Source organism: Amborella trichopoda, chromosome 8 (assembly GCF_054954075.1).
Source record: "Amborella trichopoda isolate Santa Cruz 75 chromosome 8, AtrichopodaSantaCruz75HAP2 v2.0, whole genome shotgun sequence".
NCBI lineage: Eukaryota > Viridiplantae > Streptophyta > Magnoliopsida > Amborellales > Amborellaceae > Amborella > Amborella trichopoda.
This window is the reverse complement of record NC_142343.1, coordinates 18,440,134-18,511,816: the sequence shown is the minus strand read 5'-3', so window position 1 is coordinate 18,511,816 and position 71,683 is coordinate 18,440,134. Positions and strand designations below refer to the sequence as shown.

The 71,683-nt window shown below is 46.4% G+C and overlaps 2 protein-coding genes, 2 non-coding genes and 1 pseudogene across 5 annotated transcripts; 2 read left to right on the top strand and 3 right to left on the bottom strand.

Moving 5' to 3' along the window:
* Positions 1-29,753: 29,753 nt before the first annotated feature.
* On the top strand, positions 29,754-36,493 carry LOC148780937 (uncharacterized). Its single transcript, XM_088874868.1, has one exon. The coding sequence runs from the start codon at positions 30,612-30,614 to the stop codon at positions 32,298-32,300; it is 1,689 nt and encodes a 562-aa protein (XP_088730994.1). The 5' UTR covers positions 29,754-30,611; the 3' UTR covers positions 32,301-36,493.
* An 8,524-nt stretch (positions 36,494-45,017) lies between these two features.
* On the top strand, positions 45,018-56,346 carry LOC148780935 (photosystem II D2 protein pseudogene; annotated as a pseudogene). Its single transcript, XR_016061448.1, has 3 exons — positions 45,018-45,201; positions 49,568-49,652; positions 49,886-56,346. The product of XR_016061448.1 is annotated as a photosystem II D2 protein pseudogene (transcript).
* On the bottom strand, positions 52,501-52,572 carry TRNAM-CAU (transfer RNA methionine (anticodon CAU)). Its single transcript has one exon. It is a non-coding gene; the product is annotated as a tRNA-Met (tRNA).
* LOC110007797 (cytochrome b) lies at positions 53,504-56,654 on the bottom strand. The gene is given in 2 exon segments (XM_088874869.1): positions 53,504-56,366; positions 56,369-56,654. Coding segments are annotated over 2 exon segments (750 nt in total). The 3' UTR covers positions 53,504-55,902.
* On the bottom strand, positions 55,120-55,193 carry TRNAD-GUC (transfer RNA aspartic acid (anticodon GUC)). The gene has a single exon. It is a non-coding gene; the product is annotated as a tRNA-Asp (tRNA).
* Positions 56,655-71,683: the final 15,029 nt, after the last annotated feature.

The window sequence follows — 71,683 nt, the reverse complement described above, 5'->3', positions numbered from 1 at the left end:
AGTTGCACAAACTTAAATTGCAAAGTCCGTTTCACAGAACTATATGAACTTATACTATAGCAGAGGTCTAGTTGCACGACCTTAAACTGTAAAGTCCTTGCCACATGACTCAAAACTATATGACCACGGTCCGAACTATATGACCTTAAACTATATTGGAGGTCTAGTTGCATGACCTTGAATTGCAAAGTCCTTGTCACATGACTTTAAACTTACGACCATGATCCAGATGTGTGACCTTAAACCATAGTGCGCATTCTAACCACATGATGATAAAAGGCTTAACACCATGGTCCAAACTTCATCACCCTAAACTGTAGCAGAGGTTTAGTTGCATGACAACAAATTACATGGTCCTAGCTGTATGACTTTAAACTGCATAGCCATGGTCCGAGCTACAAGACCCTAAAACTATAATGCGCAGTACTCATAACTCCAACTAGCCCTTAGCGGAGTTAGATGTATGCAAGGGTCGTACTCACCCCGTCATCTTCAGAGAGTTAAGGCCATTCTTACCCCTTCGTCCTCTGGCCTGTCAGAGTTTCATGGGCGTCGATATTCATTATCCCCGTGGAGTCACATTGACCCTCCTAATCCCCAGTGAAGCCTCTCCAATTTACTACTCCTCGTAGGGTCACCACCTTCATCTACACCTCTTTGCCTGTGTATAGCCTTAACTATTTTTATCCCAAGGGAGACAGATTGCTATCCACATACCTACCCCCCATGTAGCCCTACTGACATGACAATCTGTACTCGGTCCATGTTGCATGACCCTAAACTACATAGCCATGGTCCAAACTATATGACCTTAAACTATAGCGGAGGTTTAGTTGAACTACCTTAAACTGTACGGTCCTGGTTACATGACCGAAACCAGCATAACCACAATCCAAGCTATATGACCGTAAACCATAATGCACGTCCTAGCCGCCGAACGTTAAACTGCTTTGCCCAGGTTTGGGATGTGTGACCTTAAAAAATGCCCCCCCCTTTCATGTACATCTTCGTGCACGCTTTACCTAACCGACTCATTTGTATGCACGTACCCTCTTCTTCTCCCCAGTGAGCCCACTTAGTTGCACACATCCTTTACATGCATCTCAATGCACGTCTTCCCTAGCTGGCCCATTCGTGTGTGTGGGCCACCTTCACCATATTTCATCATCCCCCAGTGAGTCTTACCCATGCTCACCAAACGGAAGGCAATCTTAGCAGCCATATTCGCCGTCAGCTAGTGGGTCACCATCTTTCACCTACCATCCAATCAACTCTTCACAAGCAACTTCATGTCATCCTCTCAAGTGAGTCAAATTCATCATCAGACTCACTATATCGCCTCTACAGACTGACATTCCTTACCGCTATGGTCCAGCTGTATGACCTTAAACTATAGTGCATGTTCTGGCTGAATGACGTTAAAAGGCTTTGCACAGGTCTTGAAGGCACAACCCTAAAACACGCCTTCACAAAAAAAAGGGGCATGGTGTACCCCTGGATAAGGGAATGCTGTGAGGAAAATTGATTGATGGGCATGGTCATGAAACCATGAGTAAACGAGTTCTGTGGAAAAAAAAACCCAAACACGGTGAAACACTTAAGAGGGTACTGTGAGCAAAAATGGATGAAAAGGGTGGACATGGCAACAAATTCATGGGTAAAAGTGGTCAAAAATTGTAGAAGTTGGTGAAAATTGTCCTCACAGTGCCACTTCCCAAGTTCAAGTGAAAACTGGTGAAAGGGCGCTTGAACCGACAAGGTAGGTTGACACACTTCCGCAGCCTCAGCTGACTCCCCAATTTCATGGCTCATTAGGGAGTGAGAGCACATAATATCTTCCCAGTTTCGTGGCTCATCAAGGTGTGAGAGCACATAAGATCTCCGCAGTTCCATAGCTCATCAAAGAGTGAGACCCTCATAAGATCTCCCTGGTTTCATGTCTCATCAGGGAGTGAGAGCACATAAGATCTCCCCGGTTTTATGGCTCATCAGGGAGCCAGATTCCCATAAGATCTCCTCGATTTCATGGCTCATCAGGGAGTGAGAGCACATAAGATCTCCCTAATTTCATGGCTCATCAGAGAGTGATAGCACATAAGATCTCCTCAGTTTCATGGCTCATCAGGGACTGAGAGCACATAAGATCTCCTCAATTTCATGGCTCATCAAGGAGTGAGAGCACATAAGATCTTCTTAGTTTCATAGCTAATTAGGGAGTGAGAGCCTCATAAGATCCCCCCGGTTTCATGGCTCATCAAGGAGTGAGAGCAACATAAGATCTCCCCAGTTTCATGGCTGATCAGGGAGTGAAAGCCTCATAAGAACTCTTCTATTTCGTGGCTCATCAGGGAGTGAGAGCCGCATAAGATTGCCCCAGTTTCATGGCTCATCAGGGAGTGAGAGTCGCATAAGATCTTTCCAGTTTTATGGCTCATCAGGGAGGGAGAGCAACATAAGATCTTCCCAGTTCAACAACAACAAGAGTCCTTGAGGGTGAGGATGATGACCAAAAGATCCCTCTGAAAATTCTAAGAGCCATCGCGAAGGCATGAAATTGACGAAGCCAGGGTCTAATCTGCCACAGGCTTCAGGGTAGTCTTCGCCAAACCCTCAAACCTACATGGGACCAGACTTTCAGGTTGGATCAAAAGCCCCCAACTAGACCCCACAAGACGAGACCTACATGAGATACCTTGAGCATTAAAATTCAACCTGGTGTAGCAGCAAACAACGTTGATTGAAGGTTCATAGCATTTGGCCTTTAAAAAAGGCCTGGTCCTGTATGAGGAGGTCTTGACAAAGGCCTCATGCTCTAGAACCACAGATTGTCCCTTGAGGGTCTGGACTTTGACAGAGATCCCTCAAACTTCCCGAATGATTACACTTCTTGATCTTCTCAAAGCACAACATTCGGCAGGGCATGTTGTTCGAAGGTTATTTTCATCAACATGGAGCCCCCGCTCAATAAAGGCCTAGCAAGTAGTGCAATTCCGACAGTCTCAGAACAACCTCAGAAATAGCCAAGATCTTCATAAGGTCTCTGAAGAATCTCTTATCAGGTTTCCTGACATTTTGACATGTCTGAGGCAGTGTAAACTGAGAATAGTTCTGGCAGAATTGGCCTTTAGCACCGTGAAACAGACCCCACTAACTAGAGCAACTTATTCAGCATCTCAAAATTCTCTGGGACCACCACCATTGGATCCATCATAGTTAAAAACCCCCAAAGGTCAAGTTTTAGCTCAAAGGGACATTCCAGGAATAGTTATAGGCAAAAGAGTGGAATAAGAAAATCCGCACGCTATTCCCATGCTACTACCCTGTAACACTACACCATTCAAGGGTCAGTCATGACCAATGAATTTTGACACTCATATCTCACTCTTCATAAGTCGGATCATGCTCAAATTTGGTGAGCATGTTCTTCTAGTCAAGACGAGCGATTCAATATGTGGCATGGCCCGTGATGATACCCGAGCACAAAGAAAAGCTAGATAGAAGTTGCTGATCCGTAAAGAAAGTGTAGCAAATTCAGTAGAGTTGTGCCTCGCTCGAGTGGCCAAATCATGCTAGTCACGAGCTCGATCTATACGAGACTAATTCCATTGTGGGCATAAGGTCTCAGGCCATCTCTAACCTGCACCCCGTACGTGATTAACGGTCAGATTCTGCACACAAATTCGATGAACAGACTGCAAATTCTGTCATTGGTCCTTAATTCCGGCCAAAATTCCAGACTTGCAAAATCTTCATTCGGTCACATAATCGTGCTTTGTTTGGTGCCCGTGATCGTAGAGGCATGTTCAGCATGATTCAGCAAAAAAAATACAGAAAAGAATCATGGAATGAAGACACTATCGATCCAAAGTATCAAGATCTACTCAAATTTCAAGTCCCATGATCGTCTACCAAAAACACGATCGACGGCTCGAAGTTGGTATCAAATCGATCACCATGCCGAGCCCTAAAAGAAAACAGTCTTCTTACAATCAAGAAGTCATCATGCCGAGCCCTAAAAGAAAACAATCATCTTACAATCAAGATCACACAAGTCTGAGGGCAACACAGGGACTATTTTGGAATTCTACAACATGCTAAGAAGGGGTAAATATGTCATTTTGTATCCTATTTTATAATTTATTTTAATTCAATTTAATCATAATTTCTAGCAATTAGGGTTATTTTTAATCATCCACCCATGTTTGGGGCACACTTCTATATATACGTACCATCATTGTATGCAAAAAAAAGAAGAGATAGAGGCATACACACACAAGAGAGAGTTTTCACTTAATACAAATTTCTCTTTCTTACCATTGTTGCGTCATGCTTGAGACAGGGGGTGAGGTGAGAGAAACTTTTGATCGGTACCCCTAGGTTTGAGGTAAACGTTCTCTCTTTTCTTTTTCTTTTATTCTTCTCTCTCTTCTCCCCTCTCTTCTCCTTCTTCTTCTTCTGAGTTCTTCATAGGGGTCATCCACGGTAGTGACAGTGTCGTGCATGCCTCTCCCTTGGTCTCGCAGGGCGCGCATGGCGAGGGTAATGCCATGCAGGAGTCTTCTTCCCCTTTTACTCATTTGTTCCTTCCTTCAAGTGAGGTCTGTAGACTACGTTGCCCATCGTCGCCTACAAATGTGGCTTTGACGTCTTGGTGAAGAACCCAGATGGCAAGGTTTGTTGCCACCTGCAAGGGTCTCTCTCTGTTGTGCGTCTAGTGTACACGATAATACCTATTGCTGCCCGCTAGGGGCTTTCACAACACCTATTTCCATCCGAGAGCCTCCTTTGCGTGCCTGGTGCTCGTCTCCGCTCTCCCTGTGTCCTGCACCTATCATTGTGTTACCTAGGAGAACCTATCGTCGTGTGCCTTGTCAAGAGCTAGCTCCGTCCACAAGGGATGCACCGTCTCCTTACATTGCCCACTGCGATGCCTATGGATGTCCGAATTTCCCAATTTCATTGTTGTCTCGTTCTTTCCTCTTCACCTTTTTCTCCTCTCACTTGACTGAGGGTAGGCCTAACCTATCACTAACGCATCATCTTCGGTTTCGAGTAGTATTGCCACTGTGCTGGTCTTGAGAACCATGGCTGTCTTACTACCACTCTGAGTCTGTAATTTCTGATTGTCATGCTAGTCTCACCCCTATGTCAAGCTCTCTTCTCTTTTCTATCATTTGCCGAACCTTGCACTTCATCGCCTTTTCATGTGAATGTGAATTGCCCTAAGAGAAGGGTGGGTCCCTTCGACCCACTTGTCATACAAATTAACCATAGAATTTTTTTGTAAAAAAACAAGAGGATTACAAGTCAAGGGAGGCGATCCCGATCTAGCTCAAGCAGATGAGGGGCTTTCTTCGTGATCTAAGTGGTGCCCACACTAGCCAGCCTGAGTAAGTCTCGAACTCACGAAAAATTCTTCTCATTAGTTGGTATACCTGCTCTTGCCCTCGAGCAAGGCTCCGAGAGAGCGATCTCAAATCTCGGGTTCACCAGAAACCCGAGACATGTGCCCCCAGATCACCTAGATCCGGAGGGCGAGATCGAGGCACCTAACCAATGACTCTAGCATGGATGATTGTAGAACACACAACAATAATAGGGCGCTAGCATGGGCATTAGTAACATTGACACACATGATAATAACAAGGTGCTAGCATGGGTGTTAGTAACTAGTTAGGTGCCACGATCTCACCCTTCGGATTTGGATGATCTAGTGGCACTCATCTCGAGCCTTGAAGGGAACCCGAGACTTGTGATTTCTCTTTCGAGAACCTTGCTCAAGAACAAGGGCAGGAATATCAAATTGTGAGAGGAATTTAGGGGGGGTTCGGGACTTATTCGAGCAATCTCGCACCGACGCCCTCCTAGATCATGAAGAAATCCTTTTGATCTGAGAGTTATCTGCCTCGTAATGGGTGATGCTCTTGAGATTTGCACCATGTGGCAAGCTTCCTGAGAGTAGAAACTTTACCCTCTTGATTCTCTCTGTGACTGCTCAAAGTGAGCCTCGAGGGGCCATTGGGGTTTGTTTGGCTTCGACGTTTTATGCTTCTTTGAAGAAGGTGGCTCTACCTTGACTTTAGCTGTCAGGGCATCAGCAACTATTAGGAATGATGCTGCCCGTGCCAGGCTCTTTCTCAATCATTTCCATTGGGTATAGCTTATGTTGATCCCTTCGAATTCTCTCTCGTGAGCCTCAAAGTCCGGACATTTCAAGGTTGTACTTGCACGAGGCATAGGAGAAGAGAGATGAGAAGTAGAAGAAGAAGAAGGAGAAGGGACAGAAAGTGAGCAACTTTTAAGGTCATTCCCCTCATCGGATTGATATAAGCGGATTTTTACATCATCACCAGGGTTGGACGTGTGCAATGAGTCTTTTAGGTCTTTCCCTTGCTTAAACCATTAGGGAGTGCTTTTAACATCGTCACCCACACTGGACGTGCTCTGAGTGGAAAATGGCTTAAGGACGTCCTCTTGATGTGAAGGAAGGAGGATCGTGTTAAGGATAAAATCCAATAAGGTTGGCAGTGGGGGAAGAGGCCTAAGAAATTCTTGATCGACTGGCGGTTGAACCGTCATGTTTCTCCAGCTAGCAGAACTTGGTGCCCGTCTCCTTCTGGTTTTATGAGGTGGTGTTTGATTCGTCTCGCTAGGCTTGTGAACATCCTTAGCTTGGTGAACTGCTTCTCGCCTGAAGGACTTGAGTCTGCTTTGCCTGTGGTGGACTATCCGTGGATGGGAAGTCAAGGGTTAAGCAGAGTCTGAATCATTGTTAGGAAGGTCTTGTGTTGGGAGGTCCTCCTCTTGCATTGATGGATCAGTGGCTTGGGGATCACTTACTGGAACGTCATAAAACTCCTGACATAACCACATTTTCTTTGCAAATATGTCATGGAAATTGTTGCATTCCCATAGGCAATGATCTCTTATCTAGTGATTTATAAGCTGCAACAAGGTGTAAAGGCATAAATTTTTGAGAATAAGGTATTGATTTCAAAGGAGGAATATCCCTTGGTGTTCCCAGAAGTGCTGCAAAGGAGCAAGGATGCTTGCCGGACATCTCTATTCCGGAGACTGAACCCATTGACAAGCAAATTCTGTTTAAAGCCAGATTGAGAGTAGGAGTATCCAACTCTGTTGAAGCCTGCCATGGAAGGGAAAAAGCTCCCACGGAGTCCAAATATTGGAAAGCTTTTTAGAATTTAGAGCATAAAGGCAGTGATGACGAATGGAAGGACTTGTGCCACAGGCAATTGAAGAGAAGTCCACCTGAAGGTGCAGAGGGACCTGGATAAACGTTAACTGGGGAGGCCTCCTCCTTACACTCCGAATCAGCCGGTCCAACGCTTAGATCTTGTAAAGTTATTTCATGCAGTTCCTTCTTTGCCCCTCGGTTCACCTTTGTTGCTAGAGATAGCCGGTTGGCAAAGCCAACAGGGATAGGATGCCGCGACAAAAAATCCAGTTGGAGTCTATCGGAGAGCAACTACAAAGCAAATGGGGCTGATTAGAGAAGGAACTTTTTTATCCTTCACCACTGGTACACTTCTTTGTTGTTGGTTAGCGCTCATGTTTTCCTTGCGCGCTCCTGTGTTCAGTGCCCCCCTTCTTCTCGCAGAAATTTGATATCAGAGTCATGCAGTCCCATTTGAAGTCTCATTTTCTGGCCCGGCCCGAGTAGTCAATGGTTGCTACCGCTCACTGCGCTTCTCTGTACCATTTATAATAGAAATATATGCTGGGCATATCTACTGACCCGACGAAGCTGACGTAGTTCTGTCCATCCATAGCTCTCTGTACCGCTACCTCTATCCAGCAGATCCAGCGCCAACCGATCTATATATAGCTTTGGCCGGCCAGGCCAACCCACCTATACAGAGCTGACGCCATGCCCACCTAACCACGAAAGCATCCAATATTTCAAGAGCTGTATGCCAGGCCGCAGATCCAACACTCCGCCTGGAGGGCAACCACCAAAGCACCTTCCTACAGTACACCTTCATCTGGTACACGCACCTGCATTCAGCCCTTCCATCGATGTGAGCGCGTCACCAGATAGTCGAGTTGAACCGCTTACAGCGCCTTCATCCCCTTCGGTCGATCAACCCTAGAAGACGAAAGCTGCTAAGAGGCCTCACCAGCTGATGCGGGTTATGATTACAATTTCAATATTGATTCACCGTTACCTCGGATTAAGAGATTTTGGAATGTCCCTTCCAGCTGGAAATCTAGCCAGATATTCAGTTGTTGGACGAAAACCTTAAATCAATAAAGAGTTTTGAACTCCTTCCCTGAATCCCGATCTTCCACTGCCTTCCTCTGATGGATAACCCCTTCCCCATCTATCGGAGTATTGAATGTCTCTAACGGTCCAGATATTTCATAACCTGTCTCAAATAGTGAATCACCTGCCGAAGAAAGACCCTCTCCTCTCCTGGCCAGTCCAGCCAAGGCAGTCTCGATCAATTGTGTTTGATCCCCTTTGATTCGACCTACTATCTGGCTGGGGGAAGCATAACCGATCCCCCTGCTTCTAATACGCCGAATTCTTTCAAAACCTTCAGGTCCAGCCACTCGACCACTTCAGATGTTGGGGGAGGGAAGGGAAGACTAGATAAACCAGATTCTGATACGAGTGCTGGAACCCTACCTTCTTTTCCTCCGAGGGTACGATATAGCTGTTAGGTCGAGCCCCTCGGAATGACTTATATAAGGCCCAGAATAAACCGGATGGGGATTCTTAAAAGAGTAGTCTAATGTTACGGATGAAGAATCCACCTTTTCATATCCTGCTTTTGATTAAGTAGGGACTTTAGTCACTGGAAGGAGAAGGGTTTTCAAACTTTGATTTCTCCCCCTCCGCTGCTACTGATAAAGCCATACATCCCTCACCTATTTCTTCTCCTTATGGAATTCCCGGTTGCTGATCCGATCGAGTGGGAACGACAGAACTACCAGGGGATGGAGAACCTCTGGTAACCTACCAATATAGGGGGGAGGCAAAAAGTCTTTCTAAATGAAAATACTTCTTATTCCCCAAAAACCCTAGGAGTGAATGAATTTCTAAATTCAAATCAATAAGGGGGCGGAAGCCACTCGACTTGAAGGAGAGGGAATTGAATTAGTTCTTTTTTTGCTCTCCGCTCTCGGTTTGTTCCGGCGGTTCTGTCTTCCAATGAATGGAAAGCCTTTGCTTTGCCGAATCGCCTGATCTCGAGAAAGAAAGAAAAAAGCTTTCTATTATGATTGCAGACCAGCAGAGCCATGCCACCAGCCAAGTCAAGATCTGAACAACTATCATTCATTCATTTATTTAAGAATGGAGCTCTCCATCCACTACTCTCACTTTTTGGGTCAGTACCCACTTATTGAAAAGTAAGCTGTGGAGTGGTTTTTGTCGAGCTTGGGGATTGAGAGAGGACCTCTGAGAAGAGGTTTTAGCAGTGGTGCGTCCAATCGGACATGGAGAAGTGGGTGAAGGAGGGCGGTGGGTGGGTGTAGTAAGGTGTAGGTAGGCATATCTATGTTTGGGCACTGAACATGGTGGGTAGAGCGAGGGGAAGGGTTGTACGGTTGAGAAGGGACGGGCACTCCTATCCCTTGATAGCTCACCTGGGCGGCTCGTGGCGGGAGACGGAGAAAGCACCCCCCGTATCGTCCTCAGCTGCATCTCTGGTAGCAGCATATTGTTGACCTCCATCTCCATCGCTATCGCTATCCTATTTCGCCACTGATCCCGACACCAATCCGGCATATATATATAAATTACTGGGCTCTCTCACTCCGGCCTATCCGACGAAGTTACTCCCGTAGAAGACAGCTTCATTTCCAGTATAAGATCTTGCTTGCCAAACTATCTCCCCGGTATATCTATCAACCATTGGGAAAACATCTCTATCCACGGGTACGGCACGTTTATCCATTGGAAGGCGTAACATACTCCATGTGAGCTAGGGGGGATGATCAAAAAACTGTCGACTTTGGGGGCATAATAACTATGGCAGGAGTTTACCCTTCTCTGCCAGTATCATTCCCAGTAGCTCCATGAGCCGACGGTTTATTCAAAAAGGTTAGATTCATAAGTCAGTTCCCATGGTTGGCAGGTGGAGATGAATCACGACAGCTTTTCACTCCACCATTGGTATGGACGGAGCTCCCTATAATGGTATACTCGTACACTCGCCATACCGGAACATCGGCCAGTAATCGTTTTGAAGTTCCGGTGGAATCGATCCAGAACCATTCTGAGCTATACCAATCGATAGCGTATGGAAAGGGCTTTGCTCCGTTGGTATAGTAGGTAGAGCCATTTCTTGCCCTTGAGCCTTAGATAAATAACTTAACTGGATAAAACGATTCCTCAATAGGAAAACGATAAGCTCCAACTGGATCAATTGGAACTGGAACAAGCTATGCTACCTTTGGCTCCGCCTCCGTTCCGGTTTCCGGTGCAGGGTCAACTGGAGCTTGGTCAGGTACTAGAACTACGAGTTCCTTTCTCCCTAACAGTCGAGTAGCTTCCGCTCCTCCTATTTCGGAGTATATCGGTAAAGATCCTCCTCTAATACGAATGTGTAATCGGAGGCCATGGAGATTCTTGATCCTGGAACGGGGGATGGAATGTGGCTGCTTCTGGGGTTGAAGTTAATGATGATTCTGAAGTTGATGACAGGGTCGCATGCAGGGGTGTGCCCCTATCTATCCGGGGAGGAAGAGAAGAAGTGCATGGAAGGGTGAAGAATGAACACTCGACTAAAAGGAGAGGGAAACAGAGAGCTGTATCTTATACACATATTAACAACCAACCTGAACTGCACCGGAAGGGCCATCTCCCTAGCGACTATTGAAAGGCCTTCAAAACATCCTCATCCTCATCATAACACTTTAAGTTATTGAATAAGGGACCGAAGCATTTGGTAGAAGAAAGCTCCGATTAATTATTTAGCAGCTAGGAGTTGTTTTCGAAACCTGGGCCCTTGAAGCCCCTTTTTCGGATAAAGAGTTCTGTTTGCTGCCCGGGTCAAATATATCATAACCTCAAGCAAGGAATAGAACTACAATTGAAAGCTGAACTGCTTCTACTGTCACTGAATACCCCACCTACCTTTCCGAACCCCGAACCACAGATCCTTGAATCCCTTGATATGCTTGAGCGGTTGAACTCCTCTCTCCCCCGAATCGTGCAGCCAGTCGAGAAAGAAATGGAGCCATAGGCAACAGTGATAGGGGACGAAAGCAGCCGGGTGAACGCAGATAGACGGATCGGACTGATAGGCCCGGAGAGAGGTGCTGCCAAGCCATCTCCGACTCCTTGAATGAGGGGATAAAAGAGCATGAACTAATCTCTAAACCGATGGACTTATCTGAGAAATGAGATTGGTTAGCTGCTCCCTCCCAATATCGGTTCATTGACCGGAATAGAAGGCATCGAAATCTTCGAACCATCGCCTTACAGCCCGAGGTTCCCAAAAAACCGATTCCTATGGAATCGAATATTTGCATTTGATCCGACTTTGATCGGAGAAAGCCTCTGGAATTGGAACAGATGTGGTTCGCCCGTCACCCGGTTGCTTACTGAGCCCTCGGGTAGAGGGATCAGGGGGAGAAGGGATAAGCCCAGATGTCACTCCATCGATACAATGTATTGAGCGACTGCGATGAAGAGGGCTTTACTCGACTGGAAATGACGGGTCGACAACTCCGAATCACAAGCTATTGACAACTAACTAAACTACTCCGGATGAGGGGTGAAATATTCCGCCTTCCTTCGAGTATACGCGCTTTCTCACTAAATGGGGGAAGTGAAGGATTAAATACCCTCACCCATAAAGACGTGTTTTCAATTTGATAAATAAGGCATGTAAGCCTCTTTGTCCCTCCCGGTTCGGCAGCAGAAGCATTATCAGCTCCCAAAGTCAAGTCTTTCTCTCCCGGCTCTCCGCCCAATTTCGATCTTTCTGCTGCCCAATCCAACAAGCCTTCGCCTTATCGAGTGGTTCCCCCTCCTTTCGAGAAGTGTCATGATCCGGACTGAGATGAACAGCTCCCGAAGAAGATGAAGCTACCGAGATGGGAATTAGGAGCTGCTCTTCCAGCCGAGAAAGCAATTGAGAAAGCCAACAACATAAAGATCCGGCCGGATCTTTATTCCGAATATCTTAGATCGAACATCACAAGCCTTATCACCAGAATTCACAACTCACTCCCGACCGATAAGAGGTGCCTCCGTCCAACCTCCATAGTATTGAATGCTCCTTCCATCCAAGCATGATAGTTGCATTTTATGGTCAGAACTCAATCCCAGTCTGGGGATGGTGAATTAGACTCAGCCTATGCTAGCCTTATACTCGATCCACCGCTGGGAAATTCTCTTCAATAACCGGGCCACGGCCGTGGCGTTGGGCAGAAAGCCGATGATTTCGATGCCTTTATAACCTGATTTTTTCTTTGGATAAGGGCTCGTCACAGGTTGGTTTCTAAGAATGGGAACCTCATTTGCTTGGTTTGTTGTGGTAAGGCCGACATACATAGTTCCCTTGGGGAAGAAAGACTGATTGTATCAGCCAGGTCATTAGGTTCCAGAGAATCAATTGATGGAGTGGTCTGGTCTCTTTGAGTTATTCATCTATGAATTTTTGGATTTCTTTTCTTGTGTAGGGCGGAGGCTTCTGGTTCAACAGGAAGACTCGAATTCATATTACGTCAGTGAGCAGCTCTCCCAGATAGGACTTCGTTTTCTTCATCATTGGATATTGGATCGAACCCATAGTGGGAGGTCTTCTATATATATGCGATTTCTTCCTCTTCTATACCGTATCTAGTCTGTTTACCTTGTTGCTGAATTTACATTCTTGGTATTGTATATAAGAAGAACTTGAGCTCTACAAGGAATGGGCGTATGGGCCGAGACAAGCTTTTTCACGATGGTAGCTGTATGATAGCGGTGACGGTGAGGCTGAACCACAGAAGCGGGATTGACAAGGTGGCGAGTCATTCATTACAAATGGGGTCAAAACCGAAGGGAAGAGTCCATATAGCCGCCCTCCATCTCCTATATCCAAAAAGGTCTGAAGAAGGATGAAGTGTTGAAAGAGTTCCAAGCATGGTCCTATCCAAAAAGCCTGTAATAAAGAACACGATAGGGGCGGCTTCGTTAAGGTGTTAAGGAATGAGTGCTTAACCTAAAGTCGACTTCGGGTTTCCAAACCAATTGACAGTCTCTTTCTAGTGCTTTATTGACATTATCGTATTATAGCATCGTGTGCTCTTTCCCCCCGGTATCGCGTATTTCTCAAGAAAAGGGTAATATGCGTAAGGCCTTGGAATAGGCCGTTGTTCAGTGAAAAAAAGTTGATGAAACCCCGTGATTTTGGCATCACATACAAAATGAAGTCTTTTTCCTAGTGCACCTCGTACAATCAACAAACATCAGATCGGGGGCTATGCCTGGGCTGAGTTCCTGATAGGGGTATGTTCTTGTTCTATAGGGCAAGTCAGGAAATGACCATTTACAAAGGCCAAGAAAGAATAGATCAACGGCTGAAAAGAGTGGTTCTTGGCTTAGCCCGCTGGGCTTGCTTTTAGGTCCAAATCTGGGTCTCGGGATGGAGAGAATCAATCTAGCTTTCGGTGGTAGGAGGAATCCCCATAGCTGCCACTGCAATAGCCCTTTCTTCTCTGTCCGGCGAATATAGATAGCTTCCTCCCTTAGCTAGGTACGGCTCTTTCGAGCAATCAATCAATCAATGCCAATGGATCAATGAGTAGTGGGGTTTCTAGTAGGGCAATTCTTAGGGCGGGTTTGAAGTTTGAACATATATGAAGGGGATGCGCATATTTCAAATATTGGTAGTGGAGATATCGGTAGTGAAGATAGTGACTTTCTCGTAGTAGGAGTCAACAATGCTGGTATGACTGTTCACATCCTTGCTTCTTAGGAGACCCAATTATTCCCCAATGATGCTAGAAGAAATGAAGCCCCCTATTTCATTTCTTTCTCTCCCGAAAGCGTCTGTCTAGTTACGAGGTGTCGAGTGGATCCCTACTGTCGGAAGTGACAATCACAAAACAATGATTCGTTAATATGTTAATAATATAACCTGCTATGGGTGGTATTTCAAGGTTGCTTTATGGAAAGCTCCCACCTATCCTACACAATATATCAATCTCCCCCATAGCAGGTTATAGTAAAGGTGCATAGGGTCTTACCGTCTTTTTTTGGGACCTCCGCATCTTCACGGAGAGTTCAATTTCACTAAGCCTATGCTGGAGACTGCGGGGCAGTCGTGACACCATTCATGCACGTCTGAACTTACCAGACAAGGAATTTCGCTCAGTTTCTCTCCATTGCAAGCCTAGCTAACTACGACGTGTTACTGGTCGTTAGCAAAAACAAGGGTGCTCGCACTGGCGCTAGCGGCTCTTGCTGATGGGCGCTGAACCTGAACCCAAACCCCGACTACCTGCTACATACAGAGTCAACCCCCGCTCCGTGGTAAATGGGTAAAATGGGCAAGTGATAGACCAGTTATGCCGGTTAGCGCGGCGTTTTTACAAGCAGGTAAGCAGAGCAACGCTAACAAGCTTCTTAGGCTATCGCAGGTAGGCCACGCCCAAGCTGGCGCTAGCTAATGAATTCTCATTCATAGCTGGACTCTCTTTTAAGTATGTACTATGTATACAATTCTAGACTTATTAACTATCTTTTTAACCTCTTCTGTTCATCTAGTTTTGTAGCGCTTGAATCTTAAATCTTGTTAAGACCTTTCTTTGTAAGTTGTTCACCTCTTTGCATGCAAAACAAGATGTCTCGATAGATCAAAGCGCTTGCACACTTTAGTGCAAGCACCAAAGTGCTGGCACACTTTAGTGCAAGCACCATAAGCAAAATTGTAACAGATTACTTCTAAACGTGTAGTCTCTGAGGATTATGTTGTCATGTCTTGTTTTTGCAAAATCTGTTACGATAACAACATCTTTCCTGCTGATTGTCCCTAAATGTTTTTGAGCGAGCAAAAAAGAAAGCTAGCTAAGCACAACATTTCTCTTTCAGTTTGTTACTAAAGATCAATCAAATAGTACTAAAAGATTGTCGAAGCGTACACTACCACAGCTTGTTTAGGCGTGTGGTGGTCGCGACAAAGAGGAGTTTCCAGCAAATAGTTTAGTTTTACTAAGGCTAGCAAAATCTTTCTAAATTTTAGCGACGTCTTGACAGAGGCGCAGCCGCCTATTTGCCAAAACAGATTGATGCTACCGCTCCGTGGGGACCGTCAGAGTTACGGCCGTACTGGGCGTTCAGTCAAAAGCTCCAACGTTTGGCAGAGCAGAGAGCTCCACAACAGGTGCAAAAAGCTCAGCACCAACTGCACTGTTGGGCGCTATTTACCTATACCGGCTAACCTGGACCCGCTTCGACACCTCAACCTCGACCGCGATCCCCGTAGGGGATCGAGGTCGAGGTTGAGATCGTATGCAGGTGCTGGTTCGTAGGTACAACTTTAGCTGTGTTCAAACATCTTAACCTCATTCTTTCTTTTTCCAGCACCGGGCAGGTGTCAGACCCTATACTAAATGTTGCCATTTTGCAGAGTCCTGTGTTTTTAGTAAACAGTCCCCATCCCCAATTCTGTGCCACCCATTCCCATGGGCCCTCCTTCCTCCTAAGTCACGGAGTCATTTTGCCGAGTTCCTTTAGCGTGATTCTCCCTACGTCTTAGTTTTCTTAACCAGTTCACCTGTGTCGGTTTAAGTACGGTGGTTTTATCAATGTTATTGATAAAAGGGCTACCACAATGATTACCACAATTCAATTGTGGTATATGTGGTAAACACTATTAAATAGTGTAAGGGTTGTTTCCAGGTGATAAAAGTACGGTATTTAAAAAATCCATTCTTTCAATACCATCCTTGGTCTTTCCATCACAATGTGATGGAACGAACCATACTTACCACTAAGATTACCACTATAAAATAGTGGTATAAGTGGTAACACTAGCATGTACCACGTCACCCTACCCACTTTTCTGCCCATTAATTGGAAAGATTTCTCCCTCTAACTAGTGGCAGAAAATTCCCATCACAAGGCGGGCTTTCGCCTCTTTGTTTAGGGGCCGAATAGATCCACATCGACAAGCGTGCTGTGGAAACCTGTGAACTTTCGACGATCATGCATTTCACATGATTTATTGTTACTCATGCCAGCATATTCACTCCCGATGCTTCCAGCCGTACCTTTCGGCGTGCCTTCTGCAGCTTACGGGACGTTCCGCTACCTGCTAATATAAAAGAAAGTATACTTACCTTCCATCATGAAATAATGGACGACAATCCTACGTAATTAGCATCGTCGCTTCGGCAGGTTGCTTGAGCCCCGATACATTTTCGGTGTAAAAAAGCTAGACCAGTGAGCGCTTTCTTTAAAGAATGGCTGCTTCTAAGCCTACCTGCTGGTTGTCATTGCTAATTCACATCCTTAACCACTCAGCAACCGTTTTGGGGCCTTAACGTACGATCTGGGCTTTTTCCCTCTCGACATAGGACCTTATCACCCTGTGTCTGCCTGCAAATCCATGGTGCAAGTATTCGGAGTTTTCTTGGGGTTGGTACAGCTTTGGGCTGCCCTTGCCCATGAAGTGCTCTACCCCCTGCACCAAGCATTTTTACGCTCTACCTATATAGATTTCGCGGAAAACCAGCTATTTCGGAGTTCGATTGGCTTTTCACCCCTAGCCAAAGGTCATCCCCGTCTATTGCCACAGACGTGGGTCGGGCCCTCCAGAAAGTGTTATCCTTCCTTCAGCCTGCCCTTGGTTAGATCACCCGGTTTCGGGTCAAGTAGATATGACCATAACCACTTTGTGGTTACCACTTTGTGGTTAGTACTGATTTATGCCTTTACATAAATCAACAAAGTGTAAAGGCATAATGAAAATCAATACCTTATTACCAAGGGATAAATTGTTGCTTTTTTCTTTTTTCTAGTACCTATTTTATAACCTGATTCATCTGCTCCTAGAGGCTTTCGGACCACGCTGCGCCCTCATAATCAATTTCATGAGGAATGCAATTACATAGTACTTGCTAGAGAATGGGTCGAAATTCGGGCTGCTATCGTTGTGTCCTCTCACAGAGCCGTACATGATAGTTTTGTGTTATACGGCTCTTCGCCCGAAGCCACGAAAAAAAAAGTATAGATTTTTTTATGTCGATATCCTCCATTTTCTATCACCAGTTAGCCTATCTCGCAAAAAAAGAGTCCGATACCGTCGCCGCGTGAATATACACGCGGCTCTTAGCGAATGAGGCCCAAGGGGCTGCGAAGACTGTGGCCTTTCATTCCTTTTTTTTGTACCGAAAATAGGAAAAATGGCTAAGTAACATAAAGGTAATGTATTGGATTGCAAATCCTAGAAAGATGGTTCAAATCCGTCCTTAGCCTACTTGAAATTCTACTGTTTCTCTACAGTACTGCACTTTCTTATTCAAGGAAGGTCAAACCCTTTGATTAACCTCTAGACCTACCCGCCATCTGCAACACAGACAGTGCAGGCGACAACCAGCTAAGCGCTCGCTGTCTTTTGGCAAGGCCTTGTTTCAAACTTCGAGGTCGCTCTTCATCGAAGATAAGAAGCAAGAGAAGTAAAAAATATATATATATCTATTTTTTCGTGAAGCAGTCTCCGGAACGAAGCATGCTCTTGTCTAAAGCCACTGCAAGATCGATTTTCAGACCACTTTATTCTCTCAAGATCTGAACTCCTTAAAAATTCTTTAATAGAAAGCTTAAGCCGCTGCTATTAAGGAGCGAAGAAATAATAGCGCGCCGCGCGCTCACTCAAAGCTGCTTATGCGGCTTATGCTTCTTTCCGGCCGGCGTTCTTGAATTATAAAACCTAAGGAAACAACTGAAAAACTCTCTTGATTTCCAAAAACCCGTGTTTTTTGGATGCAAGCCCATTTTCCTTCCTAGAGTGGATGCAACACTTGATTTATTTCCAAAAACCCGTGTTTTTTGGCTGCAAGCCCATTTACCTAAGGAAATGACTTCTTTATTTACTTTTTTTCCAAAAACCCGTGTTTTTTGGCTGCAAGCCCATTTACCTAAGGAAATGACTTCTTTATTTACTTGATTTCCTATTTCCCGTGTTTTTTGGATGCAAGCCAATTTACCTAAGGAAACAACTGAAAAACTCTCTTGATTTCCTATTTCCCTTGTTTTTTGGCTGCAAGCCCATTTTCCTTCCTAGAGGGGATGTAAAAGATGACCTGATCACGTTTTCCCGTGTTTTTTGGATGCATTTTCCTATTTTCCGTGTTTTTTGGACGCAAGCCAACCAAATCAGAGCGACGCAAGGAGCGGAGATGCGGTAGTTCGTTTCGTCATATAGTAGAAACGCGTTTTCAGTTCAATTCTTTAGTTAAACTTGATTAAAGCTTTTTCAAACTAATTAAAGAAGTTATAATAAGCCCGCCCGTATTTTTTCTTCTTTGGCTGAGTTTACTAAAAAGCAAAAGTATGCAGGTTTTTTCTTTTTATAATACGTTTTATTTAAAGCTTCCGAGTACTATTTATATAAAGAAAAGGTTAGCAAAGCTTTTCTTCTATATCACTTGGTTCACCGGGCGTACTCCCTCTCTTCTCTCTCCTGACCCAACACTTTCTATTAAATATATACACCAACCTAAGCAAGAAAGCCGCCGCTATTAAGGAGCGAATAAATAATAGCGCTAGCGCGCTTCCCGATTTTTAATAGTTAGCCGCTGCTATTAAGGAGCGAAGAAATAATAGCGCTAGCGCGCTCTCTCTTTGCTGCTTATGCTGTTTGGTCTCGATTCAAAAAAGAAAACCAAATATGCCGTGGAAGACTTGATTTTTTCTACTATTTCTTTAAACTACTATAAATAAAGTTACTTCTTTTTTCTACTACGTTTATTTTTTATACTTTCTACTATTCTTCTTTATCTACTAGAAACTATAAATCTAATATTTTGCCCGTATTTTTTCTTCTTTTTTCTTCTTATTTTACCTTTTTTACCGGCCGGAAAGATAATAAGCCGCTGCTATTAAGGAGCGAAGAAATAATAGCGCGCCGCGCGCTCTCTTTTTATCGGCCAATTTTTGTAGTAAGCCGCTGCTATTAAGGAGCGAATAAATAATAGCGCGCCGCGCGCTCTTCCTTTGCTGCTTATGCTGCTTATGCTTCTTGCTTTCGAGCTGTAGTTTGCTGGCTTTGACAAGACTTGGCTTGCCCTCCGGCGCTTTTCTTGCTTCTTGCTTTCGAGCTGTAGTTTGCTGGCTTTGACAAGACTTGGCTTGCCCTCCGGCGCTTTTGCTTCGCAACAGCAAACTCTTCAACGAGGGCTTTGACAAGACTTGGCTACCACAGGCTCTGCTAGGCGGGCAGCCCAACAGCAGAGCGTACCGTTTTCTAGTCGCGACCACGTACCCTTTATTAGTCTTTCGTTCAAAAGCTTTTTGGCTTCTTTCGTCGTATTACTACTGAAGTACGCAAGCCCTACTTCCCGAAGCATACGCAAGCCAATTAAATAATATAGCTACCGGGCGGAGCGCACCTTTGGTACTATAAAGAAAGAAAGTAAGTAGCTGTACTTCGCGAACCTTATTATTTGATTTCTAAAAGTAAAAATTCACTTTGACAGCTATACTTTATAAGAAAGGTGCTTTTCCCGGATCGGAGCTAGGAAAGGAATTCGCAAAATGACTTTTTCCCGCTAGGTTCAATCAAATCAATGAATCTTCCGGCAGGCAGGGTTTTTGCCCGAACGGATGTCTCTCTAGCCTGTAGTCAAGCAAGCAAGTTAGGCCCCAAAGGTAAAACAGTGAAGAGAGCTTCCGTCAAGAGACTTCCGACGAGAAACCTCCAGCTAGGCCACAAGGCACAATCGTTCAGGAGCTCTACGGTGAACAAAAACAAGTCGTGAACCTTCGCAGAGTGCTTGCAAATGTTTTGAGAGAGTACCTAAGCCTCTTGAGTAGGGAACAGAGGCTTTACAGAGATTCACCGATCTTTTTCCGGTGAAGAACAATAGCCATTGAAGCTATTGCAAGGGAAACATTGGTTCCATCTGGTTGCGACACCATTTCCGGTGTGCACATGGACTTCTTGGTGGACTTCTGGCAGTCTTGCGGTCACCGGCAGGGAAGGAGAAGGCACATTGGCTTTGGGGGAACAGACCAGGGAACTCTGGTGATTTTCCTGACGGTTTTGTGGTCACTGACCTGTTGCAAAGGCCTCGGAGACACCAGGGAGGTAAACGGGGACTGGTGGCACTTGCATAGGGCTTTTCGGTGATTTCTCGGTATTCCCAGCCGTCAGTAAGGGGAAAGAACAGGGTTAGAAGGGGGTCCCTGGTGAATGGAGAAGTGTTTCCGGCAAGAAGAGGAAACACTGGTAGGGGCCTGAAAGGTCGCAAGTCTGTAACAGTCGGGGAGGCAAAGGGCCGTGAGATGGCGAACGGTCACCTTCCGCACGCGCGGTGACAGGCCACGTCGCGAGTGTCAGGAGACGTGCCCAGATTTCGAGGGACATGGTGTGCCGCACTTGGGACGCATGCGAACAGCTTAAGCGTAGCCGGTGTTAGATGCAGACGGTGATAGCCCACCTTTGCCCGCATCAGGCAGCACTACGTCTTGGTCCTCACACGGTGCTACTGCTTGACTTCAGCAGACAGTGATAGCCCCTTTAGTCGTGAGACATCGATAGTCCTGCCTTTTGCGCACGGTGATAACCTCTTTAGTCGTGCGACGGCAATAGCCCTGCCTACTGCGCACGGCGATAAACTCGCCTTCTGCGCACGACGATAGCCTTTATAAGAGCAGTTAGTGTTACTCCTTAAGTGACCAGCCGGCGATACACCCTTGTGAACGCAGTCGGCACTACGCCTTAGCGTTTTGTAGACAGCCTTACGCAGCCCCTTAGTGACTTACGCGCGGCAGTGAAGCCTTTGCTCTAGCTTCATGGCCCAGCCTTCAAGAGCCATTCCTGATGTGAAGAACTTCCCACGAGTAGGGGAGCTTGGCACCAAGAATTTCACTAGTGAAAGCTTGGTGAGGGGTGAGCCAATCTGGCTCACCGAGTCTTTGTGTGAACCAAGGTGGCCTTTGAGCGTCACCTTTGCTAGTGCCCCCGCCCGCTTTGAGGTTATAGAAGACAACGACGAGAATGTAAGAATAGAAGAAGGGGTAGGCCTTTTCCATTGTTTGCACAGGAACATAGCCTCAAGCGAGGACTTGCCGACCCTTGGCAAGAGGATGGTGAAGACCCCAGGCCTGAAGTTGTCTTTTGCTGGTCTCCGAGTGCAAGGGGAGCACCAGTACCTGAAAGGGTACTCTTCCTGGACCATAAGAGTGCTGAACTAACACCGAGCCATTCTGAAGCGCGCTTCCCTGCTAGCTGCCATTCAGTGCTCGGCAAGATACTATGACCGTTGTTCAAACACGGTCAAGGTGCTATTGGAAATCTGGAGCCATGTTAGTAACACATGGATGCTTGGTCATGGGGAAGCAGGAATATCTCTATTAGACATGTACTTCATCGGTTGGCTCCCACTCATTGGCACTATGTATGACGAGTTCGTGCCCCCGAACTTGGTCTTTTTTGGAGGTTCACGGGTCGGGAAAGAAGACCCGTCAGCTGGACTACAAGAGTTATTTGGGGTTTACCAGTTTCTCTGCTCTGAGTCCAAGCATGGACGCATCTCCTTCACTGAGTGGGTGGCATTCTTCTATGGAGACTGTAATGATGAGGTCGGTCCAAGCCCAAGAAAAAAGGGGAAGGCATCCATGAAGGGAACCCCTCCAGTATTTGAACTTCACAGCGGGAACGACCACATCTTCTTGGCGGAGTACTTGGTACTCTTTCTGTGTAAGTTTGCTCTTCCTGGAAGAGCAGACACTATACGTCCAGGCATGTTCTATGTAGCCTGTGACATGGCGAGGGGGCGAGAGTACGCGCTCACACAGCCAGTCTTATGCAGCATCTACTACGACTTGGGAGCCGTGTCCAAGGGAAAAGTCTATCAAGGCGATGAAGGAGGGAATGTCATAGTGGAAAGCGAAGCCTTCCCAAGGGACTTGAAGACGCCTTTCCCCCTCCACTATGTATATGGCTGGCTTGGGGCTTATTTCCCTAACACCTACCTCAGAAATAGGGTGTTGGAGGAAACAATGTGCCCGTTTCTCCTTTTGATTGCTGGGCAGAAAGCAATCTTCCATACTCTTGGTCATGCACGTAGCTTGTTCTACAATGACCACCTTCATATGAGTAGACCCACTTTCCCGGTCGGAAACCTCACAGATCGCGCTTTTGCCAATGAGCTGGGTAAGAGGTTGAATGGTGCTCCTACCACTCATAAGGAGCTGATGTTCATGTTGAGTTTTAGAGGCAGGGTGCTACCTTACCGCACCATCCACAGTGCCAAGCTTGAGGGGTATTTCCCTCATCGATTTGCCCGATAGCACGAGATAGACCAGGGGTGCCCATTTTCGGTATTCTTTGAGAAGCGGTACAGCAAAATCAGCCGCAGGAAGAAAGACCAGCTGGGGACCTATCGTGAGACCTGGCTCCCAAGGCACATTCGCACAGCTTGGGCCACGTCCTTGGAGTTCACCGAGATCAACAAGTACGTGCTGCCATATTTTTGTAGAACAGTGCGAGTGACTGTGGCCCACGAACGCTGGTGGCAGATCACCAGTAAGGGGTATTGGGAAGCCAGCCACCCTTGGAAAGGGGATAACTCCCACTGGAGCCAGGACACGCGGTAGAGGAAGATGGCGAGGACTCATCCATTGGAGGAGATATTAAACCTGGGCTTCCCCTAGAACTGGCGCGACATTGGGCGGCCCCGCCAAATTTCCGTGGACAAGTCTCTACCTCGGTTTCTCGATATGGAGAAGAAGACAGAGAGCATCTTTGACAACCTCTCGGCTATTTTCAAGTGGAAGGAGGGCCACAAGGTTCTGGGGTATGAAGAGCGTCCGGTTCAAGACTTAAACAAGCTGATAGGGAGCGGCCCTCACAACAAACTTGCCGCTGGCTCTCCTCGAAGGGGTGCTTCTGAGACTGCTGCGCCTTCTCAAGCGAAGGGGAAGAAGAGGAAGCGGGCTGCCCCGACCATTCCTCGTGCACCAGCTCATCGTGCCGCACAGGCTCTGTAGCGTAAGGGGCTCAAACGTCCAATGGTTCGGGAGCCGAAAGATGGTTCTTCGCCGGCTGCTTCCTCGGAGTTCTATGTGTCTCCGGTGGTCTTTGATTCACCCTCGGCTCTGGAGGATTCAACTTCCCTTTCACCTGAGCCTTCTTTTGGCTCTTCAGAAGTTCCAGCAGGTGAGGGAGAGGGTCAAGTCCCAATGAATATCAATGGGGCTGGCGATGCAAGCCTTGAGGGGGCTGCTCAAGGTGAGGAAGTTGCTGCACCTACTGAAGCAGAGGATGCAGTCATGAAAGGGGCAACCCCAAGCTCTGTTCAGGAGAGAGGACCTGTGGTGATAGAGGGGGCTCAGGCCCCAGGGATTGAAGAAGGGCTACCCGAACAGCAGGAAGGGGCCAAAGAACCGAGAAATCTTCAAGGGGATAACCTCGAGGGCTCAGAGGTGGTACCCCTGGCAATCGAAGAGGCGGGCCCTGTGGAAGAGCCTGTAGCTTCAATAGTTGCCCTGATGAACAAGGGGAAAGAAGGAGAGTGGATTGACGTCGCACCTGCTGAGGCAGAGGTGGGAGTTCAAGGAGAGAGGGAGCAGGAAGAAGACACTGCCCCAGGAGAGAAGACTACCGTAGATGAGACGGTAGCTCTAGGAGGGGAGGTCGCCCTTGCCCTGACTAAGGCTGCGACACCTACAGAGGGCGAAGCTGCAGCACCTGAACATGAGAGGGTCAAGCCGGAAGAGGCCATGGGGGGAGATTTGAGCGAAAGGGATGTTGCTGAGATACCAGGGCAGCCTGAGGTTGCCCCTGAATCTGGGGAGCCTGAGGCCTTGGCTGCAGCTAGGGATTCTCTTGCTGTAGTTACACCTGCTGCGCTGCCTAGACCCATCCTCAATGGAATGCCTGGAATTATAAGGGAGATGCTTCGGGTTGGCTTTCGAAAGCTGAAGGAGCTACCCCTGGCCTTGGCAACGCGCTCACGCAACTGAAGCAGCTCGCCCTAGGAGGCGCACCCAAGGTCGTCCCCTACTTTGATAGCATTGTGAACGAGTTGGAGGGATGGAGGGTAAAAGCTCTGTAGGAGGAAGAGACTGCAACACGGTGGCGGGGGCTCCCTCCCTATTAGAGTCCATGGAAACCTCACTGGCACACAGTCATGAATTGGCGAAGGCCCAGCTACAAGAGAGGAAGGCCACTATCTTTCATAGGTCCGCCCTTGCTGAGGAGGCCATAACACGCCACATCAGGTTAATGACCCTGAAGGCGAAAATAGCCCAATGGGCGTGGGAACTTTCAAAGCTGGAGAAGGAGATGACAGCCTGGGAGGCTGAGGATAGGGAGCTGGACCAGAAACTGTTTGACCTCTTTTACTCCAAGGGCGAAAAGTTGTCCTTGGTGGAGCATGAGGCCGGGCTGGTGGCCGAACTGAGTGGAGACATCCAGCGGGTGAGGGCATCGACCGAAGAGTGCCAGGGAAGGGTCAATGAGATCATTGACCGTTTCTGATCATGCCTTCTTCCTCTTTTTCTTTCCATTTCTTCTTTTGTAAAGAAAATAACACTTGTAATACCCCCTTGATTTATGAATGAAATAGCTCTTTTCTCTTCTGTGCGATGTGTGTCTTTACCCTTTCCCTTCTTTTTCATTGCTTCTGTCCTTTCATAGTGTGAAATGAAAAAGGATAGCCCACTCCTTATTTTGTCTTATGACACCATGCTGTGGCTTCGATGATCTCGAATGGGGGAGCAGTTGCTTCCTCACCCCTTCCTCACATTTTTTTGAGAGCTGTTTGGTTGAATAGAAAGAAACCATCGGTTCCTTACGAGGATGTGAGCCATCAAAGGCTCCTTTATCGGTTGATCTATGATGTTAATTAAAAACAACGAGATTTTTTCACATCGTAGGTTGATATGATACTGACAACCTTGATTCACTGTAATTGTTTCTAAGTTACTGTAATAAGATTGCAGTGGATACTTGACTCATCATCAAGCGCTTTCCCTTGGGTCCGAAAGGACTCATCTAGGAATCTCTCCCCCCATTCCCTTTTACCTGTACCAGTCTCTCTAACACGTTCCGGTTATCCCACTATTATCCCTGCTTTCCATAGGAGAGTGATTAGGGAACATAGTGAGAGATCGGATTTCTTGGTCCAATTATGGTTATCCTTTTTCTATTTCTCTCAAATTCTTGTATTGACAAAGCCTTTTACAATAACCTCATTAAAGAGTATAACCGATAAACCGACCGATTTTCCATCTGTACGTAATCTGTGGGGTATTATCAAAGACTACTACCGTCCCTTAACAGAGAGGTGCTTGCCCTGGATTCATCTTCAACCTTGAATGACAGGTTTAAGATGGACACCCACATGGCTACGCCGACGGATATTCTTACTTTGGAGGCCTTAAATAGCTGGTTGATCAGTAATGATCAGCGACCTATTAAGGGGAAGATCAAGTCCATCTTTTTCTCATATAAAAGGGAGTTAATTAGCTATACCAAACTTGAGTCCCTGGAGCTGTGTGATGAGCCATCTCGGTCATCAGGAGCTCTATGGTATTCCCGTGAACGGTATGCTTGAAACCCATATAATGATAGTGAAACCATTCAAGAGGTTTAATACTTCGATTAAACCCAAGCTTTCTGACTACAATAACCTCGATACTCCTCGATGTTATGGTAGATTAAGTGTGTCTTTAGAGGGAGGGGGTAAACGACGTATATTTGCTATTGGGAATTCTATCAAACAACGATTGTTATATCCCTATCATGTATGGTTTATGGACTTATTAAAGTGCTTGCCGACAGATGGGACATATAATAAAACTGCCCCTCTTTCCCAACTAGTAGGTCTTTCAAACCTTTCTAGTTTCGATCTAAAAGCGGCTACTGACCGTTGGCCAGTAGAATTGCTGCTTTTGCTTATGGTTAGTAAATGGTTTGGAGCCAACCTAGCGAAGTGTCTTGTGTTATCAGCTTTAGGTTTCAATGTTTTCGGTTGTTCTTTAAACTTTAATATTAGTTACTTCGAGGCCTAACCTTTAATACAGGTCAACCTCTAGGTTATTATACGTAATGGACCCTCTTTGCATTATCTCACCATATGCTGGTGTGGTATTGCGCTGAGCAGATATATCCTGGTGTTAAGTTTTCGCGTTATGCCATTTGCCGGGGATGATGTGGCCATTGGTGACACTTCTGTCGCCAAGTTGTATGAAGATTGTCTAAAAAAATTAGGTGTTGAGATATCACGGCAAAAGTCGTTGATCTCCGATACCGGTTGTTTAGAATTCGCTAAGCGGTTTCGTATTCGAAACGTGACTAAAGAAAGATATTAGTCCTGTTTCTATACGGACCTTGCTATCGTACTCTCATCCTTATGGTCTTATGGCAATAGATGATAAATATCGTTTAAAACGGTTTTCTACATTATTGCGTATAGGGGGTAAGGAATATGGGGTTCTAGCGAAGTTGAACCATACAACATCACGTCATGTTCGCAGGTTACTTGCCATGTTTGAGAAGTCACGGTTGGACCGTAATTTCCCTTTATAACTATGGTTAGGAAAAGGTTTACCTTTATCGCCGCCGCTTTATGGGCTCAAACGGGCGGGCTCCTCTTTTTCTTTTTGAGAAAGAAGATGGTTCCTAAAGATATTGAGACTGTTCCGTCGGCGTCGGAAGATGTTGAAAATTTTCTGGTGTTAAAGACTCATCTTAAAACATGGTTATCGTATTGTGAATGGTACTACAACAAAGCTTATTCACCGGATGTATCTCTACAAATCTTCTTTGACGCGCCTTATTACGAGCGGTCCTGGAAGGCTAAAGAGAATCAATCACAGGAATTGGTTTAACTCCTTATTTAACTCCTTCGTGCACTCCCTGCTGGCAGCCGCCTAATCAGATCTTAAAGACTAGAACTCCCTGTTTTACTTTCACTCAAGAACTCCAGGATTTGCTTTTGACTCGGAGCTGCCAACCCATAGGCTAGTAGCTCAGAAGTCCCATCCCAAGTAGGGATAACAGCTCCAATCCTTGCTTTCAGGGAATTAAGAGAGTTTTGCTAGCTTATTAGAGTAGATAAGGACAAGGTTCCTACGATCAGGAATAGCGGCCTTGGAGCTCAGAACTCCCAATTTTAAGCTGCTCCTATTATGGAGACAGGTTTCAAGTGTACCCGCTACTAAATAAGCCCTTTTCGGACCCGAGCACTGAAAGTGAACGTAGATCAGGATTTCTCAATTCATACGTGTTCATACGGGTTGATCGGCTACGCACCTCTACTAAGCCTTTACTTCCCTGCTTGAATATCCCATCCCTGATTGTGGAAGAATGCTTCGATTAGAGTGGCCGGCTTGTATTCTAAAGACATAAACTCGCGGGCGGGGCCCCAACCCCTACTCCCGAACTACAAGCTTGACTCGCTAGCTACTAATAAGTCGAAACAACAACCTAACGGCAAACTTCGAACTAGGAGCTCAACTCATAGCTCGATCTAAGCTATTAGTGAGCTAGCAACAGGAACAACAGAACTCCCGTGCTGCTTGGCTACGTCTGCCTTAGCATGTGCTAGCTACTGAACTAAAGGAAAATCCCCCGCATGAGCAAGTTACAGGCTTTGCTTCCGGGGGCCCAACCCCCTCACTACAGACAAACTAAAGGCAAATCCTCTGTACTCTTTAGTACAATTTGATGATATCCTTTGGTGTGTCCCATTCAGGTATCCACGCCCGCAACTACCTGCTTGCCCACGCTACTCACTTACTAGAACAGCCAAGCTACGAACATCGAAACAACCTAAAGGAGAACTTCGAGCTAGAACTAATGGATTATAGGATTACTAGTATACCTATTTACCTGGTTGCTTTCTTACCTTAGGTACCATCCGTCTAGTCCAAATACTACTAATTAGAACTAAGAAAGAAGGACACTCTACTAAAAGAGTAGTTTCCCCTTGTCCCGAAGTCCATAGCTACAGGGGAATCGCGAGCTCCATGCCGATACTAACGCTTGCTTGATAGCTTATCCTAAGAAGTCAAAACCAGGGATTTGAGATCTCCTTAGGTTAGTTCCAAATAGGTGTATGTCCTAGGGTATCCTCCTGCCCTGTCCAGAACTTGAACTAAAAAGTAGATTAGCAAGATCAGAAAAGAAAGTGGACTCTGAGAATCAGGCTTCTCCCAAGTACAGTCGATACGAAAGATTAAGTCAAGGAGAAATTACCTACGAATAGAAGGGAACTCTGATCGTAGAGCACTGAACGTTGCTCCAACAGGAAACTCAAAACCTGCTTACCGATCTGCTTTAGCTCACTACTTCCTTTGTTTCCTCGCTTCTACCTTTGGTTATAGAGAGTTATTCCAGTATGGTCTTAGAAGGAGATTCTATATATTAGTATATATCTGCTTGCTTTCCAAGCCCTCTCTAACTACAGCCAAATCTAGCTACACAAGTAGAGCTACCCACTTTTCCAGCAAATAGGAAAATCCCAAGTATGCCTTAGCATTGCTAGCTACACAACTAAAGAAAGGAGCGATCTTGTACCTATGGATAAGCAAGTAAACTCGAACTCAGAGCCAAGCGACGAAGATAACATAACTGCAGTTCCCGTCCGTCCTAAATAGTAGAAATCAACTCTATACCTGGAATTGGACTTCTTATCGAGGGAAAGCCGGGCTAAAAGACCCTATTTATAACATTCTCAAGTCCCGGCTCGGCTCCTCTTTTCCCCTTTTTCGTAAAACAGATCTAAGATCTTACTTTAACCCTTGAGATCCCTACTCGCAAATCGGTGTTATAAAATCGGGTATCCAAGCTCGATCTGGCTATCACCTGTTAGCATTCCCTATAGTATAGTAATCTCTCTTTTAAACAGCTGGAAAGGGGTCATTAAAGCGTTCTAATAGACCGATTCTGACCTCCCTATAGATTGAGTTAAGAAAAAGAGCCTGATCGCAGACCCCCCTCGATAAAGAAAAAAACGAAAGAAAGAAACATAGGCTCAGTTCCAAGCAAACTACGGCTCGAAAGAAGCCAAGGGATTTGACCCTCACAAAAGAAAGAAAAACGGGAAGCGCCATTGGAAGGATGCAAGCGGGAAGAGCCATCTCAGACAGAGCAGCCGGGAAAATAGATATTGAATGAAAGGTGTGCCAGCAGATATGTATTTCTAACAGAAAAACCAAAAGCGGTGAGCCCTGTTTTATCCATAAATTCTTTACTGTAGTCACATCCTCATAAATAGTTCTATCCGATAGGCTAATTGCAGTCTCTTAGGTGATAGCGGAGCTCTTCCGTGGGGAAGCACCTAACCATATAGAAGACTCGCACCTTAGCTATTCTATGTTATCTTCCTTGAGCCCCCTATCGACCTATGCCACTATTGCCTGCCCTATTGGCTTCCTATCGCCTGCTATCGCCAGCCTGGAATGAAAGGGAGGGCATCAACTAGCCTACCAGAAATGCTTGACCAAACTCCAATACCAAGAGTTGATCCTGCTGAAGCAAGAGTTCCATCTCCGACTTCGATTTCTTTTGTGCCTTCAAAATAGAGTTTCTTGGCATAAGGACTACTTATACTTATATAGAATGAAAGTGGAATTCCATCCTAAGAAAGGCACCATCCGGTGTTCAACACCGGGGGTGGGGATGGACTCATCCATCCCGCACATTGACTTAGTGTTAGTACTTAGTTAGTGTGGCCAGTGGGCAACATTAGAGATTGGGAAACCGATATTCTAATGTCATCCCATGGTCGATTCCATCGGTCTTGTCAACAGTGTTTCCACTGTTGACAGAACCTTTGGTTTTGGCTCCTTGGTGCTCGACCAAGCGCCTGCCTACGGGGAGCTTCGTGCTTCTCCGTCTGGGAGAGTGTACTGCTATACTGCTAAAGGATTGTGAATAGCCGGATGTTTCATATGAATATTATTACAACTAAACTATGAAGAGTCCTAGAGTCAGCTACGCGGTACTGGCGGCGATGCTTTGAATCATCGCGAGAATTAACTGGCATGTTATCACATGTTCAGTTGGCTCTTACTGGTGGTCTAACCAAGGAAAAGTGTGTAGCAGGGTACCTTTTCGCTCGACAAGTTTTACACTTGTGGCGTAAATCGGGTCCCTTGTTCTGTGCTTTGTACCTCAAACAGGCATCATCGTCTTTGATGATGTACTATGGGGGACAACCACAGGGCAAGGACCTGCTCCCTTGTCCTATCTCACTCACAAGGAGTGGTATTCCACGTGGAATTCCGCCTTTCCATCGAAGGATGATGGCACGAAGGGATGCCAAGGCCGATTCATTGGTCCGCTTTTACTTATCTTTCTTTACTTTAAATAAACTTCTTAAATTATCTAAACGGAGAAGTAAAAAGACCTTTGAATCTATCACCGATGATCCATCCGATAATTCCCGCATTTTAGCTAGGTTAATTTAAGATGTGTTTTCGGCGATTGTGTAGGAGATATATGCCTTACCTTCCCCGTATTCCTTTATATAAAGGGATGACATGGACTCCAACTTGGCCATCGGCGAGAGTCGATTGGAAGGAGAGAGGAGCCATCTTTGCCTGTCTGAAATGGGAGCTTTCAGCTTATTCGCTCCTTTGTCAGGAAGAGTTAAAGACGGATCATCTATTCCTAAGTGGTATTCTTTGGGCAAAGAGGATTTTATATCCTTTCTGTCCAAACAATACTCACTTTGCCAATTCGGATCTGACTGCATTTGAAATGCGTCTCTTACCTTCTCTCCTCTCTATGAGAGGCGTCGGTAAGTGGATCCCTCTTGGTAGGTTGGGTTTTGTCAAGGAAGGTGGTGGGAAGCTGAGGGTGTTTGCCATTGGCAATTCTATTAAACAGCGATTGCTGAGACCGTTCCATGATTGGTTCATGAAGATTTTCTCTTTATGTCCCAATGATGGAACTTACAACCAGACGGCACCCCTTCGATATGTAGAAGGCTGTAGTGAGTGCTTCAGTTATGATCTGAAGTCCGCTACAGATCGGTGGCCGCTGACTATGTTGTATACGGTTGTAGCAATGCTGTTTAAGCCGTCTCTGGCATCAGCCTTTGTCCAAAGTGGACTTTCATTTAATGCTTTTGATGTTGGTCCTCCGCGGAAGACGACGGTCTGCTTTCGGACAGGGCAGCCCTTGGGTTACGCCAGTTCCTGGCCCCTTTTCGCATTTTCCCATCACTGTATAGTGTGGTTAGCCGCGGAAAGGGTGTACCCGAGGTTAAAGTTCCGACGCTATGCAATTCTCGGCGATGACGTGGTCATCGGTGACCGTAAGGTTGCCGACGAGTACGCCCGTATTTTGGATGATCTGGGAGTTTCTATTAGCAAACAGAAATCCTTGATCTCTAATACGGGAGCCTACGAGTTTGCGAAGCGCTTCTATGTGTCGCAGGGTAAGGTAGATTTCTCTCCCTTGTCTTGTCGTGCATTGTTGATGCGCCGAACAACCCTGGGATTAGCATCAATCAGCGATAAGTACAACATTCGAAACTTTCGTGTACTTATGAGACTGGGGGGTGCTGGTTACAGAGCTTGTGGGTCACTACCAAAACTCCGCAATAAGCGGTGGTTGAGGTTGAAGGTGGTACTTGAACGTCCTCGTCAAGGTGATCATCCCCTTTTAGATGAGTTATGGTTGGGAAGAGGTTCTCTTCTTAACCCTTATCTAAAGGGATTGATAGTTGATCACTTGAGAACACGTCTTCGTCCTAAGGAGTTACATATCCCTCCGGATGAGCTTGTTTTCGATGGTGAACGCGAGATACTGGAACGGACTTTCTTCCTTAATTGGATGAAGTCATGGTTACAGTATGTCAAATGGTATTATACCATTGTAATGTCGGATGACCCACTTATCCATGAGTTATTAAAAGCCCCTGTGGTCAATACGGATTGGAAAACCCGTGACGAACAAGAGCTAATTGGGTTTCGTTATGGCGTTCTCTGGTCTTTATGGGACCTTGTGGGCCGTAAGGGTCTTTATTGGAGACCCGTTTACCTGATAGTCTCCCTGAGAGGCCTAAACAATATATCATTGGAGGAGTTGCACCGCATCTTTTTCTCTTGGTCATTTCCCGTGATTAAGGAAATGAGAAAAGAAAACCGCTAGGGTATAAGACTTTAGGCACAACTGAGTGTTAGCCTCTTCGGAATAGTGCTGGAAGGTAATTTGCTTGAAAGATTTGGCCATTCTTTCCACTTTTTCTTGATAAGGTCTCACTCAATTTCTCCTCTTTTACCTTCCAAATGCCCTGTGCCTTATTTATGATTAGGAGGGAATCGCCAATGACATGTAGGTATTGAATTCTAATTTCCAAGGCGTTCTCAAGTTCGGTTATCAGGGCTTCATATTCTGCTATGTTGTTGGTGCATGGAAAGTTTAACCTGACGGAGGTGGGCATCAGAATTTTCTTGGGTGAACACAATATGACGCCTACTCCTGCTCCATATTCATTTCATGCACCATCAAAATATAGCTCCCAGGTGGAGTTTTCAATTGTGAAGAGAGTCTCATCGGGGAGATCCGTGTTGACGGGATCGTTATCAGGCAATGCGTGCTCAGCTAGGTGGTCAGCTATGGCTTGTCCTTTGATCGATTTTTGGGTGACATATTCAATCTCGAACTCACTTAACAGCATTCTCCACCTTGCGGCGGCGACCATTGAGGATTGGTTTCTCCAATAAGTACTTAAGTGGATCCATCTTTGAAATAAGCTTGACAGAATGGGACAAGACGTGGTGTCTTAATTTTTGCATTGCCCACACGAGGGTTAAGCAGTGCTTCTCCACATCCGTGTATCTTGTTTCATAATCGACCATAGTTTTACTATTGTAATATATGGTTTTATCTTTTCCTTGATCATCATACTGCCCCAACATTGCGCCCATGGTCTTGTCCTTCACTGCTATGTACAGGAAGAATGGCTTATCTGGATCTGGAGGCCTTAAGATGGGAGGGGAGGCTCGGTTAGATACTCCTTTATTTGATCGAATGCCCTCTGGCATTCGTCGTTCCATATGAAGGGGGTATCTTTCTTGAGGAGCCTATTTAATGGAGCGCACTTGTCAGCAAGTTGGGAAAGAAAACGCCGTATGGCTTGTATTCGACCTTGAAGCCTGCGGATTTCCCGAAGGTTCCGGGGAGGAGGCATTTCAGTAATGGCCCGTATTTTCGACGGATCTAGCTCAATGCCTCTTTGGCTGACTATGAAGCCTAATAATTTACCGGATGAAACTCCAAATGCACATTTCTGCGGGTTAAGTTTGAGTTGATGTTTCCGGAGTCTTTTGAAGAGAATCCTAAAATTGGTGAGGTGTTCTGGTCTGGTTTTTTACTTAACCAGGATATCGTCCACATAGTCCTCCATGATGGTGTGCATTAGGTCATGGAATATGCTTGTCATTGCTCGTTGGTAGGTGGCCCCGGCGTTTTTAAGGCAAAAGGGCATGACGCGATTAAAGTAGGTTCCCCATTGTGTAATGAATGAGGTCTTAGCTTGATCTTCTTCCGCCATTAGAATTTGGTTGTAGCCGGAGAAGCCATCCATGAATGATAGCAACTCATGACCCGCAGTGTTGTCGACCAAGGCGTCTATGTTTGGAAGTGGGAAATTGTCCTTGGGACACGCCTTAAAAAGATATAAGTAGTCGACACACACTCGGATTCTTCCGTCTTTCTTAGGAACGACCACTATATTGGCCAACCACTCGGAGTAGTCGACAGGTGTGATGAATCTTGCCTTGAGAAGTTTGTCGACTTCTTCTTTGCTTCTTCTTTTGTTCCAAGTGGGTCTTTTGACGTCGGAGCTTTTGTCTTACTGGTTTGGCTCCTTCATGGAAAACAAGGTGATGTTGCACCAGATCTGGATTTAACCCTGGCGGGAAATAGCAAATGGCCTATAGGAACCAGGCGAAGACATCTCGATATTCCTTGAGAAAGGAGATCAAGTTTTCCCGTTCCTCGGGTGACAGAGAAGTTCCAATCCTGATCAATCATGGGTCTCCTTTGGATCCCAGGTTGACGTCGATTGTCTCTTCGATGGTAGCCATTGAGTCACCGTCGAATCGCTTCTTGAATTGCTCGACGTGGGATTCGAGCTCTTCAGGTTGGGGAAATTCTTCCGTCTCTTGATCCTCTTGACTTTCATCGAGGTTATGAAGTTCACCATCGAAGGGTTTCGAGTCCGTTATCGGGACATTGTGATTGTTAGGCGACACTCGGTTTTCTTTTTCTTTGTTATCATGTTTCTCAGTTTTGGATTGCTCACTCATCCTAGAAACACTACACGAGACATCTCTTGCGAGAGAGGGGTTGGGGACCGGATGTGCAGGGCGGTTGAGCGGCCACCCCGCGCCTACCCGTTTTTTGGCACTTGGACTCGAAAGTGCCGCTGGTAAGCTTCCAGCGATTCTTGAGACAAACGTGTAATAGACCAGCTTTGAGTTCGAGACTGATCAGGGGGACGGCCACGATTAGCCGTATTAGAGCCAACGGTGAACACCCCTGGATATTTGATCCCCGAGTTCAGAGTGTCGAGTTGAACTTTGATCTCCGAGCTCGAAGTATCAAGTTGAACTTTGATCCCAGAGTTCGAAGTATCGAGTTGAACTTGAATTCCTGAAGGTTGTGTGTGAGGGAATGTGGAATTCGAATCTTTCGAAAACGAAAGGTTAGAGATCTCCTTTGGCCATCCCGAAGAGGAGAAATCGAGTTGGTCAAAGCTTTGAATGCCTCCAGATACAAAGGTAGGGCAGCATGAAGGCTTGACCTTTCCTTGGATCAGGGCGAGTGAACACCCGAGACCTCTTCGATCCTCTTTATCGATTCGGGCTTGAGGAGATGCAGAAATTGCCTCACTTACGCCTTGCCCATTTTTCCTTAGGCCTTGACCAGGTCGAAAGCCTTTGGAGAAGAGCAAGTACCAAGCATCGAATGACCCGAAGTCATACTACCAGAAGTCTTCAATAAATTCTTGGAGTTCGACAGAAGTGTTAGAAACATTTGAAAATGGGTCGTTGGCGTAAAAACGTAAGGTGGCACATTCAGCTTGCTCAAAGGAAGCGAGAGGGACTTCTCCCACTTCGGTTCCTATGGCGAGCTTACCGGTTCCTAAGCTAGAACTGGAAAGAGAATGAGAATCGGCTCGTACCTTAGCAATACCGTCCTTTGTTGGAAATTTGAGGCACTGATGGAGAGTGGACGACACGACCAGATTTTCATGAAGCCATGGCCTCCCAAGCAGCATGTTAAAGGATGCTTTACGTCGATCACATAGAATCTGACAGTGTGCACGAGAGGGCCAACAAAGATTGTGAGCAGGAGTATGCCTTCGGCTTGTCTCTTGGTCCCATCATATGCGGCAACACTGATTTGGCACGGCTCAAGCTGGACTGCGCTTATGCCAATCTGTTGTGCTGTTCTTAATGGGCATATATTAAGAGATGACCCATTGTCTACAAGCACTCTTCTTTTTTCGAACCCCTACCCCTTCATGAAGATTGTGATGTAGAGAGGATGGACATGGAAGCGGTCGAAACTCGCCGGTATGTCATCATCTGTAAATGTGATGAGGGTCGGTGCAGTTAACTGGTCAATCATGACGCTGAGCTCTTCACGCTGGATATCCTTCGGGATATGCGTCTTTGCAAGGATCCTTTCGATCTGGGCCTTGTGTGTCGAAGAGGTGGCCAATAATTCCAGGATGGAAATCTGGGCCGGAGTCTTTCCGAGATGAGCATGCAGGTCATAATGGGTTTGTGGTTCCTTTCGAGTCTGAGGATCAGGGATCCTTGCAGGTTGATTGGATTTGGAGGCACCACCCATCCTTTCTTCGACCGTGTTGGCCATCAGCTGGATGGGCTTAAAGATCCGCCCAGTTCGAGTCAGGGAATCAACTTCGCCCGGCTCGAGCTGGATGGACTCAGCTTTGGCGACGATAGGAAGGGATTCGGGAGCATCTTCCTTCTCGGGGACTTGCTTAGAAGAGGATCCTTGTTCGGTGGTTTGTATCACATCGATCTCTTCAGAGTCACACCTTTCACAAGGGTCTTTCTTCGAAAGTGAATTTTGCGCTAACGAAAAGAAAGAAGAAAAATGGTTGTGCCGGACGGAATTGTTCAAATGGCCTATAGGAACCAGGCTATTTGCTCCAATTTCAAACGAAAAGAAAATCAAAGAAATAATAGTAAAAAGAAAAAAGGAAAACAGCAAGATGAGAAGCAGAAATTCAATAATAAAAAAAATAGAAGAAAAAAGAAGAATAGTCTTATAAAAATCAAATAGTAAATCAACGTAGTAGAAAATAGTAGAAAAAATACGGGCAAAATATTAGATTTATAGTTTCTAGTAAATAAAAGTAGAAAAAAGAAAGTGTTTAATATCAGGGTTTAACCATAGAGAATCTCTTAACCATCCCATCCCTTAGAAGGAAGATGAATTATGGCAGGAAGGCAGGAAGGATTGCCCCTCTCCCAGCAAGAAAGCCGCAACAACGGCTTTCGCGCGCCGCGCGCTCACTTTTTCTCGGCCAATTTTTGTTGTAAGCCGCAACCATAAGCAGCAAAGAGAGAGCGCGCGGCGCGCTATTATTTATTCGCTCCTTAATAGCAGCGGCTTATTATCTTTCCGGCCGGTAAAAAAGGTAAAATCGGCTTTCGCGCTAGCGCGCTCCCCCTTTGCTGCTTATGCTGCTTACCGATGCCAGCTTCTATCCGAATGTGTAGGGGTTGGTTCAGCAGATCCAAAAGGGGAAGAGCAGACAGTTCGGGTCCTGAACCTGGTCATGAGGGATGGAAGAGAGAAGTTGTCCAACCCCCTCTCCCGGCTTTTATAGTCGAGTGCCTCAGTCCCCCTCCCCCACTCCCAGCCTTGTACCTGCTCATAGAACCCGCCCTTACGGTTGGCAAGTAGTTGGTTCTGTTGGAAATCGTTAGAGTGAAGTAAACCCCTTCTTTGCATGTGGTTTCGCCCGCCACCTATTAGCCGCTCTCAATCGACCTCTGATCCGTGTATCAATAAGAAGAATCTCTTTATTCCGTTGACATAGGATTCTTAACAATCCTCTTCTTAATCTTCTCCAAGAACAAACTTGGCTCCTATTAATGACCCATTAAAGAAGAGGCTTAAAGGAAGGAATGGTGGAACCTCGGCTAAAATCTTAATATTGGCTTAAAAATCAATCAAGTAAGGGTGGGCCCTCTCAATCTTCTCTAACAATCTTTTTCCTAGGTACAGGTAATGGGCCATGCGGGTCTCGGGCATCAGAATCCCCTTTACCAAGATTTCCAAATATCGCCTGTGGATTCACCAAAATGATCTGTCTTTCCTCGCTCGACACCTAAAATCAAGTTTGCGTAAAGGTAATCTATCATTATGAGGATTCAATGAAAACTGATGCAATAAGGGAATAGAGATTGCTTACACGCAATAAAGGGATAGAGATTGCTTACAGCTTGCTCTATCATTTCTTGGGAATGGCAATCTTATAAAGTGAGGGGACCGGTTGCGGGCTACTCGCTAGGAGAGGAGGGGGAGTTTCTAAGTGCTGCATCTATGGTTCAATAGCTTCGATCAATATTGAAATTGGCTAGATAAGGGTTACCGCCACTATCAATGGATGGTTAGACCTCTCATCTACAGATACTCATGAGATACCAATCCCACACCCATTGAAGGGGCTGCATCACTAGAGAAGGCCAAGAGAAAGTGAGAGCTGGACCTCTCATCTACGGAGCTAGAATTAAGGGGGTTTAGACTGCAGACAATTCCCTCATCTCGGTCGGGGGTGTTTTTAAGAGGCCATTAGGAAAGGTAGTTTGGTTACGGCCCAATCCCAACCACTTCAATCAATAATCCACGAGGATGGAAGGCCCAATCCCAACCGATAGGGGCATGCCGGTTGGCCAAGGATGAACGCAATAGTTGCTGGATCGCCCCTTCAATCGTTCCCGCGGGATCGACGTTCAATCCCTACTCTACAAGCTTGCCAACCTCCGCAATGTGTTCCCGAATGCCTCATTATCGCTTAAGGATGCTGGTGGCCCCGATAGAAGATTGGAATGTGCGGTCGGCCCCTATTCATTCCCTATCAATGGATCCGCCCGCCAACTATCGACACAAAAGTCCTATCGATGGATCCGCCCGCCAACTATCGACATAAGAGAAAGAAAGCTTCCTCCGCTAGAGAGGCTATTGTTTCTATAGGAAGAGGAACGAACCCCAGCGGCTTCGAATTCGCACCCTACTCATTGCTCCTCATCTCTCGGGTCAGCCAGGGAAAATAGGCAGCCTCCTGGTGAAGGGATTATGGTTAGTGAGTCTGCGACCGAGTCTGATCAGACAATAGCAAGGATCTGGAATCGGAGGATCATTCATAGAAGATGGAATCTGAGACTGCCTCCTAGTAGGGGAAAGATTGGGAGACTGCCCACTGGGAAAAGGAGGTCTTTAGGACGGGGGTGGCTGGAATCCGATTCTGCCAATCATTTGGGGGGGAATTGGAACTTCAGAATTGTGGTTCTCGCGTATGGAATAGTGGGCCTCTATTTTCGACCTGAAATCAATTCCTTTAAGGAACAGCCCCCCTATTCATTCTGGACTAACGAAGCAATAAAGGTAGTTTTCACATGTATACTCTCCCCATCTCAAGAGGTCATTTACGCGCTCTCAGAGGACATTGGTCCCTCTCCCTGTGGCAAGCTCCGCTTTCCTTCCTTTTTTGGGGGTTCGGGAGCAACTGAGCTTGAAACAGCCCCTCTAAAATAGGAACAGTGGTTGGAGCGGGTGGAACCAGATACGATTGATTGTCATCTACGCCCAATCCCTTATCCAAGGCTACCCATGGAGGGAGCATTGATCGCACTCTTCCCTTTTCCGAGATAGTGGGATACGTTATAGAACCCTTAACTAGGCTACACATCGATAAGCTCGAACCGCCAACTGGGGCCTTTCACCAATGGTAGGGCGACCCACATCCACTTGTCCCACATAAAAGCCCCCAAAAGTATAGAATTCTTGGCAAGGGATAGGGAAGCGCCACCCGCAATGATTCAATCGAGACCCCCGGCGGGATGGGAAGTCCGAATGCTTGGATTTGGCCACCGGCGGAAGAGATACAATGGGCCTAATTAAGTCGCTTCTGATACGATGATCCCGGATTCAGTAATATGGGCGGCCATGGTGGGGGAATGAAGCGCAGGCAATCCCACTGGACCAAGTCTCAGACCCAGTTCGCTCACTGCTTCTATGGGGGGAGGACTATGGGGTACAGTTCCGGGGGGACCACTATGAGGTACATGTGCCTTTCTCTATTCATCCGGTGCTAGAGAGATGAACGATAAGGAATAGAATATGCGAATTGGGATCGCGAGTCGAGAGGCATTGATCTTGATCGAGTCGTGTCTCCTGGCAGCCATGAGATTCTTCCATCATAGCAATCGAATACAGCTGGCATCCTTCCTTCTCTCCAGTCGTCTTACCAGCAACTGAGGGACAAACGGGGGAAACAATCCAGGGCATTACTCGTGGGTCAGACCGGTCCATACCTTACGCAGCTTAGGAGTCACCTTCGAGTTGCGATCGCATAGACGGGGGAGACAGTAGCGGATGGGCATATTCTCGGGGTTACTGCACTACAGCCATTCCATTGGATCCGGGTAGCCCTCTCTATCGTAATCAGATGGGGTAACCGGATGAGCAGGTAGAGAACCAGAGCCGGGTGGGGTTGGTTGGAATTGTCTCCTCGAAAAGAAGAGGTTGCCCTCCATGACCAGAAGAAAGCAGATACACACATCCTATCCCGTCGACCTCATCGAAATAGTACTAGGCGTGTATCCTGTATATATTTGGGGCAAAAGACCCGTTGTGCCGACCACTCGCTCCCGTTTCAGTCCATTCAAAGCTACTAAGTTCTTGTAGAAGCCTTATCGATTGGTAAGCCCTCTACTCCTAATCCCAACTGGCCCCCCATATCACCCCAGCCTAAAGATGAAACATGATCGGTTAAGCTCTCCCCATCGTATCATCGGTTAAGCCTTCCAGCTTTCTAGCCACCTATTACCTACGTATCCCCAACTTGCCCTACTTAGACTCCCTCCTACTATCAATCAAAGGCCCGTGTATCATGAATCGCCCCGGGCTGCCTGTTCTTCCTCCATCAGTGGCGCGTACTCCCCGTTGCTAAGGAGGGGTGGGACTTGCCGTAATGCAGTTGGGAAACGGAACAGAGAAAGCCCACCTATCTCTCGGGACTTTTCAATAGCGGTTGGTTGAAACGAGAGAGCTGTTGGCTCTTTCTCCCTGGGCAGCTTTTCTGTAATAGAACTGGGCTTTCGCTTCTCGTTTCTCAGTCGTCTCATGAATCGCAGGGGCAGATTCTTCTGAGAGTTCGGGCAAGCGAGGGGAATTGACCAGTTATAGCTCATAAGAGGACTTCATACATATATTACTATTCTCGATCATTAGCTAATCGGTCGGGTTCGCCTATCCATCCGTAATAAGGGGGCGAGTTGCCTACCCCACTGATGCATCTATCTCTCCCATTCCCTCATATTAGCAAGAAGGCCAAGGGCTATAAAAGGGAATCTTCTAACCATCTTATACCGATAAAAGGTCGAAAAGAAAAGATTAGTAACCCGCAGCAAGGATTAGTAACCCCCTAACTCCCACTAAGATTGAAGCCATTAGTCAACCTATTTCTAAGGGATCCGCTAGGCAACATGCACCCATGTTCAAGATGCCAAGATCTGGTAGGATGCACCCATAGTAATGGTAGGATGCAGGATAAGGCCAACCTATTGAAGGGGAGACTGTGGCACTAACCAATAATCTTTCTATCGCCAACCACATCTAAGGATCGAATCCTAGGCCACCAATAGAAAGCTCTGTAGCAGGGACCACCAAAAGAATTGATTACCAACCACTAGAAGAAGATTCATTTCATGCCATCTACATCACTAGCCAAGGGATTCGAAAGGAACCTGGCAACTCACTACACTGGCCGAACAAAGCAATGCTTTATTCACTGAAGGGAAGAGAAGGGAATGGCTTATTGACGGCTGGCTAATAGCATTAATAGCGTGACTGGTTGCCAGAGAGAAATGAACTAGCCAAAGGATGCCAGGGATGGCCAACCTCATGAAAGTCTGGTCTACTTCACTCCAAGGCTGGCTAATCATATAGACTCCAATTCCACCATTGAATGGAATCGAATGATTCGAATCCTAGGCAAGCAATAGAGAGCCTAATCTATTAGAAGTACCAACCGCGTAGGAGCCGGCCACTTGGAGCATGAAATTGAAATAGAGGGACAACAGGCAACGTCATATTATAGATATTCGGGTTAGACAGAAAGATGCTTTAGCCAGCTATCAATAGAAGGAAGGCCAACCGTATATTCAAGGGCAACACTCATACGAAGGAGAGGAAGGAAGGCCATCTATTATTGTTGGGGGGATTGACCGGCTACTATCCACTCCGTGGGGGAGAGAAGAGGGCACTACCCACTAGTAGAACAGGTTTACCGCCGATCCAATACTCTTACTAGAGATTGAGTGAGGGGACAGATAGATAGAAGGATTGATAGATAGGTTCAGGGAATACTACCACTATGAAAAGTGGAGTGCATTATTATATGTAGTATATAGTGAGCTCCTACACCCTTCCACTGAGGGATTAGTACACCTATGACTACTTAGGGATTAGGCCACGGGAATTGTAGAGCCATCACCGGCAGAAGGAAGAGATTGCTATGGATCTCTAAGCCCAGGCCAACCTATTCAATTGACCAAGCTCATTGAGATCCTCGCTACTCGCTATATTGATGATCCATGACCCGGCAACCACATACCAGAAACTGGCAACTAACCACTAGTATTGACTATTACCAAGGGAAGCGGTTTATTGAAGTACCAATCTACCGGAATCCGGGTTATTTACTGCCAACACTGGCCACGCCATCTATAGCAAATCATAGATTACTGATTACAGAAGATTCGATGGACAAGCAATCGAGGGGGAAATGGAACGAATTAATGCGATCTGGAGAGCCTTTTTTGAATGAATTATCCCCTAGCAACAAGCGTGAGTGGTTGCGATTATCTGTTCGATGGGTAGAGATAAGGAAGGGTAAGCTTCAATCGAGGGTGCTGGAAACAGCGTTCTATTTGCCGAGCCGGTAGAAACGAAGATCTGAAAAGAAAGAAAGGCCGATTTCTCATATGAGTAGCATAGGTGGATCGTTGAAGTGGTATTGGGGGTCCCCGACCGACGACTAATTAGGCTACTCGGACCTTCTTGCCTCACTTACTACATCCGGATCGTTATTGCGTAGAATGATAAGCGAGCTACAATGGGAAGAGCAGGCTAGGATGAGTGCAAGAACGTGAGTGGACCCGTTGACACTTCTCGCGCGGGAACCTTTCAACTTTCTCCTCCTTCCTGAAAGGCAACCTTGAATCGTAATAGGGGGGAACGCTTCTACTGGGAAGTAGAAAAGACAGCTGCTTCAGGCCGATTAGCGGGAGCTAAGTATCTGGCTGGATACCAAATGAGGTTCGACTCCTCAGATCCCCGGCGAATCATGGGAGAAATAACCCTCCTTCTGTTGTTAATACATTGTTAATAGCAACTCCCTCCCTCACTTTTAAGAAGGTGGGAGAAGAGGTAGAATCCGACCCGCCCTCATAATTGGTAGAATCAAGATTTGAGCACCCGCCATAATGAGTAGAATCAAGATTTGAGGTTTTTTGCGCACACCTTTAAGCTAGGGTTGAGGGAAGAGATGTTAGGCACCCTCACCCCACCCTTCCCTTCGTAGCTTCGGATAGAGGATCAAACCCCACTAATATGGTTAGGAGTCGTCCCATTGGTCTGCTACTCCACGGATGATTGTTTCAAGAAGCGAGGAAAGAGAACTACTATATCGATTGTCTTTAGGGCCTGCCTTGAGGGTTTCCCTATACTAGTTCAGCCTTCAGACAGAAGTGGAGGGGGTATCCTACCTGAGACTTCTATCCATGGCTTCAGAACTGCCTTTAGGCTGGGTGAAACAACTCTGATGAAAGGAGAGGGTTTAGATAATAGTTAGGCGTTGGGTAGTCTCGTCTTGGAATAATGACAGAGTGTTCAAGGATAGGACAACAGGAGAGCAGAGCTAGATTCACTATATAGAAGAAGTCGTTCTCGAGGACCTTGTTTAGTTTACATTGCTTATTCCATAAGGTCTGAGGCCTATGTCATGGGATGCGCACGCTCACTGCCGGGCGCTCAGCCGCCTGCTCACAAAGAAGGCTATGAAAGGGCTTAGATAAGAATGATTCCATATCCTAGAAAAGAACCTGGCTTGAACTTGACGTCAGTTAATGGTCTTTCCTGCATAAGTCTTAGATAAGGACCTTGGCTTAGCTTCTTCGTCAGGATCGCACCTAAGTAAGCCGAATCGCTCCTTGTGTTGTGCCATCCCATTGCCTATCTCTAACCTTAACTCAATTCCCAGACTCCCTCCCATAAGTCCTAGACTCCTTCCTTCTCTCATTGCATTCCTATCTGTTCACTCTAGCTTTATTCTCTCTGTCTTAGTGCTATTGAATTGCTTTGGTCTGTCTTTGTTCTTCTGTCTAGCCTTCTCCTTCTAGTCTTGCTTCTGTCTCGCTCTTCCTTCCATTAGTTCAATTCTCAATCCCTGCGAGCCTACTTCTTTCTTTGAATCACAAATCTCAATAGATGAGTGATTGCTTTTTGAATGAATGTCAGATCGGAACGACAAGCTGGCAGGACCATTGAGCCCTTCAATAGTGCCTTGAAGGTCGAAGGGCCGGCAACCTGAGAATACTGGTGTAAACTCCTTTCTGACATGACTGAAGAAAGCTTGACTGCTCAACAGTTCGACCAGGCAGAGGAAGAAGTTGCTTAAGCAGACAGAGGTCTGCGATGCAAGATCGTAGGTCTTTGGGAAGGAAGGCTGAGGAATTCAAATACGAATCCCAGATGGAGGAACTGGCGTAACAAAAGCTCTAGCTCCTACATGACGGAAGTGAATCATCCATTCATTTGGTAGCACCTACCCACAATGATTATTACGGACACGAAAAACCCATTTCTCGATCGCTGACTTCGCGTCAAGCGACGCGACTTCGTTCCTCTCCTTTATAGTCGAGTGACTTCGTTCCTCTCCTTTATAGTCGAGTGACTTCGTTCCTCTCCTTTATAGTCGAGTGACTTCGTTCCTCTCCTTTATAGTCGAGTGACTTCGTTCCTCCCTTTTTTACAAGCGTTAATCTCAAGTCTACCGGAGCGAGAGCTTCATCGCCGCTTCGTCCTCACTTTTCTTTTAGCTCCTTTAGTGTCACTGGCACCGACGGAAGGGAAGGAAGACAGGTCAGTCAGCTCCGACTCACACCAATCTGGCTCCTTCTTTTAGGCGAATAACTTGACTTGAAGCTACGATCTCAAACTCCAGCCACCCTTGCCTTTCAGAAACAATCCACTCCATGCCTGTATTCCAATCTGTCTTTTTGCCTTTCCCTTTCTTTTTAGGGGACCAACCCTATAAGCGTAGAAGCAAGTCTTTCTCCGAGATAAGCGGCGTACGACCATCGGTCTCGGAATAAAGGAAAATAGCTTAGAATTAGCCGTTCTTCGGCGGAGCGCAGAAAAGGCCTCTGAGTGGTTTGCGGGGCCTATAAGGTCTTTTTTTCAAAGTGGGCTTTTCCTGCTTTCTTTGTATTGGCACAAAGAGTTTGATGTTTATCGGACAATAGCCGAAGGTGCGATGTAGAGTGAAAGTCCCATCCCTTGAAACTGACTTACACGGTCCAATGAATGGTATAAATGCCGAACAAGCTCTGCGTAACCCTAGAAGCCAACCCTGGCCCAACCCTTCCCTTCCCTTCCTTTCAAGTTCAAGCAGCATCTCGTTCTTACGGCCTGCCGCTTCGAAAAGGTGCTCCGCTACGATTTGGTGCTCCAACTAGTCCCTTTCCAGCCACTCCACCTTGTTCGGGTCGGAAGCAAGGTTGTTAGCACCAAGCCGGAGCGACGTAAGGAGCGAAGGTGCGGTAGCTTCGTAGCTTGTCCAAGCTACTACGAAGTCAATCAGGTGTGTCAGAGGCTTTCTAGCTGTCTATGGAGCTACTTGAAACTGACTTACAAGCCTAAAAAAAGGGAAAGAGGGCTTTGGTTTGATCCGGCCTCTAAAGCTCACTCAACGCTTTTCTCGTCCTGCCTTTCGTCGCAGGAGCAGTCCCCGTTCCTCTCCTTTATAGTCGAGCGACTCCGTTCCTCTCCTTTATAGTCGAGCGACTCCGTTCCTCTCCTTTATAGTCGAGCGACTCCGTTCCTCTCCTTTATAGTCGAGCGACTCCGTTCCTCTCCTTTATAGTCGAGCGACTCCGTTCCTCTCCTTTATAGTCGAGCGACTCCGTTCCTATATAAACTTCGACTTAGTTCCTTGCACCTTTCTCTCCTTTCGTCGCTTCGATTTGGTCGATCGGCACTTCGACTTGGAAAGTTCTCCTCGTCCTCCCTTTTCTTTTCTTTCACTGGACCAAACAACTCGAGTAAGCCGGCAGCCTTAGAGATACGCCTCTTAGCTCTAGCGGAACGATGGCAAGTCTTTCTCGAGCTTCATCTTTCTCGTGGATAGAACGAACCTTTGGTCCAATACAAATATCCGAAGTCAGCCCGCCTCAGAGGATTCTTTTTGGCTGGAGCTTGAACCGCTTGCCTCTTTCCTCGGTTGGAGGACCGGACTCGCATTGAGCATTGAGCATCAGGGTTGACAAGTGCGTAGTAAGAAGCGTGCCGTAAATTCCTAACACTGCGGCCTGACAGCGTTAGTTGTTTTTCAGTAAGGTAGGTTCCGAAGGCCTTTTTGTGCCTGTCAGAGTTGAGCTACGACTTGGTGCTCCGACGAAGTCAGTGGAGGAAGTTTCTTTCAGGTGTGTATCTTTTGCGAGAGCTGAATCAAGACCATCTAGATAGAGTCGAGCAGCTTTCTCAACTCCTGATTGGTGTCCCTTCTCTTCGCTTCGCCTTTGTGTTCGCCTGCCGCTTGAGAGATGAACATAGCATAAAAGAAAGAACCAATCCAAGCTTGAACCGAAGTCAGCCAAGCCAAGCCGTAAGTTAGGTCCGGTTCCGCTTCAATCAAAGGAATCATGCCCTAGGTCCGACGACGGCAGCATGCACAAAAGCATCACTCGCCTCTGAGTTCGCCGACTATCGACCTAACACGGCACCGGCACCTTTCCTGTCACCCTTTCCCTTTAAGCCGACCATCCTTTCTAGGCGACCAGCTCCTCGTCCTTACTTTGGGAGTGTTAGAGTTTGCCCTTTCGTCGCTCCGACTTGGTGCAAGTGGAGCTCCTCCTTGCACCTTTAGCGCTTCCTGAACAACTAGCTCTCTCCCGCCTCCCTCGAACAATGATCCCACTTTCGACTCGAACCAACCTGTCACCTTTCCTTTCAGCTCTCACTCCAGTCAAGCTTGAACTCCAATCTTGCCTGTCGACCAACTTGCCTTTTGCCTTTCCCTTTTTAGGAACTTTCCTTTCGCTTTTGGCAGGTCGCCTTTCCTACCCATTCCTTTCCTTTCCTCGCTGACCAAACCATCTCACTAGAGTTTGCTGGGTTGGTCAACTTTGGATAACAGGCGTGAGGGGAAGTGAGAAAAGAAGCAATAAAAGCCGCTGCGCTGCTTTCCTTTGTGTTACATGAAATGAAGGCGATTCAGCTCTTTCCTTACTAAGCGCGGAAAGCAAGTAAAGTGTGAAAGTCAGCAAGCAAGGAACCAAGCCTAGCATCTCGGAGCACCAAATCGCATCTCTCAAGCGGCAGGCGAACTCGAGGTCTGTGGAAAAGTGACAGCAAAGTGAGGACTCTTCCCAAGCCTAGCATATCGTTAGCTAGGGCTGACTCCTTTCCTCCCTAAACTAGCTCCATTTGCCTACTTCTTCCTGATCCGATTGTTTTATTTGCTCAAAGCTGTCTTGTCTGCTTGACTGACCGGCTTTCTCTGCCTTTGTTGACTGACCGGCAGCCGTGTGAGGATCGACCAAATCGAAGCGACGACAGGGGGGGTTTTGCTTTCAAGTTTGGTTTATTGGTTCTGCGTGGTTTGTTTGGCTACAGGGACTGTCACCTGTAGGAACAGCAACTACCTAGCTCAAGAGTAGCTGTTTCGAACGCTCTGACAAAGCTTTAATTCTCCTTCATCTCCCTTCGTTTTTCTCCGGCAGACTTGAGATTAACGCTTTCTAGGAACCCTACTTAACAATGACTACCGTTGCAAGCTTCTTTCCTTCGCATTCAATTCCCTTATCCACTTTCTTCGGAGCGCAGGAGCTTGTTTCTGAAGAAAATCCATGTTTGTTGGTTCGTTCCTTCCTTGACTGAACTGGCCCCACTGACTTGCTCTCCGCCTTGGTGCGTGATTGGCTGGCCAAAACTTGCTTGACTTAGGGGCTTGCTTTGCTTGCTAGCTTCGACTTGGTCTCTTTTCTAAAAAGGATCCACGCTTTTCCTGTCTAACAACTGGACTTGGTCAACTTAGCCTTCTGCTCCGACTCGGGCGATTCCTATAGAATCTTCCTTCGTCTCCCTTTTCCTACTTGATTCCTGATCTCATTGGTTAACAAACAACTTGTTCAACAGGGCTTTCTTGTCCACTTGTCCAAACCAACCCATTCATTTCAGCTCTCGCAAAAGATACACGATGAAAGGCAACTCCGTAACTGACTTGACTTAAGGCACCAAATCGTAGCGCCGATAGACGCGGAGATGCGGTAGCTACGGATACAACAAGTAACTAAATTCGTAGCTTCCAATACTATTATTATAGAAGAAACGACCAAGTCGGAGTGAAACGAAGACGCGGTAGTTCGTAGTTCAAAAGTCAAATAGAGACAGCATAGCTTGTTTCTGCAGTTGTCCATGGAGAAAAAAGAAATTCCCTACAAGCGCTATGGAGAACTAGAAAAAACCCACAGCCTCGAAAGCGACAGAAAGAAAGGATGATTTTCTTTTCCTTATGGGCCGCGCCGAATGCGATATAACAAAAGAAATGCTTAAATGGCTGACCTCGAAAACGTCAAATTCGTTGCTTTCAAACATGCTTCCCAGCCTCTGTTCTTGCTTGCTTGTCATGGGGATTGATTGTTCTTCTATCCACGTGCGAGCCTCTTTCCTTACAAAGCGGACCTTCGCATCTCTATCGCAAAGGCCCAACGATTCACCATAGCACCTGACCCACGGACTGACCTGAGGATCTCTCACGCGGCGGGCTGACTTCGCCTGTGTTAAGGCCTTTCCATGGTATGGTCCAGTTCAAGCAAAGGGAGGAAAGAGGGTTGGGCAAGTTGAGGTAGTAGGGCTGGTTGAGTTAGAGCTTTATGCGAGTTAAGGCACAGAGTCACCACACACTATTGGAAGTAGCCCCAAACGTCGATTGATTAGCTAACAATGCTTCACTGCACTTCACTGACTCTACTCCCCTCTATCTATAAGCACTGGCAGCGCGTGAATTGAGGAACGAGGTTCAACCTGTCTGCTACCGTACACTGCACTGAAGAAGCAGTCGTTCGTCTGGCACTCCGAGCAGTTCCGTACACTGCACTGAAGAAGCAGAGCCCAATTTACGAAGGCCCTGCTACTGAAGAACTCGCGTCCTAGAGTGGAGTTTTCGGCGCACACTACTGCTCCTCAAGTGGGTGGAGTGCGGAACTTGCCCGAAAACTACTACACTGCTCCTCAAGTCTACGGAACGGCGAAGCTTTGGAAGGACCGAACGTAGACTTCACGAACATCGGAGCACGTTCCTACACTTAAGTGAAGAGACAACCAGTCAAGGCAAGGAGTCGAGTCGCGCTTTCAGTCTCGGAGCCACGAGGGGATTCCTAAACTCTGCAGTGAGTGCAGTGAAGCCAGTTCAGTGGAACGAGCGGAAGCATTGCTTGTCTACAGAACCACCCTATACTATACCTCTCATAGTAATAGGAAAGCTAAACAAAGGAAGATGTGAGGTCGAAGCGATGATCAAGACGACGGGCTCATAGCATAGTGCTTGCTCAGTCGTATTCGATCGATCGTGTGAGGGTAGTGGAAGAGTTGGGTTCGACTCCCATAACCCGAACGTGCACACCGCACCTTTGGAAGGGTGTGGACTCGTTCTCTACTTAACGAACAGTACCACCACACCGTAGATGCGGTTTAAGGATGAAGATTACAAGTCATACTTAGCGTGGCGAAACAAGGATTCCTTAATCCCCAATCAGATACAAGTCCAGGCTTGCCTCGCTGTTAAAGCCCAAACCGTTCCGCGAAACAGTTAGGGTACCATATTCTAAGTGAGTCACTGAATCCGCAAATTGTTTTGGTTGTAGTGAACAGACCAGTTCTAAGGCTCCAAGCTAAGTTCAGAAAGAAAGGACTGCCTAGGGAACCCCCGAAAGGGCTGCCGTCCGATGGGTACACGAGAAAGAAAGCACCCGAGTAACCAACCGGAAACCGCCTAAGATTAGTATGAAAAATAGACGTGTGATATCCCAGACGGGACGAGTTCAGGAACGAGAGTCAAACCTCGCTTGAGGAGCAAGGGGGAAATCTCGCTGGAGGAGCTTAGGGTCGAGCCGGCCCATTCCGCTCCTGTTGGAGTTGGGAATTTCTTCTCGTACAAACCCCTTAAGTTATAATAGTTGTAGACCTTTGAACTTACGCCTAAGACTAGCTAAAGCTACGGCGCGGGCAGGTGGTCTGTGGACTTTTGTTGCTCTCCATGGTGCTTTCGGACTAATAGGTTTCATGTTGCGTCAATTCGAACTTGCTCGATCTGTTCAATTGCGACCTTATAACGCAATCGCATTCTCCGCTCCAAAAAAAGTGTTTGTTTCCGTATTCCTGATTTATCCACTAGGTCAGTCTGGTTGGTTCTTTGCACCGAGTTTCGGTGTAGCAGCTATATTTTGATTCATTCTCTTCTTCCAAGGATTTCATAATTGGACGTTGAATCCATTTCATATGATGGGAGTTGCTGGAGTATTGGGTGCTGCTCTGCTATGCGCTATTCATGGTGCAACTAAAGAAGTTGAAAAGACTTGATTTGAAGATGGACAAAGACATTCCGTGCTTTTAACCCAACTCAAGCTGAAGAGACTTATTCGATGGTCACTGCTAACCGCTTTTGGTCCCAAATCTTTGGGGTTGCTTTTTCCAATAAACGTTGGTTACATTTCTTTATGTTAAAAGTACTAGTAACCGGTTTATGGATGAGTGCTCTTGGAGTAGTCGGTCTGGCTTTGAACCTACGTGCCTATGACTTCGTTTCCCAAGAAATCCGTGCAGCGGAAGATCCTGAATTTGAGACTTTCTATACCAAAAATCTTAGATTAAACGAAGGTATTCGTGCTTGGATGGCGGCTCAGGATCAGCCTCATGAAAACCTTATATTCCCTGAGGAGCCGTGGAAACGCTCTTTAATGGAACTTTAGCTTTAGCTGGTCGTGACCAAGAAACCACAGGTTTTGCTTGGTGGGCCGGGAATGCCCGACTTATCAATTTGTCTGGTAAATTACTCGGGGCTCACGTGGCCCATGCCGGATTAATCGTATTCTGGGCGGGAGCAATGAATCTATTTTAAGTGGCTCATTTTGAACCAGAGAAACCTATGTATGAACAAGGATTCATTTTACTTCCCCATCTAGCTACTCGGCGGTTGGGGGGTAGGTCCTGGGGGGGAAGTGAGAGACACCTTTCCATACTAATTATCTGGAGTACTTCATTGAATTTCCTCTGCAGTCCTAGGCTTTGGTGGTATTTATCATGCACTTCTTGGACCTGAGACTCTTGAAGAATCCTTTCCATTCTTTGGTTATGTATGGAAAGATAGAAAGAAAATGACCACTCTTTTGGGTATTCACTTAATCTTATTAGGTGTAGGCGCTTTTCTCCTAGTGTTCAAGGCTCTTTATTTTGGAGGCGTATATGATACCTGGGCCCCCGGTGGCGGAGATGTAAGAAAAATAACCAACCTGACACTTAGCCCAAGTGTTATATTTGGTTATTTGCTAAAATCTCCTTTTGGGGGAGAAGGATGGATTGTTAGTGTGGATGATTTATAAGATATAATTGGAGGACATGTATGGTTAGGTTTCATTTGTATACTTGGTGGAATCTGGCATATCTTAACCAAACCTTTTGCGTGGGCTCGCCGCGCATTTGTATGGTTTGGAGAAGCTTACTTGTCTTATAGTTTGGGGGCTTTATCTTTGGTTTCATTGCTTGCTGTTTCGTCTGGTTCAATAATACCGCTTATCCTAGTGAGTTTTACGGTCCTACCGGCCCAGAAGCTTCTCAAGCTCAAGCGTTTACTTTTCTAGTTAGAGACCAACGTCTTGGGGCTAACGTAGGATCTGCTCAAGGACCCACCGGTTTAGGTAAATATCTAATGCGTTCCCCAACTGGGGAGGTCCTTTTTGGAGGAGAAACTATGCGCTTCTGGGATCTCCGTGCTCCCTGGTTGGAACCACTAAGGGGTCCCAATGGTTTGGACTTGAGTAGGCTGAAAAAAGACATACAGCCCTGGCAAGAACGACGTTCGGCGGAATATATGACTCATGCTCCTTTAGGTTATTGAAATTCCGTGGGCGGCGTAGCTACAGAGATCAATGCAGTCAATTATGTCTCTCCCAGAAGTTGGTTAGCTACCTCTCATTTTTTTATAGGATTTTTCCTATTCGTGGGTCATTTGTGGCATGTGGGAAGGGCCCGTGCAGCTGCAGCAGGATTTTCAAAAGGAATTGATCAGGATTTTGAACCTGTTCTTTCCATGACTCCTCTTAACTGAGACGGTAGATCAAATAGATGAAGTAGGAATCAATTTGGATTCCACGGTACATATTTGGATCAGGTAAGACTTAAAAAACAAACTCTTCCCTTTTTTTCAACTCATTTCTATGTCTTTTCTGCCTATATCTATAAGGTAGTACCTGACCTGCTACGAGGGCAACGGCGCCGTAGGCCACCGCTTGCTGCGCCGTGTACGCAACCTGCGAAGCAGGCGCAGCAGCTAGCTGCTTTAGAATTTCTTTACTTATACCACGTCTCCCGCGAGATGCAGTACATGTGGAAAGAAATGGTTTCACTTTTCGAGATCGGAAGGGGATCGGGTGTTTCACATCTCTTTGAAAAAGAAAGAATAAAAAAGTTTTTGGCCATGGCCAAGAGCACCCTTTTCTCCAAGTTTTTTTGTTTTATGAGGGTGCTTTTTGCAGGTTGGCGCAGCAGCTACCGCGACCCCGTACGCGGTAGCTGCTGCACTCGGGTTTAGCAGGAGTTGAACCTACAACTGCGTCGTTATGAGCAACGTGTTCTGCCATTGAACTATAAACCCCCAAGCTACCGGTACCGCGTACGCGGTTGCGGTAGCTTAAGTTCGCGTAGCGACCTTTTGGCGCAGCAGCTCTTTCAGCACAAGGTACAAACTTGGCGCAGCAGCTCTTGCAGCAAGCGGAGCTTGCCAAAAACTTGGCGCAGCAGCTGCCAGCGTAGCTGGCCAAAAGGACCGCGACATCATTAGAGCATTAGAGTTTTTGGGGGCTGCAAGCAGCATGAACGGCGTTTGCCGGCTTCATAGGTGGCGCGACCTTGCTGCAATGTAAGCCACCGCTACCAGGTATACCAGCGATAGCAGGTTGGTACATGTAGCCCCGCATCGCTCACAACAAATTTTTGAGAGATTTTACATATTCTATGAATATTATATTAAAGTGTTAACTTTTTTCTATTTGCTCCCAAGGACTTGTAAAAGAAAAAAATCTGAACTCTTGGGCTAATTCAACCGCTTCCGTAATTACCCGCTTTTCCGAGTCATCATATCGTACTTCCACATAACCACTAAGGGGAAAATCTTTGCGTAAAGGATGACCCTTAAAGCCGTAACCCGTTCAAATACGTCTCAAATCAGGATGATCAGAGAAAAAGACACCAAACATATCCCATACCTCCCTTTCCCACCAAGCTGCGCACGAAAAAACTTGTGTTACAGAAGAAATGGGGGTAATTTCATCAATACTCGTTTTGATACGAATTCTAGAATTAAATGAAACACTTCAAAGGTTATATACCATTGAAAACCTTTCTTCACGTGTTGGATAATCAACTGCAGTGATATCCATGAGTTGCTTGCACTGCGTATTCACATGATCCCTTAAGAAATATGAGAAAGGAAGAACAAATTGTGGGTATATAAAAAACACAATTTCCTTCTTACATAATGAACATTTCTGTATCCATTTTGGTACAGATTTAATTAATGACTTTACTTTATTTTGTTGCTCCATTAGTGTGTTGTTTTTTCTACTTAGAGTTTATAGTATTGTATTTGCAGCCAATCAGCTTCGTAGTTAATAGTACTGCGAAGCTGGTGGCGTAGCTTGGTGCCGCTTCGCGGCGTAAGATTCTAATTTTTATTTGAATATGGTATAGACCAGCTATGCGGGTAAATGCAGCATATATTCTTAGCAGCGAAGCTAGTAGCGTACGCGGTTGCCACATAAAAAGATACAATAAAGCGCTATACTAGCTCCAATCAAGAGCCCCCTTACGCCATTCATAAACAAAACCTATTGTTAAAAGAAAAAGAATCATGGACCATAAACCAATTTTCTTTAATGTCAATGCCCACGGAAAAAGAAAGGCAACCTCTAAATCAACAATTCTGAAAAGTATAGCAACTAAATAGAACTGAATATCAAATCGACTTCGGGCGCCATCTTTGGGATCAAAACCGCACTCATAAGCCGATATTTTCTCTGGATCAGCCTTTCGTGTTGCAAACAGGAAAGACAGTGCTAATATAATTAGAGCTAATGCTAAAGCAATAATAAAGTAAATAAAAATGCCAACAAATTCAATCCTTTTCGTTATAGATATTATGTTTACAATAAACATGAGGGTGCTAGCCGAAGCTTAGCTTCTGAAGGCAAAATACAAAGTTTCCATGGCAACAAAAGATCTTGTCAACCGCGCTGCTAGGCCGCGCCGCGGAGGCCGGTAGCGGTGCCAGCGTAGCTGGCCAACAAGCTGCCTGCTTTGCAGGTAGTACGCGGTTGCACAAGCGGCTTACGCGGACTCTAACCGCAAATACGGCACTCAACCCGGTGCTTGCAGACAATCCAATCGTGAACGAAGCGCGGCGCTAGGCCGCTAGCGGAGGCCGCTAGCGCTTCACGTTGGTCTACAAGAGCTGCTGCGCCAAAAGGCTAGACTACTTGTAGCTTAGTGCTGTGAACGAGGTCTCAGCTACAGGGTACACTATCGCGGATCACCAAAAGGCTCTTGGCCATGGCCATTACAGCTTGTGCTACAACCGCTCACGCGGTAGCAGCACAAGATCTTACTATCGGCCAAGCTACGGTTGGCCAAGCCTAGCTGGTAAAGCAAGAGCTGCTGCGCCAACAAGCTATTGTTGCCGAAGGCTTCGGCCAACAAGAAAGCAGTTTTTGTGGCCATGGCCAAGAACAACAACAAAAAGTAGTAGCATCTAACGCGGAAATGCCACAACGATCTATAGCTCCTACCACTGTCCGTTGAATGCCCAATGTGGCCAAAGTTACATTAGGTAATAGTTGTTGGCCATGGCCAAGAACAAGATACGTCGTGGCCCACCACGCTGAAGTTCGCGTAGCGGTACGGCGCCGCTACCAGCTTCGCTGGTTGGCCCGCCAAGCAGGTTGCGTGGGAGAGTCTTTCTTTTTTTAAACCTCTTGGTGAAGCGCTAGCGGCGGCCGCTAGCAGAGGCGTAGTTGTTGGCCGCGCAAAAACAACAACCTCGTATAAAATCTTATACTTTACGTGCTTCATAGGTCAAAATGTTGGCCGAGTAGAGCTTAACACAACCTGCGTCGCCGGTATCGGCGTGGCACAAGAGATAAAAGATCGAGAACGACGGGATTTGAACCCGCGGCCCTTGGCGTGACAGGCCAATACTCTAACCAACTAAGCTACGTCCTCTATAGCCCTAGCTGCGCTAACAAAATCGCTCAGCAGAAAAAGAAGGTATTGCTTGTTTTGGCGCAAGCGACGCGCCAAGAGGCTACCGTGGCTTTCCAGCGCCGTGGTGCCAGCAACGCCAGTCCCCAGCGAGGCTGGTATGGGCGGCAAGCGCGATACTTGCGCTGCTACCGCGTACGCTGTAGCCAAGGGGCAGCTAAGCCTAAATGTATAAACTTTAAAGAGCTGTACTTCTTTTTCACGGAGGAGCGCTGGACAGATAGAGTTTTCGGCCAGCGTAGCTGGCCAACCCTTTGCGGCGCTCGTACTACAAGCACCCTATGCTACCGCAACCGCGTACGCGGTTACCTACGAAGCAGGTATCGCAGCACTAGGTCGACTTACCAGCTACGCGGGCCTCCCTTTGCAAAGGAGGCTGCAAGCAGCGCGGCGCGGAGGCCGCTAGCGGAGGCCCTTTTGGCAAGCTCCGCTTGCTGTAAGAGCTGCTGCGCCAACAAACAGAACGGGGCTGCAAGCAGCAAAGCGCTAACCGCTAGCGGTAGCGGAGGCCAGGCTGGTATCGCCGGACCCGCGTACGCGGGCAACCGAAGGTAGACAAGAGCTGCTGCGCCAACAAAAGTAAAGTACTTGCACCACAGCGGCCTCTTCTTCACTGTCCACACACTAATATTCGCCAGGTAATTGGCCTAAGCAGTCAAGGTCTGACGACTTAGCTTGCCAAGATGTGTTTACTACCTTGATAATGTATCAAATATCGCTCAAATTGACCAAGAAAAGGTACGAATACAAGAAAGAATACAAAGAAATATACACTCGCTATCTGCCCTATCAGTATATAAGGATCTTCAACTGCTTGTTGTCCAATCCATACCAAAATAATACAATCTGCAACTAATAACCAAAACAGTTTTTTATATATAGGTCTAAAGGTAGAGCTTCTTGTTTGTGATGTATTGATAAAAGGCAAAGCAAGAAGGCATACAAAGACTAAAGCAATAGCTGCAACCCCACCTAATTTGTTTGGGATACTGCGTTTTATAGCATAAACCCATAAAAAGTACCATTCTGGAACAATATGAGCAGGGGTTGACATTGGGTTGGCCGGTATATAATTGTCAGGATGACCTAATGCATTTGGATAGAAATAAACAAATATCGAGAAAAATATAGCAAGACCCAACCCACTAAATCTTTAAGGTAGAAATAAGGAGAAAAAGGAATTTTGTCTACCGAAGAATTAGTTCCCAATGGGTTGTTGGACCCGTATTGGTGTAGAGCCGCGATGTGTACAATACTGCTCCCTGCTATCAAAAAAGGTAAAAGGTAATGCAAGCTATAAAATCGGTTGAGTGTGGCATTGTCTACTGAGAAACCGCCCCACAACCATGTAACAACACTGTCTCCTACCACAGGTATTGCACTAGCTAAACTTGTAATAACAGTAGCGCCCCAGAAACTCATTTGCTAATCTCTGCATCCTGCTGTGCTTGTGTTGCGATTGAAGGCTCAATTTGGGGGCAACGGTCCTTAGTCCCTTGAACATGGCGTCAAGATTTCCTTGCGAGCTTCGGTGACTATGCCTTTGTGAACCATTATAACGAAGATGGCGTGAAGGATACCAGGGGCTTCATCTTCTTCTTGAATGACTACTACATCGGAGGCTTCTGCTGCCTTGATGGCCTTCTTTATGTCTTCTAGCTTTATTTGACTCTTCTGAATCAGGGCCTTGATAATATCTTTTAGGGTGTAGCAGTCATCTATTGGATGATTGATCCTTCTATGATAAGCATAATAATTCGCCTGAGTGTCAAGGCTAGCTTGCTCAGGGAACTTGGCTTCTAGAAGCTGAATCATATTTTGTTGCAATAATAACCGGAATAATGCAGGGACCCATTCCTTCTCAAAGGGTTAGACCTTGTTTTGATGCCTAGTGAAATAATAATCTCGATTAAGATTCACCGGCGGGGGAACTCGATTGTATAGTTGTTGTTGCTTGCCTGCCTGAGACGTTGTCTTTGTTGTGCTCACCCCTATGGAGAGGTCCAAAGTTTGGGAGGGAGCCTTCTTTGGATCAGTGACCGTGACGACTGCACTTTTTGCTCCTTTCTATTGGCTGCCCTGTGTGTTGTTCCGAGAGCTACCATTGCCCCGATTGTTCCCAGAGCTTGCAGGCTATTGTCATGACCCGCCGTGGTGGCGTGATAGACTTTCTATGCAGTCTGATTTAGAGATTAACTCTGACATGGAAGTTGGATTAGAGGCCTCAACTTGTAAAGCAATTTCAGGTCATATGTTGCGCACACAAGTTTGGACTGCTTCCTTCTCAGGCATAGGATTGGGATGGCGAGCGGCCAAATTTCTCCGTCTTAATATGAACTGGTCCACAGGCTCATCGGGATCTTGAGTCAGGGTGACAAGCTCAATATTTTGGACCTCTCTCTCAACCTCATAGAAGCGCTGATAGAACAATGTCTCCATCTCTTCCCATGTATGTACTGAGTTTGGAGGGAGTCGAGCATACCATTGAAAAGTTGGGCCGTCAAGGGTTTCAACAAATTGACGAAGAAGGAGTCTCCCATCAGCGATTGTTTCTCGCCACGCTGCTTGGAAGTGGGCAATATGCTGGTATGGGGACATGGTTCTGTTGAATAGAGGAAACTTCCCTTTCTTGTAATACGAGGGAAACGGGATCTGGTCGATATATGAAGGATATAGCATTTGATAAGGCGTCGCACCCTGTATCCCCAAGATTTGTCTGTTCTTTAGGCTATGGGTCACCATAGCATCAATGTCTGCCTAAGAGACAGGGTGAGGGACAAAATTGTCCTGTGAGGGAGAGGGTGGGGACTACCTTGGAGGTGCACCATCTAAGTGATGGGAACTGACCTCATGGTTAGCTGATTGGCGTTTGGTGTCTATAAGATTGATCTTTTCCATCATAGCGCGCACCATATCTTCGAATTTGTTCATGTGCTCTTCCTATGCGTCGTCAGGCTCTCTTACGACAATTATGTTGACTGTTTCTCTATGGAGGTCAGCGTCAGTTACAGTTGAGTGCTTACGAACTTGACGGGTTGCACGTAGTCGATGGGTCAGTAGAGGCCAGCGTGCCCGGACTGGACTCAAGTTTTATGTCGATCGTGTGAGGATCGGTTCTTGAGGGTGCTGGGACTGTGGCTGCTGAGTGGCTAAGTCATCTTCTACGACACTAACCATAGTGCAGGGCTCATGGTCTTCTTCTTCAGGCTTCATCATCTGAAGAGGTTAAAAGGAATTCAAGTGGCGAGGGTTATCAGAGTTGGTTGCCTCGACTACCTTGATCACTTCCTCAGTCAAAATTTGCAGACCTCTATCATGCTTAGCTTTGAGGCTTTGATGGACCTCGCGTTAAAACTATGATCGAGACTGTGGCTGGTTAGCTCTTCTTGCATTAGTGACTGCTGTCTCCATCAGGTGTGGCAAAGGATGAGGACCAGGGACTGACGTCATCTTCGAACGAGGAGGATGACGAAATCGTTCTTCCATCAGTTCATTGCCCCGAGCTCTCAAGTGGACTTCAGAGACATGACCAAAATGACGAGGCTGGTTCACGATGGTACTCTTGGGGAAGGTTTTCGATTACCAAGGCTAAAGATGTTTTCTCGAAGAAGTAGGAGTAGGCAGGAGCAAGGTTGACTCATGAGGATGTATGAGTCGAGGGCGAGGAGATGTCTATGCCTGCGACAAGGATCACGGGGGAGCTGAGGGTCAGCCCGGGCTCGAGCAAGTGATCTAGCCTTAAGAGGTCGAGAATTGCGAGCAGGTGTCTATAAGAGAATAGGTGGAGACTTGCCCCTTACAAGGTGCACTTGTGTGTGCTAAGTAGGAGGACAAGGAGGTTGTCCCCTTTGTACTCAGGTTAGCGTAATGATGACATTGCACCGAGTGGTGGCATACATATGAGTAGCATGTTCAGGACCTGGCCTTGGGAGGTCTGATTCTGGACACGGACTCGAGGTAACATAAGAGTTGCCCCAAGGTGTGGCTCAGGTTGGTGACCCACGAGCCTTATGGTGTGTGTGAGACATGGAGGCAACAGGGCCTCTGCCTCTATGTGTCGAGCCTATAGGAATAGGGACTCATGGGGGTGCAGGAATGTGGGGGGAAGCCTTGTGGCGACCCACAAAAGCAATGGAAAATTGCTTGCCTTCAGTAGAGAGGGACTGGGCAGCCTTTCGGCATACCTTGGCAGTACGACCGATAAGTGACTTTCCTGTGGCTGGGTGCCAGCTGTGTGTGACGACATATGTGCTGCCAATGCAGGGTGCCTTGGTGAAGGTTCCAACAGAGCGAGGAGATGCAGAGTGAGGGACCTTCAAGGCCCTCCTCATACCGATCTAGGTTAAGACCTGAGAGGTAGACAAGTGGTCTTCGCTCAAAAAGATGGTTGGGAATGAAGTTGAAGGAGCTTGTTCCCTAGGGACACTCACGATTGAGGGGATGAGAAAATACCCAATCCGAATGAATGGGTCATAAAACTCGCAAGCCATAAGTGATGTGTGAATACATAAAATAAAACGCAGAAACTAGCTAAACAAGTATGATCCAACTATTGGGTAGTAAGTCCCCAGTGGAGTCGCCTTACTGGTTAGGTGCCTCGATCTCACCTTCCAGTTCTGGATGATCGGGTGGCATGCATCTTGGGTTTCAGGGGAGACCTAGGACTTTTGAGATCACTATCTCGGGAACCTTGTTCGAAAACAAGGGCAGGTATTACCAACAGATGAGAGAGGAATTTAAGGTGGGTTCGGGACTTACTCGGTCTGGCTCACGTGGGCACCCTCTTAGATCACGAAGAAAGCCTCCCAGTCATAAAACTAGTTCGGTATCGCCTCCCTTGGCTTGTATTCTCCTTTTTTTTGCAATCACACATATATAGAATATGCATGGCAACACTTTGAAGAGGGAACACGCTTGGCAGCATGGGTGACACTGGGAGTCGAAACGCGCACGACAAAAAAATACGCACGGCAGCACTTTGAAGGGGAAACGTGCTTGGTAGCATGGGTGAGGGGCACGCTCAGCGGTATGCAAGCAGCGATGCGCTCGGCGGCATGCTCTAGGTGGTCTGGATAGAAAGACTCGCGCGACGACCTTTCAACGCGATACATACGATGGCACTATCTTAAGAGACACACACGACATTATGGAAAGTCGTGCCAGTAAGAATGTGCAAACAGCGGTGAGGTACTGGATCATGTGCAGTTCTAGCAGCAGTCGAAGCAGTGCAAGAGTCCACTCCTTGTCGAAGTGGTAAACCTTATTTTAGTGCTGGATCAAGAAGTCACTTCGACTAGCATTTTTAGGAGGTAAGACCTGATTGTAGGACTGTTGTTTGCTCCCGGCCTGAGGGATTTGTACCTCGGAGGTCTCCAAGGTTTGAGGGACAACATTCTTTATGTTAGTCATCACCGCCTTTTGCTGGTTGCCCCGACAGTTGGAGCGAGAATTTTCACCAGAGGGTTGCTGACGAGATCCTCCATGGTTCTTGGACAGAACCTCTATACGAACTATTTTAGAGATGAGCTCTGAAATGGAGGGCGAATTGGAGGCCTCGACATGCAGGGCAATCTCGGGAAGCATGTTCCGTTCACAGGTCTTGACAACTTCTTTTTCGGTCATGGGGGTCGCATGAAAGGTTGTCAGCTCTCTCTATCGAGTGATGAACTTGTCAACCGGCTCACCAGGGTCTTGAGTCAGAGTAAGGAGCTCGATAGTCTCTACGTTCCATTAGACTTTGTATAAGCGCTTGTAGAATAACTGCTCCATTTTCTGTCAAGTGTGCACCGATTTGAAGGTAGTCGAGCATACCACTGGAGGGCTAGCCCTTCGCGAGTCTCGACGAACTGACAGAGGAGGAGTTGCCCGTCAGTCGCTATCTCTTGACAGGTCCCTTGAAAGTGGGCGGTACGCTGGTGAGGAGAAGTAGTACCATTAAACAGGGGGAGTTTCCCTTTTTGATAGTTTGGGGGAAATGATACCAGATTAATGTATGAAGGGTACGAATTTTAGTAGAGCGACACCTCTTGCATGCTTGGGACCTTTTTCTTGAGGCTATGAGCGACCATGGCATCTATATTGGTCTTGGAAACCCCTCGAGAGGCAAAGTTGTCTTGAGAAACAGGTGGGAGAACTGTGTCCTCATCGGTCGGGGAATCGGTCTCATGGTGAGAAGAAGGGGACCTGGAGGCTTCTAGGCGTTCTGTCTTCTCGAGGATGGATTGCACCATTACCTCAAATTGGTTCATCCACTCTTCTTGGGCATCATTTGGATCATTGATCACCATGACACTGACCGTCTCTTCTGGAAGGTCAGAGTCAGGTGACGCAGTGGACTGCCGAGGCTGGCGAGTCGTGCGAGGCAAGTCTGTTTTGCAAAGGTTCGGCATGCCCCAACGGGACTCGAGCCTTGTATGCCGATCTCTTGAGGATCGTTTCTTGACGGTCTTGGGACCATGGCAGCTTGGTAGTAATGACCGAGCAATACTCTTGAACTCGCTTAGGTTCTTGAGTTTGGAGAGAGAAAAAGGGATTACGAGACAGGAGGTCTCTGAGAGTGGTGACCTCAGCTACCTTGGAGGCCTCTCTTGTTAGGATTTGCTGGCCTCTCTTTTGCTTAATCCTGAGGCCACTGTGGACTTCACCTCAAAACTGGGCCTGAGGTTTAGACTGTTCCTCTTTTCTTGAACATTCGAGGGCTGTGTCTATTAATTGGAGTAGGGAGTGGGGCCCACGGAAAGAAGGCCACCTGGGTTTCGGCTTCGGAGGCTGGAGGCTTCTGTCAGACATCAGGCCGCTGCTCCGAGTCCCTTTGTGAGTCCTGGATGCGCGGCTGACCTAAGGCTGACTCAAGATGGTACTCTTAAGAAAAACCTTTGAGTATCAGGTCTCGAGGTGTTTACTCAGTTAAGGGAGAGCAGCATAAGAAGGAGTTGGTTCATGACTCCGCCTGAGTCAGGAGCTAGGAGGAACCTACAAAGTGGGTGCATGTGCACCTTTACGGTTAGCAGTCCAAGTGACTTGGGACTCAGCCCAGGCTCGGTCAATGAGTTTGACCTTGGAAGGTCAAGACCTACGAGCTTGTGTCTGTGAGGGATGGGGTAGGAACCTATCTCTCACAAGGTGAAGCTGTGTGTGATGAGAGGGAGGACGAAGCGATCGACCCTCTGGTGCCCGAGCTGATACAGAACTGGTGCTGCCCCGAGCTGTGGGATGCATGGAGCGTGTAAGGTTCGGCCCAAGAAGGCCTAGCCTTGAATGTGAGTTCAAGGTAGCATGAAAGTTGCCTCGAGGTGTGGCTCTAGAGGATGAACCATGAGTCCTTAGGTGTGTGCTTGGGGTGGAGACCTTGGGATCTCCGCCTTTGTTGGCCGAGCCTCCAAGTGTAGAGGTTTGGTGTAGTATAGAAGTTCGGGGGGTAGCCTTGCGGCATCCCTACAAATCAATGGCAGCTTGATTGCCTCTCATGAGATAGGCGTACCTCAACATTATGACTGATAAGAGATTTGCCAGTAGCAGAGTGGGTGCTGTGTGTGGTAGCAGATGTGCTACCAATGTAAGGGGCCTTAGTGGAGGGTCCATCAAGGCGAGAAAGCACGGAGGCAGGGACCCTTAAGTCCCCTCTCGCACCAAACAAAGAGAGAACCTAGGAACCGGACTGTGAGTCTTGACTCAGAAGGAGTGTAGGGAGGGAAGCTTGAGCAGCTCGCTTTCTTAGGACAATCATGAATGCAATGATAAGAAAGTCCCTGACTCGGATGAAAGGATGGAATAACCCAGGTGCCATAGAAAGTAGTGCAAAAAGTAAAAGAAGATAGTGATCAAACAAGAGCGAACTGACAAAGGGGTAATTAGTCCCAAGTGGAGGCTCCCAGCTGGTTAGGTGCTTCGATCTTTCCTCCCTGGGTCTATTTGATTGCGTGATAATGTCTAGGGTTCAAAAAACCTGGGACTTGAGATCGTTCTCTCAGGAACCTTTTTTAATAACAAGGGCAGGTATCTAACAAATGAGAGAGGAATTTTGGATGTGAGGTGGGGACCACCCTCACCTGAGTCCATGACTTACTCGGGCTGACTCATGTGGTCGCCCTCTTAGTTCACGACGGAAAGCCCCCCAGCTGCTTTAGCTAGTTCAGAATCGCCTCCCTTGATCTACGATGTACTTATTTTTCTACACACCACTACTATGGTTAATTTGCAAGATAAGTGGGCCGAAGGGCCCATCCCTGTCTTAAGGAAATGCACATTCGTGTGGCTAAGAATGTGAGGGGTTAGAGTGATAAAGTGGAAGGTCGAACAAAAGTCGAAGAGAGAAGAAAACTTAATGAAGGGATGAGACTAGCTTAATAACCGAATAGTGACCTACTCGGAGTAATCGCAAGATGGGCATGGTACTTAAGACCAGCGCAATGACAATACTACTCGGATCCGAGGCCGATATAGCGGTGCCAGGCTAGGTCACCCTTGATCACGTGAGAACAAAAGGAGAAGGAGGCTCACGCATGTCACTGCCACCCCCATACGTGACCTGTGAGACCACATGAGAGGCATGCACGACATTGCCACTGCCCTGCATGGCCCTTGAGGGGAACTCAGATGGAGAAGAGGAGGAAGAAGGAGAGGAAGAGAGAGAAGAAAAAAAGAAAAAGAAGAGAGAAGATTTACCTTGAGCTTAGGGATACCGGTCCTATAGTTTCTCTCTCCTTACTCTCTCTCCCAACATGACCTAACAATGAGAAGAAAGAGAAAACTCTATTAAGTAAAAACTCTCTCTTTTGTGAAGAGTTCAAGCCCTTTTGCATATAATAATGGTACAGTATATATAGAATTTCTCCCAAACATTGGTGGATGATCAAAAGTAACTCTAATTGTTTGAAATTAAGATTAAAATGAATTAAAAGAAATTAGAAAATAGGGTGAAAAATGACATATTTTCCCCTTCCTAACAAGCTGTGGAATTCAAGAATAGTTCTTGTGTTGCCTCAGAACGTGCATGATTTTTTGTAGATGATTCGGAGCCATTCTTATGCCCGGTTCATCGAGACATGATTGTTTTCTTGTAGGGCTGGGCATGGCGATCGATTTGATACCAACTTCTAGCCATGGATCATCTTTTTAGGGCACGATCATGTGACTTGAAATTTGAATGAATCTTGAAAGTTTTGATCAATTGTGTACTCATTCTTTGATGTTTTTCTGTGATTTCTTCATTGAATCACACTGAGCATACCATCAGGATTGCGGGGCAACAAACACAACTCGATTCTGTGCACGAATGAAGATTTTGTAACTTTAGAATTTTGGTCGAAATCTAGAAATCCGGTGATGGAATTTGTAGTCACTTCGTCGGCTTCATGTGTAGAATCCGACCATTCATCATGTACGAGGTTCGGGTCAGAGATAACTTGAGACCTTACGCATGTGATGGAATTGGCTTTGCATTGATCAAGCTCGCGAGTGGCTTGATTAAGCCTCTCGAGTGAGGCACGATGCTGCTGATATTCTCGCACTTTCTTTAAGGATCAGCAACTTCTCTCTAGCTTTTCTACGTGCTTAGGTGTTATCGCGAGGCGTCCAAATATCGAAACACTCATCTCAATGAGACGAACACGCTTCAACAAGTATGAACACGATTCGATCTTGAGCGAGGAAAATATAAGCATCGCAAGTCATTGTTCGTGACTATCCCTTTAATAGACCCTAGTTGCAGGGTGGCTGCACGGGAATAGCGTGCTCCTCCCCCAGTTTCAGTCGTTTGCTTATAACTTCTTCCTGGGATGTCCGTTTAGGCTGAAATTTGACCCCTAAAGGTTTTCAACTGTATCGGATCTAATGGCGGTGGTACCACAAGAAATTGAGACACTGAAAAATATATCTCTAGTTATAACTGTTTCAGGGTGCTAAAGGCTAAATCTGCTAGAACTGTTTCTCAGTCTGCGCTGCTTTTGACATGTGGGAATGTGACAAAACATAGTAGGAGAGTTTTAAGAGTCTTTAAGATGATCTTGACTAGCTCTAAGGTTTTTCTGAGACTGTCAAAATTTCCACCGTCTGCTAGGCTTTTATTTAGCGGGGACCCATGATGATGAAAAATATCATCCACCATTGTGCTGCTGATGCAAGAGGCCTTGGCAAACGTTTCACCGAAGCTAGAAGACACGGAGTTAGGGACCATTACGTCCCTCCTCACACCAATCTAAGTTAAAACCTGGGTGTTAGACCTAGGGTCTTTGCTCAAAAGGAAGATTGGGAACGAAGTTCAAGGAACATGTTTCCTGGGGACACTCACGACTGTGAGGATAGGAAAATCCACGATCCGGATTAATGGGTTACAGAACCCGAAAGCCAAAGTGCAAATACAGAAAATAAAAGAAGAAACTTAACCAAACAAGCACGATCCGACTAAGGGATAGTACATCCCCAGTGGAGTCTCCAAGCTGGTTAGGTGCCTAGATCTTGCCCTCTAGATCCGGATGATGGGCGGCAAGCGTCTTGAGTTTTGCTAGAACCTGGGACTTTTAGATCGATCTCTCGAGAACCTTGTTAAAAAACAAGGGCAGGTAAATCAACCGATGAGAGAGGAATTTAAGGTGGGTTCAAGACTTACTTGGGCTGGCTTGTGTGGACGCCCTCTAAGATCATGAAGAAAGCCCCCCAGTCATAAAACATGTTTGGAATCTCCTCCCTTGGCCTATATTCTCCTTTTTCTACTGTCACACACACATGAAAAATATTATAAGACTAGTGGGTCAAGGGACCCCACCTTGCCTTTCAGGAACATACATGGACATGCACATTAAAAAAGAGGAAGAGAAGAGTGAGAGAAAAAAGATTGAGGTTAGAAAAATTTGACCAAACTGTGAGAGCGAAGAGATGACTAAACTAGCAGGTAATTGACCTGGCATGGCAGTAAACTGGGTTCGATAACTCAAACAGGCTCAACAGAATTACTACCATACGATAGTACCATTGCCAACTAGGTAAATACAATGGCTAATCTGTTGTGGTAATAAAGCGGGCACTTTAACTCTGACTGGCACAACGACATTATGCCTAAACGACAGGACTATCATAGAAGGCTAGTCTCGACCTCACTTAGTTAAACAAAAGGGTAAGGGAAAGAAAGAAGAAAAATAGGAAGATAGAGAGAAAAGAAGAAGAAGAAGAAAATAAGAGAAAAGAGAAGAAGAGAGTAATAGGGAAAACAATGAGAGAATAAGAAGAGAGAGAAGGGAAGGAAGGGGGAACGAACACATTCAGCAATGAGGGCAATGGCTTCCACCAACTATGACGTGAGGAAGAAGAATGAGGAAACATAGGCGGCAACAAACTTCCGTCGACTGTGACATGAGAAATAAGTAGATGAAACTCAGGTGGCGATGGTCCTCCGCCGGCCGTGAAAAAAGGAGAGAAGAAAGAGAAAGAGCATAGACGGCGATGTGCTTCCACCGTCTGTGAAAAAAAGAGAGAGGGAGAAGGAACACAGAAGGAAATAGGCTTGTGCCGGCTGTGTCAGAAGAAAGAGGAGAGGGAAAGAACACAGGCAGCGATAGGCTTCCGCTGTCTATGATAGAAGAATAAGGATAGAAAACACAAGTAGCGCTAGGCTTACGCAGGCTGTGATAGAAGAAAAGAAACAAAGAGAAGACACAGGCAGCACTAGCTCTCACTGTCTGTAACAGAAGAGAGAAAGAGAGAGAAAACACAAGTGGCGATAGGCTTGCGTAGTCTGTGAAATAAGAGAGAAAAGAGAATTATAATAAAGGCCCCACCCGCCACTCAGACTAAGGCCCGGCTTACTGTTCATGCCTCATGAGCAGGAAGGCATCACACCAGATGATAGGTCCACCATGCGTGAATGCAGAAAGAAAGAGGAACAGGGAGAGGGAAACATAATTGACTAGAGGAGGAAGAGAGAGAAAGAGATAAAGATGAGAGAAAAGAGAAAGAGAGAAATGAGAGAGAAAAGAAGAGAGAGATAGAGATGAGAAAGAAAAGAGGAGAGAGAAAGAAAAGAGATATAGATGAGAGAAAAAAGGAGGAGAGAAATAGAGATGAGAGAAAAAAGGAGGAGAGAGAAAAAGAGAGATAGAGATGAGAGAAAAGAGGAGGAGAGAGAAAAAGAGAGATAGAGATGAGAGAAAAGAGGAGAGAGAAAGAGAAAGATAGATATGAGAGAGAAAAGAGGAGGAGAGAAAGCTACCTTACCGAGGGGTACCAGCCCTTTTCTTTTCTTTCCTCTCTCTCTCTTTAAGACACACCCACGAGCTTAAGCAAGAATTGAAAAATTTTATTGAATGATTGATGAATGAACCCAAGGTTTTTTTATAATTAGGCATTGCATGTTTGTATAGAATTAGGCCCAAACATGGGTGGATACTAAAAAACCACCTAAAATTTAAGATAATTACAATTTAATTAGATTAATGAAATTTTAAAAATGGGTGCAAAAGGACTGTTTTGCCACTGCCTAACAATGTGTGGAATTTCAGAACAGTCCTTGCTACTGTCCGAGAACTTGCGTGATCTTACATGACTGATCTGGGATTGCTCTGATGCCCGTTTGATCGACAGATAATTGTTTTCTTATAAGGCTCGACATGGTGATCGATTTGGTACCAACTTCAAGCCATGAATCAGGTTTTTAATCCATGATCATGAGACTTAAAATTTGCTTAAATCTTGAAAACTTTGGATCGATAATGTGCTTGTTTCTTGATATTTTTCTTCGGTTTCTTCATGGAATCACATTGAGCATGCCATCACGATCACGTTGCAACAAACGTAACTCGATTTTGTATCCGGACGAAGATTTCGTCGTCTTGCGTTTTTGGCTGAAATCTTGAAATTCGGTGGCCGGAATATACAGCAGCTTCATCACCTTTGTGTGTGAAATCCAATTGTTCATTGTACGAAGGTTCAGACGAAAGATAGCCTCAGACCTAACGTACATAATGCAATTGGTTTCACTTTTATCAAGTACACGAGCAACGTGATTTGGTTGCTCGAGTGACGCGTGCTGCTGTTAAATTTTCTGTAATTTTCTTCACGAATCAACAACTTCTCTCTAAGTTTTCTCCTTGCTCGGGCATCAACATGGGACGTACCACATATCAAAACGCTTGTCTTGATGAGACGAACACGCACACAAATTTTGGGCACGATCCGACTTGGAATGAGTGAGATATAGGCTACGAAAGTTACTACCCGTGATTGCAAAAATAGCCACCTTTAATGGTATTTTGGTGTAGGGTGGCCACACGAGAATAGTGTGCGGCCTACCCTACTTTGGTATTTTGCCCATAACTTTGTCTTAGAGTGCCCGATTAAGATAAAACTTGACTCATAGGGATTTTCAACCATGGCAGATCCAATGGCAGTGGTCCCGCAGCTGTTTGATTCACTGAAAATATAGTTCTAGTTACAGAGTCCATTTCAAAGTGCAAGAGGCCGAATTTGTCGAAATTGTTTCTTTATGCTCACTACCTTAGATAAGTCTGATTTTGATGAAACTTGACAGGTGTCCTTTTTAAGTGCTTATGAGGATCTGGACCAGTTCTGGGGCCATTCTGAGACTATCAAAATTTTCGCTGTATATTGAGGCTTTATTAACGTACTTCCTTTTTACTCAGCATCGGAGACCAAGGTGCTAAAAAATGTGTTCAAACAGTGCAAAGCTGCTTCTCAGAGAGGTGATCAAGGCTCTTTGATGGCTGGGGGCCTTGTTGTGGACCCAGAGGTGGAGACATTTGAGGGATGTGTTTAGAGTACTCACCCTTATCGGACATTTTTGTTGTGGTTCTAACAGCTGGGGGCCTTACTTAAGGGCTTGTAGACCGAGTTGGTCAGAATCCGGGCTTGTATGGCAGTCGAGGGTCTTGCTTAAGGGCTTTCTTCCCAGTCAATCAAAAAATCTTTGCTTTGGATAGACAGCCAAGGAGCTCTTGGTGGGCATTTTACTGTTACACTAGGTTAGCTTTGACAAGCAGGGTACCTCTGTGGGCCCCATCCTGGTGAGGCCAGTTGAGTGCTTTTTGTTGGCTGTCCCAAATGTCTGGTTTGACCAGGGAGGGGTTTTGGGGAGGCGACCACTGGGGGCTTCACCCTTGTTGTTGTGGGTAGGTATTGACTTAGTTTGACAGTTTCTTATCTGTGGGAGCGGCTTTGGCTTGTCAAGATGAATATTCTTGTTTTTGGGTTGACATCTTGGGAATGGGGCCCTTTAGCATGAACCCTGACTTGCTGTCTCAGTGATTCTTTTGACTCTTCGGTCCTTTCATGAATGGACTCAGACGGTCAGATTTTTCTTGATGTTCTTGTATTTGGGTCCTTATAATAGGGCATTATGCTATCGAGAATTTTTTTTTTTAAAATGCCAATTGAAGCCGCCTATGGAGGTGAGCATTACATCAACCTACTTATTGGTCCGAGTGTCCTGGCGGGTTTTCACTTGAACAGGGAGAAGCAATGCCGTAGAGACTGTTTTCACCAACCTCCTTTTTATTAGGCCTTTTTGCCCATGACCTAAACGGTTTAACATCATGCAGCCAGGACATACACTACTATTTAGGGTCGTACAGCTAGACAATGTACGAGTAGCCACGTACGTGGGTTCCCAATGAGGGGTGGACTCACTAGGAGATGTGAAGTGGATGAGGCTCCATGAGGAATGGGCCAGTGGATGGTAGTCTGACTCACTGAAGAAGAAATGGCCAAGACCATTTATGGGCAGTGGGTTCAGATGGTGATGGTGGCTCAGTGAGGGATGGTAGGTGGAAGCGGACTCACTGAGGATTAGGAAGGGGGTCTGACTCCTTGGGGATAAGAGATAAAGGCATGAATGTGACTTCAATGCGGATGAAGAGGTGATGAGCATTGGACCTTGTTGATGCACACACGAAGGGGCCGGTAGGGAAGGCATGCGTGGAAGCGTATGCAAAAGGCGTGTGTGCATTGACAGAAAGATTGCATGTGACAGTATGTTAAAGTCAGGCATGCACGACCGTCATCTCAGGGAGTTGTGCACGACAGTGGACTTCGAGGAGCGCATAAGGCGGACAAACATAAGGCTCATAGTGACAGTCACGCGGCATCATGCAGCAAGGGCATGCTCGACGATAGCATTAGTGCAGGACAGACTGGGAGTCAAAATGCACACGACAATTGAATAAGCACGGCAACACTTTGAAGAGGGAACACGCTTGGCAGCATGGGTGAGACTAGGAGTCGAAACGCGCACGACAAAAAAATTTGCACGGCAGCACTTTGAAGGGGAAACGTGCTTGGTAGCATGGGTGAGGGGCACGCTCAGCGGTATGCAAGCGGCGATGCGCTCGACGGCATGCTCTCGGTGGTCTGGATAGAAAGACGCGCGCGACGACCGTTCAACACGATACATCCGGTGGCACTATCTTAAGAGACACACGACAGTATGGACAGTATTGCCAGTAAGAATGTGCAAACAGCGGTGAGGTAGCATTGCCCTTTAGCAAGCTGCGAGCCATTGAGTGCTATGTTTTCCCTCACACGTGTTTTTTTTACTTAAATGCCCTTTCAAGTTTTCGTTTAAGCCTTTGGGATGTGTGTCATTTATTGTTTTTACAGGACCCCAAAAACATTTTGTGGCACTTTTGCCCATGGATTTTACACCACATCTGCCATTTATTTATTTATTTTTAGTCTCGATGCCCTTTCATATTCTTTTTGCGCCCATCTTTTTCTTTGACAACTTTTACCCACGATAGTTGGTGATGCTACCATGCCCCATCATTTGTCTTTTGTTTCTTTTTCTTCTTTTTCTTTTGACACTTTTGCCCATGGTGCCCTTTAGGGTTTTTACCATATCCGTCTTTTGACATTTTTGCCCATGATGCCTGGTTAGATGCCTTAATCTCACCCCCGTGTCGGGATGACTTGATGACCTGTGTCTGGTGTTTCAAGGAGAACCCGAGACTTGAGACTGCTCTACGGGGAACCTTGTGAAGAAACAAGGGCAGGTACACCAACCGATGGGAGAGGAATTTAATGTGAGGCGAGATACACGTCACCGAGGCCCATGACTCACTCGGGCTGACTTGCATGGGTGCCCTCTTAGATCACGACGGAAAGCCCCCCGATCATACAACTGGTTCGAAATCTCCTTCCTTGACCTGTTCTCTCTTGTTTTTGTGATCACACACACATGGTTAATTTACAAGACAAGTGGGCCGGGGGACCCCACCTTGTCTTTGGGCGAATGGACACAAGTGTGCACATTCAAAAGAAGAAAGGGAAGAAGTGAGATGAGGATTGGGGTGATAAAAGGAAGACAAGACTACCATGACAGTGCTAGACTTAACTTATCCCTTGGTCTAACGAGAGAGACAGAAGAAAGAAGAGAGATAAGAAAGAGAGAGAAAAGAGAAGAGAGGAAGGAGTAAGAGAAGAATAGTGAAAAAGAAGAACGAAGGAAA

Bases quoted from the DNA above. Each gene is read 5' to 3' on its own strand.
- LOC148780937 (XM_088874868.1), top strand. From the start codon at position 30,612: ATGTGTTTTCGGCGATTGTGTAGGAGATATATGCCTTACCTTCCCCGT.